Source organism: Sphaeramia orbicularis, chromosome 12 (genome assembly GCF_902148855.1).
Source record: "Sphaeramia orbicularis chromosome 12, fSphaOr1.1, whole genome shotgun sequence".
Lineage (NCBI taxonomy): Eukaryota > Metazoa > Chordata > Actinopteri > Kurtiformes > Apogonidae > Sphaeramia > Sphaeramia orbicularis.
The window spans coordinates 17,819,569-17,891,657 of record NC_043968.1 but is presented as its reverse complement, the minus strand read 5'-3'; the positions used below and the strand labels follow the sequence as shown (position 1 = coordinate 17,891,657).

The window sequence follows — 72,089 nt, the reverse complement described above, 5'->3', positions numbered from 1 at the left end:
ATGGGCTGTTGAGTTGAAAAAGGCACCGGGCCTTTGTGTTGCATATGACACACATTTTAGGACATGAAATACTGAAAAATGCTTTTTTCTGTGCATGGGTTGCACATTTTTATGTAAGAATGGCTTTAGGTCTACAGTAATAACAGCACAATGTTCAAAAATAATCACTAACTTCCATTTGTTGCTTATATTTTCTGACAAAGCCACTGGTGAGAGGCTCCAGAATCACATATGGCTCAGGGGGCCGTGGGTTTCAGACCCCTGCACTAGGCACTTAACTGTAGGAGAACTCATACAGAACACATCTGCACATTCAAACTGAATAAAATTATTTCCTGAAGTAGAATTTTTTAAGGATGACTCATCAAGCAAACTCTGTCTTATCCCAAGATAGTGAAAAATAATTTGAACAGATCTGAGACTTGAACTCACAGCTTAATTTGTGGCAAATTAAATGAAGTATTTCATGGACAGATGGCTGTGTGATTAATTTGGGAATAAACGAGCTAAAAGGGAAGAAGGATTTAAGGGTTTTCATGCTTTAAACGAAGAACTGGTCAGATTATGTAACATAAATCTGTTTCCCAAAGGCAAATTCATGAACCAAGACCTAAATTTTAAGTTGAGGAAAGACTGTCCAACAATAATGCGTTATTATCCCTGTTTAACCTAACTGGCACATGTTCTACACGGACGCAGAGCAGGCAATCATTTATTCAGAGGTTGCTTTTTGTGAGTTGATGAATGTAGAGTAAGTCTAATAGTGACTCATTCTGGATTTGATGTTTCACTATGATCAGTAGTTATGCAGTAAGTCAGTCTCAGCCTTTGAAACTCAAACATGTAGTTGAAAATCAGATTCATGAGAACAGTGAGAGCTAGAAAAACAGTTAATTTGCGGGTCATAAAACCAAAACAATGACCCAAGATTGAGATCAGAGGAGAAGTGCTAAAACTGTTTCTAGAACTAGATGAGATTCACTGCTGATTCATCACGGTGACCAATTCCACATTAGATGTAAACAAAACTCTTGAAATATTTAGCAGAGCATCTTTTAGATTAGTTTAAAGTTACAGAGAGAGAGAAACCAAAAAAAACAAAAGCTGTAAGTCCATTACTGAGTACTGACTACTATTTTCTCGGTTCATGTGCCTGTTTTTCAGCTCTTCTCTCAAGTATGCCATCGCTTTTAATAAATCTGCCATATTGTTATGAAACACTCGCTCAAATATGACAGAGGTGATATAGACCAGAGCTTGTTCAACGTCTTACTAGGGTGGTGTTTGCTGAAATAAACAAAGTAGGCTACACTTCATGAGAATGAAACTAGGACGTACGTATAGTAAATCTCTAAGCCTATTACTGCTGGACCAGGAGAGTCAATAAAGCACAGAAAGAAAAATAACACAGTGTGGGCTTGTAGTGTAGTCTGCAGTTCTGTGTTGTGAAGGTACAGTGTTGTCGTAAAACGTTTTGGTAAGAGACGACGGAAATTTCTCTGCGGCCTTGTATGGGTGCACCTGTCCACAAAACTGTTAAACTGTTTTGTTGTGTTAACGTGAGTCACTTTTAAAGCAACACTGGGTCGATATTGTCTGTTTAATGCTTTTCTTATCTCTCAGTGATGTTAGAAACTCATCCTGTCAGAATAATTTCCTTTTTCTTAGATTGATTTGACATCAGACTCAGAAGTCACAGCACATGCAGACTATGATTTAGTGATTTCTGTAGCCTCGATTTATTACCCCATCCCTCGAAGGGGAGGCAAAGAGTATTGTTTTTGGTTCGATTTGTTGGTTTCTAACACTCTAGCAGCAATACTACTGGTTGGATTCATACCAAATTGGGTTTATAGATTGCCAATGATCCAGAATAGATGTGGTTACATTTTGGGAAAAGTAAATCAAAGTTCAAATTGTTTATGAATTTTTTAACCTTTTTTTCCCCCATTTACTTTAAATGAGCAAATTTTCAAATGCCTATAAAAACGTCAATTTTGTATCAATTTACTTCAAACTTGGCACATATATAGAGGCAATGGATATGCTAACATCACCACACATATAGACATGATGACATCAGCTGGATCGATGCCAAAATAAACTACAATATGTGCGAGGGGCGGGGTTTGTTGTGCCTGGCACCACTTGTTCAGGATGGTTTCATAAGTTCCGGGAAAAAAAAGAGATCTTTTTTGTGTGGGTCAGACCCAAATTTCAGCATAATAAGGATACACAACACAGAGAGAAAAAGAAAAAAAGAAAAAAAAAAGTCATTAACTCTTTATCGGGCAACTGACTATTTTTGGTAATTTCGGCATACATTGCAAGACAGTGACAGCAACAGTTACAGTGAGGACAGTGAGTCAACAATCACAGGTCCAGTGTAGTCTCCAGGGTCTGTAAGGTCCACCTCTGTATGAACAGTGAGTGTACCTGCTTGTTAGGTACCATGAAGTAATGGTACTAATGTAAGGAATGATGTTCAAAGGGATAATGTGGATGTGGACAGATGTCTGGATCAGCACTTAAATCGATGTAACTTTCTAAAAATGTTCTAATGTTCTAAAGCACATGTTCCTTTCACCTTACATGTGTTATTCTTGTATTTTTTTATATACAGGGTGGGGAAGCAAAATTTACAATGAACATTTAGTTGTTTTTTCTCAGCAGCACTACGTCAATTGTTTTGAAACCAAACATATATTGATGTCATAATCATACCTAACACTATTATCCATACCTTTTCAGAAACTTTTGCCCATATGAGTAATCAGGAAAGCAAACGTCAAAGAGTGTGCGATTTGCTGAATGCACTCGTCACACCAAAGGAGATTTCAAAAATAGTTGGAGTGTCCATAAAGACTGTTTATAATATAAAGAAGAGAATGACTATGAGCAAAACTATTACGAGAAAGTCTGGAAGATACTATTAAAGAAGAATGGGAGAAGTTGTCACCTGAATATTTGAGGAACACTTGCGCAAGTTTCAGGAAGCGTGTGAAGGCAGTTATTGAGAAAGAAGGAGGACACATAGAATAAAAACATTTTCTATTATGTCAATTTTCTTGTGGCAAATAAATTCTCATGACTTTCAATAAACTAATTGGTCATACACTGTCTTTCAATCCCTGCCTCAAAATATTGTAAATTTTGCTTCCCCACCCTGTATATCAGGGTTCTAACTAGGATTTTTTCACAGTGTAGGGGCACCACATATGCGGTGCGCACATGTGTGAGTTTTGTAGGGGGTCCAGGAGCGTAAGGCAAGTGATGTTGCCGGGCGGGCGTCAGACAATACCAAGGCACACAAAGGGGTGTTGATTATATTGTTCTCATTTCCTGTCTGCAGAGCTTTGTGCCAAGACAAAGGAATATATTTTTTCAAATTTAAATCTCATTACACTGGACGATCACACACACACAAAAACACTGCTACACTGGTTGAAAGACAACGTCGCGGGTCAAATCTCAGCATCGGGGCCCCCCAGGGACAGCATCAGGGGCCCCGACGTTCAATGACGCTAGCGAGAACCCTGTATATATACTACATGGATTTTTGGGGGGATTTTTTTTTTTTTTTTTTGCCACTTACGGGCAAGTAGCCAAATATGATAACTTCACTGACCTTTATTTTCTACATGACAATTTTTTTATTTTTTTTTTATTTCACAAAAGTAATACATTCTTGTTATGTCCTCCAATAACACACTGAGGTTGAAAATTTGAATTTCAGAGTATTTCTATGAGTGCCTTATAAATGGTTAAACCAAAAAAATGTCTATAAAAAAACAAAACGTGCATAATAAAACCAGTAGAAATTGCTGCACTGAAACCTCAAAAAGTAACACTGTTGAAGCCATGTGAGTGTGTTCTTTATAAATCCACTCAAAACACTACAAACTACTGTATGTGCAGACCGTTTTATCAGGCTGTTTTTTGTTGCGTCACTTGTCATTTGTTTGATATTCCTGTTGCAGCGTATTAATCGTGCTGCCACTATGTCATATACAGCAGTTACACGCACGCACACACACACCTATTGTATATGCACTCACTAATACACACCAACAGACACACACAGGCAAGACAGACGACAAGTTGACAAGTAGCACTAAGTCACTCAGCAGGATGTTTCCACTGACAGCCTGTTATCACGAGTGTCACTGCTGACGTATGTATTTGTCGCTGGCTTGAACACAAATGTACAGACTCACACACACACACACACACACACACACACACACACAGAAATTATTGAAAAAAAATGTGTGAGCAGGAGCAACAATACTGTTCTCTCACACACCAAACACACACTGTGGACAAAAAAAGATGGGAACACAACGTGCATGTCCTGTCCTGCTTCTAGCTCTATTATTTACACACACACACACACACACACACACACACACACACACACACACACACACACACACACACACACACACACACTTCCACTGTCTTAATACTCCCAGCCTCTATTTCAGCCCAGGTCAAAGGGAGTACATTCCTGCAGAACAACAGACACACAAAGACACACAGACAAGAACCTAAAGACTGGAGGCTATACAAGAGGAAATTGTGTGTCTGAATGATCCTTGACATAGTAGATACTAAGACATCACTGTATCACTGTTTCCGTCCAAATCACATCCATATGGTAAAGACAACCTGATCTGATTGTTTTACATTCATTGATACTGAAAACCTTGAGGTCATTTTCTCGACTGATTGCACAATTTTCCTCTCAAATGGTCAGTTCTTCCTTTCCTATTTGTAAATGTAAGAGAGAAAAACACCCCCAGAGCCAGAAACAACATATTCTCTATCTTGTTTTGTCTACAAACCAAAATATATTAAGAGTTGTTATAAAGGAAGGAAACAAATCTCTGATCTGGAGAAGCTGTGACCAAAAACTTCAGTTCATGTGCAAATATTAACCCTAGAAGACCTAAACAGTTGATAGTTGATAGATGAATCAGTAATATTATCAATAAATGTAAAATAATTCAGGCAAAATGCAGTTTCTCAGCTTTTCCTGGTCATCAGATGTGATCAGTTTGAACATTCAGAGGCTCTGTAGTGAACATGAAAACACCATGATCTTCTGCAACATTGATTCACAAAAAACAGCACAAAGTTTGATAAATATCAGTGGTTGTAGATATTGTTTTAATGTTCAGTTAATGATATATTCTGGTGGAAAAGTCACTTTTTCTTCTGTTTTTGTGGAGAAAAATTGTTTTGGAAGTCGCCACAAAAATAGTTCTAGGTCTTAAAACTTTAAAGCTATTAAAGATTTAGTCATTTCACCTAAAACTGACTTTTTATATTAATGTACCATCTATATTTACTGACTTTTCCATGCACTCTGCATTTTATTAATTCAATATGAATAACTTTCCTGCTGCATTTTATAAATAAGTGAACAATGGCAAATAGGCTCCATAGTGAACATGGAAACACCTTCATCTTATGCAAAATTGATTCACAAATAAAACCCACGCATGTTTTTATGTTCAGTTAATGATATATTTTGCTGAAAAAGTCACTTTTTCTTCAGTTTTCTCTGCTTTGATATAATAACCTTTGAGTTCCTTCTGAGCTTTGATGAATACAGGGTGGGGAAGCAAAATTTACAATATTTTGAGGCAGGGATTGAAAGACAGTGTATGACCAATTAGTTTATTGAAAGTCATGAGAATTTATTTGCCACAAGAAAACTGACATAATAGAAAATGTTTTTATTCTATGTGTCCTCCTCCTTTCTCAATAACTGCCTTCACACGCTTCCTGAAACTTGTGCAAGTGTTCCTCAAATATTGGGGTGACAACTTCTCCCATTCTTCTTTAATAGTATCTTCCAGACTTTCTCGTAATAGTTTTGCTCATAGTCATTCTCTTCTTTACATTATAAACAGTCTTTATGGACACTCCAACTATTTTTGAAATCTCCTTTGGTGTGACGAGTGCATTCAGCAAATCGCACACTCTTTGACGTTTGCTTTCCTGATTACTCATATGGGCAAAAGTTTCTGAAAAGGTATGGATAATAGTGTTAGGTATGATTATGACATCAATATATGTTTGGTTTCAAAACAATTGACGTAGTGCTGCTGAGAAAAAACAACTAAATGTTCATTGTAAATTTTGCTTCCCCACCCTGTATATACATGATCAGTAAGTTAAATACAGTAAAATAGCTGATTTTCACTTACAAATGCCAAATGCAGAGGATATTATTATAATAAATGGTAATAAATCACTTAGGGAAAGATTAAATGTAGAAAAATTCATTTGGAAGTCACCACAAAAATAGTTCTCGGTCTTTAAAGGTTAAAGCTATTAAAGACTGTCACTTTATACTGATTTTCTTATTAATGTGACAGACTCTTACATTTTTTGTGCCTTTTTACTGAACTGTGAGCATTCATGGAGTCTGAAGAAGTTTCCTGCTGTAGGTTTATCTGTGCCTGATGCTTCCTGGATGAAAGCTCTGATATTTTCCTGCTTCCATTTCTCCGTGCCTCCACCAGGTGACATCCTTCGACATAAGTGAAGGTTTAGTGGTGTTATTAGGAGAGATAACGGTGTACCGTGGAGTGGAAAAGTTACACCATAGCGTGGCTGTGACCTCCATGAGGCGTTCAGGAGCCTGTCAGAAATCAGCCAGATCTGTGATGACTTAGTCATAGTTTCCAAATAAATGCCGTGGGCAGCCTGTTCGTCTCCAGGCTGTCACAGTGTTGGTTGGAATAACTCATGCCAAAAGGTTTTCTTTTTGTTTTTTTCAGCCTCCGGAACTTTGCGCTGCGCATGAATTGCGTCTTTTTGTCGAGCGCTTATAATAAAACCTCCGTTTCCATCCGCCTTACCTTTTCTTTCCTCGGTCTTTGCTTTTCCATCTCTGCTAAATCCGGCGACAGCAGCTCCAAACTTTCATCCTACACCGACAGTGGGGCAGGACAGGAAAACCCACAGCCACCATCCAAAACAATAACCCCCAGTGAACAACCCGCAGTCTGTGGAGTCCACTCACAGATCCTCTGCCACTGCGGAGCTTTGTGCGCTATGTGTCTGTGCTCCAAAGTTCCTCTGGTGCAAAGTTAATCCACAGTATGTGCGCCATGTTCCCACAGCCGATCTTCTCCCCATAGCGGAATTTTTGTCCGGTGAGAGGCGGGGATCCGGTCGGCTCCATGGCTGCAGCCTTCAGCAAGGTTTCAATTACTTTTCATGACATCAGAGAGGAGTTGAGTTACCTGACAGATATATTCATTACAGCAGGCCTCCACACTGTGATGGCATGTGCTGAAGAAATCTACTCTATGATCCTACTTTATCAAGGACTGGACCAAAACATTCAAACAAACAACAACAAATGACATGAGAGACGTTTTGCACATGTAGGTAAAATAACCAGTTTTAAGGATCCTGTAGCCCAGAGAGCAAATATTTTGGCAGTATTATGGCACATATTTGGCATTTTTGGCTTTCTTTTGGCATTATGAAAACCTTTAGGCTTAACTGTGGTATGATTAAGGTTATCCATAATATATATGGAGGCACCAGCAGTATATGGCTGAGTTATGGCATATGTGTGGTTAACCAAAAGACTGGGCAAAGAGCAGGATCAAGTATAGGGATGGTATGGCATGTGTATGACAAGCCAGAAGATTGACTAAAGAGCGGCAACATCTTATTCCATACATGGTTGTGTTTTGGCATATTTCTGTAAAGCCAAAACACTGTGCAAAGAGTGGGAATTTCTACCCTGAAGAAAACCCCACTTCATTTTAAAAACATGATCAACACAAATTTTGGGTGAATTTTGTCCTCCTTCTGGCCTCTCTTTGGGTCCGTTTTGGCTACTTTTTGGCTGGATTATGGGGATTTGGGGCTTTTCTGGGACAATTATGGCCCATATTTTGGAAGTCCACAATTAGTTTTAGGTGAATTTTGGCGTCCTTCTGGTTTGATTTTGGCTTGCCTATTTTGAGCCCATACATCCACCCAGAACTTTGCCAAAATGGCATGCCAGTTTTGGGCCAGATTTAAGCCATAATGATTTTGCTATCTGGGAGGGGAGGACAATTCAAGGATAAAACATGGAAACAAATGATCATTTCAGTGTTGAGCTTATATTAGAACTTCCATTTTCCACACCAAAATGGTCCCATTCCACACTGACAACTATTTAACCCACTGCCACAGCCTGTGTCAGTGGGTATATTTATGGGTACAGTTAGTTACTTATCCCTTTTACACCCAGCTGCTGCAGTTTTGTCTGTGTTGCCATGGTAATGCACAACGCTTGTAGCAATAAACACATGCTATACATCTACATACCCAGAAGAATGTCACCTAAAAGCTCAACAAAACCAGTTTTCAGACAACAGAACACCATCCAAACTAACACTTAAATGAGGAAATATGTCATATTTAAAATATAATACTTTATATCCTATAAAGACCCAAACAGCCACCAGTGACACAAACCATCTGCAGATATAAACTGTTTAATACGTGTTGATCCACTAATCCCTTCAATACATGTAAATAATTGGTATAAAATACAGTTTCTCATCTTTTCATGGTCATCAGAAATGACCCATTTGGACGTTCAGAGGCTCCATAGTTACCGTGGAAACACTGCCATCTTCTATAATATTGATTCACCAGTAAAGCTCATGGAGCTGGATCAATGACAACAGATGGAGACGTTTGTTTTTACTTTGTTAGCAGTAATGTCTTTTTCTTCATTTTTCTCTACTTTGATATAATTAACTTTGAATTTACTCTGAGTTTTCATGAACATCGACATGATCTGTGAATTAAATATAGGAAAATACATGATTTACACCAAAAAATGCAAAATACAGAGGATAATATACATATATATATATATATATATATATATATATATATATATATATATATATATATATATATATATATATATATATATATATATATATAGTTTTTTTAAATGGTGATAAATCATTTAAGAAAAGGTAGAAATAGAGGAAAAAATCATTTGGGAACTGCCACAAAAGTAGCACTGGGTCTTTATGGGATATTATTAATTTTACACAAGGCATAATTATTTACAACCATCTATAGCTTATTTGCAGTGACTTTTATGTTTGTTTGTTTTGTGTGTGTGTGTGTGTGTGTGCGCGCACGCGCGTGTGTGTGTGTTTGTGTGAGTTTCAGTTTCTAATTTCATGAGAATTGAAATTTCATAGTGTGTGGTACATGCAGTAACAATAAAGGTATTCTGATTCTGAAATGTCAAAAACAAGCTAAGAGTCTGAGACCAGCATATGCCATGAATAACTTCATAAAACAACACACCAATGCGACAAACTTTGCACCGCGAAGCTAACACACTAGGTCACTTTATTTTCCCTGAAGGGAAATTTGGTCTCTGTTTTCGACCCATCCTTATACACAAAGCACCAAGCACAAAGCATCAGCACATAAGGAGCAGTGAGCTGCCATTGAAGACACTTTAGGACCAACTCCAGGTCTTCATCAGTGCCTTAATCAACCCTGACAGGAGAATTAACATATGTATACATGTTTTTGATGGCGGGGGAAACTGGAGGACCTGGATTAAACCCACACTGTGTAACCAAACTTTGCCTGATGGTACAGTTTGTTTAGTACGTCCAGAAATTGCAGATAAAATCATATGGCATTGTAGTTTCTCAGGCAAAATGTGATATCAATAAAAAAAAATTTAAAAAAAAAGTATTCCAACCATTGCCTCGCATATAATAGAGCATTCTCTTGGCTTTAATAATTTAACAGAACCCCTAAATACACAGAACAAATACACCACATATTTGACAATAACTTACAAACTCTGATATTCTTCAAAAACTTTGGTATGGTGGCATTTGTAAAAGTTATTAGAGAGTTGTGTGTCAAAAAGTAAGTCTTACAGGTGCTTAAACAAAACATACCCAGTCTCCCCAACTATTAAAGCATACATTAAATCAGTCATATTTTCCCTCTTACACCATAAAACAACTACTTCACCAACATCTTCATATTATCTACAGTTTGTACAGATATTTACAAGAATTTGTGTCATTTAACATTGTTCATTTGTAGTCACTGCACCTACCACATGAAGTAACTCTATGTTCAGCTCACATAATATTTACATATTTCTATGATAGTGTACAAGAGGAGATGGCAGTGATGCACAAGAAGTCTGGAAAACTACACTATATGAGCTCTCTTTGTGTCTGCGGGAACATTAGAAGCACAAGTAATGACATTAACAATGGATCTGTCCTATGAGATGCATTCAGTAAACGTCATTGATTATCCAGCCTGTTCCTGCTGTTAGATCTATATGTGTCTGTGGTGAAAAATCTATTTTAGTACAGGAAGCAATTTATTAACTCTTTTAAAAAGAACAGAAGTACTTAAATTACTTACATGTTGAGCTATGGTTTCACCACATCCCATGATGTAGACAGTATAAATAAAACAATATCTACAGAGGCCCAAAATGTTCATTATTAAACAGGTACAGGGCATAAAATATTGTTTTTTTGTTTTTTATCTTTTTAAGTAGTGTGTTCTTGGTCCTTTTCATTTCATCCTAACACAAACTTCAGTGTGTGATATTTAGTGATATCTGTGGGTGAAGCTGATCACACCTCTCTGCCTTCTCCTTAACCTGAACTACAACACATCATTTGTTAGATCCAGTGTTTGTTTTGTCCATTCTGTATCACTTTTCTTGAACATAGTACTTTATGCCAATGAACCCTCTGGATGAACTGGATCCACTGGGTGCCAAATGGTACAGAATGCAGAAAGGAAAAGAGAAGTTCAGTCTGAGGTACAGTAACACGGCAGAAAGCTATCCTGTTACTTTTGTAAATGTAAATGGTTCATTCTAAGGCACAGGTGTCAAACATATGGCCCATGGGCCAAAAGTGGCCCACCAAAGGGTCTAATCCAGCCCATGGGAAGAATTTGTAAAATGTGAAAATTTCACTCACGATATTATCAGTCATTTTAGTTCAGGAGCCAAATTCAGCCCAGTTCAGTCTCAAATGGGTCAAATCAGTAAAATACTATCATTATATCCTATAAGTAATGACACACTTTTCCTTTTTGTTTTAGTATTAACAAAAAAAAAATTAGAGGAGACCTCGGGGAGACCTCAGGGAAGACCCAGGACACGCTGGAGAGACTATGTCTCTCGGCTGGCCTGGGAACGCCTCGGGGTCCCCCCAGAAGAGCTGGAGGAAGTGTCTGGGGAGAGGGAAGTCTGGGCATCCCTGATTTGACTGTTGCCCCCGCGACCCGGCCCTAGATAAAGCGGAGGATAATGAATGAATGAATGAAAATTAAATTACATGAAAATGTTTACATTTACAAATTATCCTTTCACAATAAAATGTGAATAACCTGAACAAATATGAGCAACCTGAAATGTCCTAAGAGAAGTAAGAGTGTTTTTTTTTTATAATATTATGACTGTTACCAAACATTCTGTGTATTTGTAGATCCATTGTGATCTGTAATGAACATGTGCAAATGAGAAGCTGAGGCATCATATTGTTAAAATTGCACTTGTTCATGTTATTCCCATTTAAAAAAAAAAGAAAAAAAAGATAGTTTGTAGATGTAAACGTTTTCTTGATGTAAGTTTAGTTTTTTCACTCTAAAACATAGTGAAAAGTTGACTTTGTTATATAAATATTACTATGTTATTATTTTACTGGTCTGGCCCACTTTATATCATACTGTGCTAAATGTGGCCCCTGAACAAAAATGAGTTTGGCACCCCTGTTCTAAGGTGACAAAAACATAATAATTCATAGTTTGAGGTGATTATACAAAATGAAAAGCTAGAGCCTTTTCAGCAGAACATTTTCAATAAAAACTGCAGAATTAAAACAAAAATGACCTGCTCTGAGCTCTAAGGGGATGTATTTCTTAGCGTCTTTTTCATTTATTTAATATTAAACACTTTGGGTCTCTTTAATCTTCACCCTCAGACCAGTGCCTTCTTTCATACAGCTGGCTGTTGTGTGTCTTTTAGATGTTTCCTCTTGTTTAGTTTGGGTAGGACCATCCTGCGACACAGTTTGTGTAGTCTGACAGCTCCGTCTTTCCTTTTTGCCCTTGTAAGGTTCGGCCTCCTGACCTTCAGTCTGACTGCCTGTAGATGGTGCTGCTCCTCCACGTCTGCATCGCCCCTTTGCTCCACCTGAGGAAGCTCTGCTCTCACCAAAACTGCTGTACAGCTGTTGAACCAAGCAGACAGAGGGATCATTTGATGTTTGAATAAAGGTCAGCCTGCGTGCTAATGTCAGTGTTTTAACAGTCTACTGACGTTCTGCCCGATGTGCAATCCTGCGGCAGGAAGCAGGACAGAGACACGTGTTCTAACAAAACAGCCTGCACTTCGGTCAGTTGTGCCTGTTTAGCCAAAGTCTGGAATAATCTGGAAGGACAAAAAAAAAAAAAAAAAAACCATCAGCGACAACAAAAGCAAAAGAAAACACACAGACATGGTGATCAAACAAACAGCAAAAAGAAGAAAACCAAACAGAGTGAACGCACAGATAATAGTGTTATGATAAGTCCAGGGATGTATAAAAGAAGAATTTCTGTGCAAACTCAGAGAATCGCTACACCTTATGTAACAGTGTGTATGTGTACGCTGCTTGTGGCCTAGTTTACTGTTATGAAACATCACACCACGTCTCCCCCCTGGTTACCTACACAGAAATAAAGGTGAGTGTACTGTTATTCCAATATCTGTGTATACTCTGCAAATATCCCTGTAAATGTTTAGTCTGGGGTTAACTCAATATGTGTAATGTAGCCATGATCTGACACATTACAGTGTCACAAAACCTCAGATAAAACCCTGGTGAAACCCAGTTGTTTTAGTTAATTCAACTGTCTGTTTTAGAAAAAAAGTTTATAGCTGAAATCTGAAATCTATCAAATGACTGTTAATTTACCTGCTGGTGCAGTTGCAGTGGTACATGGTCCGGGGCTCAGGATTGCAGAGGCCGTATCTCTTCTGCAGGGGAAGGATTTTGCTCCTGCATTCATCTAGATCCTTGTACACATCACATGACTTCTCCTCTGTGCAGGGGAAACAGAAGAGGATATATTCAATGCCAGAACTACAGGAAGGAAATGGGATATTCATTGACTATCAGTGATATCCTGAGTCTAATTATGACCTTTGGGAGGTAATGTGTTGTCCAGATCATCAGGTGTGTTTATTTTTGTGGTGGTGCTGACATGGGTGTGGGGTGTGATGGAGGCAGGGGGTGCACCCGTCATAAGTGTGGGGACAGTAGAGGCTGCAGCGGCATTGGAGAACAGGAGGGGGTGGATTGTGTCAAAGTCTTGAGCTGGTGAGGAGGTGTTGGCGTTGATGACGGCAGCCTCTGTTGGACTGACCGACTCATAGAGGATGGGAGGATGTACCTCAGCGTACAGAGCCATTTTGGTCTCTTTACACCTGTTGGGTTAAACAGAGGAATTCACCAACATAAATTAAATTGATAACAACAGCAATTAAAACTCAAAAAACACCAGGTGCACTACTACCACCACTAATATATGCAGACTGAAATGTCAAAAAAAAAAAAAAGAGAGAGAGCAGTGAGAAAAGAAAAAAGTCTCTTTTTTTTTTTTTACATCAAAATGTAGTTTTTACTACACTAAATGACCCACCTCAACAACTTATGTACAGACTAGAGTCTTAAGTCATCCTTACCTTTTGTTATTAGCACCATCTTCTGGTCTGAATTTACACTTGTCTCGTGCTAAATATTATGAATGAATACATCCAGACTGTGAGGCCCTGAAGTCATTGGAGGTTACATTTTATATTCAGTATTGTTTGTCACAAGCTCACAATAGTTTTGAAAGATGATTATGCTCCTCTTTTAACCCTTTCATGCACAGAGGTCACTACAGTGGACAGCTATTCTACAGCTGTTCTCTTGTATATTCACGGGTTTTATTGTTTTAGTTCCATATCAGCCAACAGAGTGGACACTTATGCATTATCCCATACAGTGCATTTCATACCATTACTGTAACTATGCTGTTCTTGATACGTTCAGTGTCAAAGATAACACTTTATTTGGAGCTCCATAGAAAGAGATATCACTCAGACAAAAGACTGAGACGGTCTGAATCCAAAAATACACATCACAATGTAGTCTTCTGTCTCCCATGAGAAAATTATGATGTGTAGAAAGTGTTTTGGCTAGTGTCAGTAACTTAGAGATAAGACCCCTGTGAGAAATCTTCTTTATACTACTCAGGTGTTGGCCTGGCCTTCTACTCTGGACACAACACAGAAGGAGTCACACTATCTGAAATAAAGTTAGAAACCTATATGATATATGACATACATGAATATATATGGATATAAGTCATTTTGCCATCACAACCTGATCTGCAGTGACATGTTTTAGTGTAAATCAACAAACAAAACAGGGTTTTGTTTTTTTTTGCAAATTATCTCCATGAAATGAATAATAATTAGTATTAGAGTATGTTAAAATGTGGGAAAACATCTGATTAGCAGCATTAAAAATGTTTTTATTGCATACTTTTCCATATCACTTTCTGATATTAGGTTTTAAATACATGTTTCTTCGCTTGAAAAATTAAATGCATGGGGTCCGGCTGAGTGGACAGTTTTGTAACTCCTGTAAAAAAAAAAACAACCTAAATCACATGGTTTTTTTTTTATGCCTAAAGAGCAATAAAAACACACAAATATTGTGACCAAGGTTCTCATAATTGCATGAAAGGGTTAAATTTATTTTATTGTGCACAAGCTAATTATCTCTGACAGCTTTGAGCACAAGATTCTAAAAAAAAAAAAAAAAAAAACACTTTTGGAACTATAGGGCCTTTGTAGAGACAAAAAAATTTTGTTGATTTATTTTATTTTATTATTTTATTTTACTTTATCTATTTTTACTTGGGGACAGGTATGTAGCATTGATTATTGCCACAGACCAAAGTATTTACAGCTAAGGCTAATGTGCAATGGCAGTCCCTATCTGGACTTTTTGTACATAAGACGCAGAAACTGTCCAAAATACATACACACAGTAGTGAACAATATAACCTAAATTACAATAAAATACAATAGAACAAGAAAGATTGAGTCATAACAACATGACTGATCCCTTTATAAAAACTGTTAAAATGATGTTAATATAATGATAGATGACATTAATATAATGATAGCAAAGATGAGAAGAAATCATTTTACCTTTTCTATACAAGTACATGTTATTATCACTGTGAGGATACAAGTATGGTGTTATTAGCATTTACCAAAACTACTACTGAGTCTAAAAGCAGCATGAACTGGTAGTGTGACTAAAAAACTTTTTTTAATCTAAAGAAAAATGCTGCCAGTCAAGTCTGGGGATTAGCAAAAGTTACAGCTGTTTTATAAACACTTGTTGCTGCCAAATCTTTCTAAATGCAGTGAGCTCTAAATCCTAAATCCGAAAGAAATTAAGATTCACTGTGGGGTAAAAGCACAGACTGTACTCAGAAAAAAAAGCTGAGAATAGATGTCTCAAAATCTGATGTAGAAGATAAATGTGTATTTTGGTGACACCAACTTAAAGCAGGGTTATTTACAATATTTTCATTTGTGTTCAACTTCTAAACATTCAAAGATGAAGTTAAAATACTGACTTACATTCCAAACCAGTTCCTCTGTGTGCACTGGAGTTTGTGGGAGAACTCAAAGCAGTGCATCTTCAGCAGGTTGAAGAAGGTGTATCCAACTACATCAGAAATGCTGTCGTTTGCTTCTGTTAAACAACTGCGGAACCTACAAATATTTAATATTTCAGAAAACATATCAGAGAAAGCACATATACAATGATAATGTTATGATATTTATTATTTATTGTGAGTATAAATTAAGTCATAAATCCTTACTTGTTGTCACAGTCACAGTGAGACATGGTGAAGATGTTGGTGTTAAAGACGCCGAACTGTGAGTGAAACGACAGGATGGTGTATTTGCACTGGTCGTGTTCCCGGCAGCACCTGTCTGTGTCTTCAAAAACTCCTGTGAAAGAGCAAACAGTGTAAAGGTGACTGACAGAAGAGTTTAACACAACCAGAACAGGCATGAAAAGCAGGGTTTTTTCATTCTACATAATTTCATTCCAGTTGCGGACAGTGATAACTTATGATTTAGTGTCAGAATTTTAACCGAACAATAACACATTAACTCCGAATATCTTAAGTGGACACTAGACTCAATGTTTGAAGTCAGAACTAATTTACTTCTTCTGATTATACTGCATATTGTCTATTGTAAATCAGAAAAATTAACATGAAACTTAATTCATCTGAGCATAATTCACCTCAGCTGCCTCTATTCACTGTTGATAATCGCCTAAACTGTCTGTTACTGGTTTCTTAATGGAGGCTTTTTTAAATTTGTGATTTATTGGTGATTATTACACCCATTAGAGAGAACAGGTCTGATGTGCATCCACTTTTCACACTTGATATCTTTCTGTATAACTCATAAAGACCCAAACATCCACTGGTGACCAAACGTATCTACTGATGTAAATGTTTAATACCTGTTGATACACTAATCCTATCAATCCATGTAAATAATTGGTTTAAAATAGAGTTTGTCATCTTTTCATGGTCATCAGATTTAAACCACTTGGATGTTCAGAGGCTCCGTTTTGAACGTGGAAACACCGTCATCTTCTACAACATTGATTCATCAGTAAAACCCATGGAGTTAGATCAATGACAGTGGATGGAGACACTTGTTTTATGTTCAGTTAATTATGTATTTTACTGAAAAAGTCACGTTTTCTTCATTTTTTTCTGTTTTTGACATAATAACCCTCAACTTTAATCTGAGCTTTTATGAGCGTCTACATCAGTGGTTCCCAACCTTTTTTGGTTCTTGACCCCATTTTAACATCACAAATTTCTGGCAACCCAAAACATTCAAAACAGAGACTTTTTTTTTTTTGCTAAAATTAATTTGTTTTTGATCATGTAATAGTTTGCTATACTATGTTGCAAATAAACATTAATTCTAGATGACATTTGGTCTACAGGGTGTCCCATAAGTCTCCATACATAGGAAAAATAAACATTTCTTGACATAAACCATTTTTATTTATATAATATGCTCTATATGACTGCCATTTGGTCGGGAACACATTTCAGTGCGTGTCCTCCACTGCTGAAGAACTATAAAGAAGAAATATAAAGAAATACATGTTAGAACCATGGAATGTATTATGTCTCCTATGTATGGAGACTTATGGGACACCCTGTATATAATGTATATTATTATGGACGGAGGCAGAAAAGCCAGGTGTAGATTACTGCACAAATTGAGAATTTTATTTTCCTTGGTCAGGATATGTACAGTCAGTCCAACTTGGATTTACAAGGCTGACAATTAATACTGAACACTTAAGGAATTTTGAATCAATAAATACATACTTGACCACAATGAACATTTGAAATGTAAACAGTACCACAGTGCTTCAGTTTCAGCTTCAGAGTTTGTCATGTCTTTTATGTATTGTGATTGTCTCTGTCAACTCAACATATATTTTATTAGTACGTTTTTTTCTATCATTATTATTATTATTATTATTATTATTATTATTATTATTATTATTATTATTATTATTATTACAGGGTGGGGAAGCAAAATTTACAATATTTTGAGGCAGGGATTGAAAGACAGTGTATGACCAATTAGTTTATTGAAAGTCATGAGAATTTATTTACCACAAGAAATTTACATAATAGAAAATGTTTTTATTCTATGTGTCCTCCTTCTTTCTCAATAACTGCCTTCACACGCTTCCTGAAACTTGTGCAAGTGTTCCTCAAATATTGGGGTGACAACTTCTCCCATTCTTCTTTAATAGTATCTTCCAGACTTTCTCGTAATAGTTTTGCTCATAGTCATTCTCTTCTTTCCATTATAAACAGTCTTCATGGACACTCCAACTATTTTTGAAATCTCCTTTGGTGTGAAGAGTGCATTCAGCAAATCAAACACTCTTTGACGTTTGCTTTCCTGATTACTCATATGGGCAAAAAATTTCTGAAAAAGTATGGATAATAGTGTTAGGTATGATTATGACATCAATATATGTTTGGTTTCAAAACAATTGACATAGTGCCTGCTGAGAAAAAACAACTAAATGTTCATTGTAAATTTTGCTTCCCCACCCTGTATTTATCAATTACTAGAAATTTCAGGCGACCCCATTTGAATTCCAGGCGACCCCACATGGTGTCCCGACCCCAAGGTTAAAAAACACTGGTCTACATGATCAGGAAATTAAATATAGGAAAATTAATGATTTTCACTTTAAAATGCAAAATATAGAGGATAATATTATAATAATAACTGGTGATAAATCACTTGAGAAAGGTTAAATATAGAGGACACAAAAGTAGCACTGGGTCTTTATGAGATAAAGCCATGGGAGTCCTCAGGTGTGGAATCAATCCTACCTAAATCTGTGTATGATGGTGCCTTGTTGCCAGAGCCGCACCACAGTGTTCCAGGGACAATAAAACCGCGCTTAACACGACGGTGCGTCTTGACCTCTGACCTTCCATCTTCGGGACCAGCACTTCTCACGGTGCGCGTCTTGACGGTGCGCTCTGTCCGCGCAGCCGTCACTGCAGACTCCACAGACACGCACAGCTCATCCCAGTCAAACATGGAGTCAAAAGTCAAACTATTATCGAGACGATCCGAAAACTCGTGTGGACGTTCCCTGCACAGAGACACATAATTGTGGACGAGCGCGTCGTGGTCGCTCCAGGAGCAGCCGAGCAGTGCGCGCCCCGGGGACCAGACAGTGTGGTACAGGCGCAGGGATGGAGAGGCCTGCCGGGGGTCGCTGCGGAGGAAACTGTAGTGCACTTCTTCACCAGACGAAACTTTAGTCCAAATACAGGAGATCGACGCTTCTGTGGAGGTCCATGTGAGGAGTGATGATGTTAAAATGAGCCAAAGAAGAGAAGCGGTGTGCGTCATGATGGCGTAAACAAGGTGCACGAGCATGCGTTAGGAAAGGATGGATGAAAGAGTCTGACACGCTTTTGCACCTTATATCTAAACCAAATCACTCCCTGTCTCTCTGAAGGCTTAGTGACAGATGGACAGACCCCTGGTCGGTTTTAAATGAGAATGGGAGGAACTAGAGGGCGGACCAAAAATAAACGCAACATTTGCACCATATGAGTTGACAGTGAAGTGTTACACAAACATAAGCCGCTCCCTCTCAAAATCCCCCACAGTGACAGTGACCATGACATATTGATCAACACGCACACACGCACGCACACACGCGCGCGCACACACACATACACACGCACACAACTGGTTGATCAATCTGCAAATGTGACTGATATTGATGACTCTTCCAACAGTGGGAGTGTACACAGACTCAACAGGTTAAATATACACATCAATAAAATGTGACAGACTGATCAATGCTGACAGGTAAATAGGACATATCTACTTTGGCTCCTACTATCTTTTATTTACTTTCTTGGATATTTAGTTTAGAGACATGACACCAAAAAAAGTTAATAAACCAATAAGTCTACTGTTATTATTATTATTATTATTATTATTATTATTATTATTATTATTATTATTATTGTTGTTGTTGTTGTTATTAGCATTAGTATTATCATATAAGTCTGTTTGTGTTTTGTTTGACCGCGTCCCATTTGTACTTTTGAATGAAGGAGAAACTTTGAAAAAGGTGACATTTTATCAGTAGAAGACTAGGATTTTGTTGAATTAATGGCAATGGGTCGGAGAAATGTGACGCCCCCAAAGGACAATAATGTCAGTTATCATTAAAGCTTTAATGATTTGCTTCCACCCTTGATAGGGGAGGATGACTGGACAAAACTAAGGTCAATTAAATATGGAGTTAGACGAATTTTTGCCCTTTGTCCTCTGGTTTCCTAGTTTCTTAGACTTTAGATACTGATTTGTCTCTTTAAAAAAAAAAAAAAAAAAAAAAAAATCAGTTTTCCACTTGAGATTTAAAAATACTGTGAACGACCATTTTTCAGCTTCATCCATACACATTAAATAATTCTACAAGTTTGTGAGTAAGGTTTTTGCCCTCAGAGCAGATCAATTAGATCAAGTATTTCTGCTAAATGTAAATGTTAGTAAATTTATCCTACTATGAGATTAGAACTGATAATGAAACACAGTTGAAATCAAAGACACAAAGTGTAGCGGGTCCATAAACTTTTACCTACTTGGAGAGAAGACAAGTTTTATCAAGCAAAGCCAAAGTTCACAAAATTTTTCGCCGCGTGTCCTTCTGAGCTGATTGGTTCAAACCTCACCTGATTCAGACAAAGTTTTCTGCCAACACATCAAGCAAGGAAGAGCGAAGGGAGTAGCATGGTGTGTTTATTGGTTTATTTATTTACCAAGTGTACAACATGAGTCTGAAAGAAGACATGCATTGATTTGTTTACAGAGAGAGGAATGCTGAGTATGTAGTGAAATCACTGGTGCACACTGAATAACCGCCTGCTGATCAAACAGATTATATAGATTTTCTATAACAATGGATGTTGAATTTGTTTTAATTAAATATCATGCAGAAGCATTTTGGGCACTTCTCCAGCAGAGAGTCCTAGAGCTCACACATGCACAGGAGAAGGTAGTGATGATAATGATGATGATAATGATAATGATGAATATGTACGTTTCATGATCTCAAAAGCAATGCATTGCACATTAACAACAAAAGAATGCTATTATTCACATTATTCTGGTAACAAAACAGCATTAATTGTCCCATTAAATATTTAACATATTCAGGATGCACAATAAATGCACAATAATAACACAAGTGAAATTAATGTCTCGGTGATGCAAGCACTAGAACAATGTCGTCACGTAGATCAGCTGACATAATCTCGTATGACAGGAGCACAGATCAACATGAGAAAAGAGGTCAGAGACAGAATTCCCTCTGTTGGGTCTGAGCTTGGAGGCACACTTCATTACAACATACCATCTTACAATGATAACAAGAGTTTTATCTGCTTCATGTAGTATGATAACAGCTCCATTCAGTCATCGCTGCATGAAAAGTACGCTTGGTTAACTATATGATGCGATTTCTGATATTTTATAACAGCTTTTTAGTTCTGATTTGTGACATGAAGAAGACCTCCACGTGGGCCAAAACTTCACTGAACTTAACAACTACATACATTAACATAAAGGGAAATATCCTTAAACCCCTTTCCACAGGAGGACAATACTCTGCACAGGGAGACTGAGGAAGAAAAAAACACATACATGTAATTGAGGGAAACTTTTCAATCATCAAACTGAACACTGTTGTCATTCAGCAGAACATGCCAGCGCTCAATCTTCTTGTCTTTGTTCTTCAGGCATTCGTACCACTGCTTCAAACATTCACCTTTAGCCTGGATACCTAACTGGCATCCCCCTGAAAGAAGATGGAAAAGTAAACCATTAGAATAAAAATAAATGGTTAAAAAAAAAAAAGACAAATTTTACTACTAACTGGTACGTACCAATAAAGTCATTAGATTTGCCCATGTCATAGTCCCACACTGAGATGTCCAGAGTTTTCTTGGCTAGTTCTGCATGCTTTATTTCATAACTGAACTCCTGAGGCACAGAAAATGACAGAAGTTGTTCCAAAATGAGGGAAATGTGTGCAATTCAGTGAAGAAGACAAGCATGTGTGAATAAAGCAGCGGTTTGGAAAGAACTGACCTCGTTAAACTCTGGATTAAGAGTCTTCTTTTTTATCTGAGTCTTGTTTTTAGCTTTCTTTCCCATATCTGGCTTCAGACATCTATAACACAAAAGAACACATAAGGCATGTACTGTTTTGAAAAAAGTATTGGAAATTAGTCACAATCCAAAAACAAAATAAAAATAAGTTTTTGTCAACTTTACAATGGATGTGAAGACTATGAAGCACATTTATTACACAATTAACTCTGTGAAGTATTCACAAAAAAAACCCCAAACAGATAATTGTGCCACCTACAGTATATTAACTCATAAAGGCCCAGAGCACTGTTTCAGACTTGTGCCTCTCCTGTATTCATTCTGCTTTTCTGTAATTTTCTATCTGTCTGCAACCTTGAACCCAGAATAAAAAAACTGGGATAGTGTGGAAAATATACATGAAAAACAAAGTAGTCATATTAGATGCACCTTGTTTTTAATTTTACTTCATATATATGTTTTATATGTTGTATATATTTCTTCTATCTGCAGCTGGCCTTTGTATATTTTAGGATTTGTTTGTATTTTTGTATATTGTCCATATTTTTCAGTATATATTTTCAGTCTAATTTATGTGTGATAGTTTTATATACAGTTTTTCTTTTTGCACTGTTTTTCTCCATTCTATTCTATTCTATTCTATTCTATTCTATTCTATTCTATTCTATTCTATTCTATTCTATTCTAGATTTTACTAATTGTATTGTAGGCGGTATGAACACATTTTGTCTGGTCCACTTTACTTCCTTTTGACATTCAGGCCTTTTAACACATTCAAGAAAATGTTCCAAAAAAGTTGGAACAGTAAAGCATTACCTCTTGTAATGAAATTTTTCTGCAAACAAGTTTCAGTGTATGAAAAAGATGGGGGTCTCTGGTGCAGTTTGTGTTACAAAGCGTTTGAGACACATTCCATTCCAGAAGCCTGTGAGCCCAGAGAGGTCGACAACACTTATGGACAGAGTTAAAACGCAAGGGTTCCTGAAGTGGCTGTAACTCCATATTGTAGGTCTTAAAGGTACAGTAATCCTCAGCCTCTTATCTGAATTCTCAACAGCTTCCTCTGGGATTAATAAAGTATTCTGAATCTGATTCTGAATGTGGGCTCAGAGGTCACAGTATTCAGCTTTGACTAGAACCCTTGTCCTTTACACTGACCTTCATTCATTTAATTTTTATTACCCCTCGGCCAACTTCTGGCCAAAGGGGTATTGTAATGGTTTTGTCATCTGTCTGTCTGTCCATTCAACAACATAATCACATTTTCTGAAGAATGATTTGACATATCTGCACCAAATTTATACTGTTGATGCATCTTGGCATGGAGCAGAAGCCTGTTGAAAATAGATGACCTTGACCTACTTTTTCAAGGTCCAATGGCCTTGTGTCTTGTGCAGTTACAATATCTGAGTACTTTTAAATATAAATATGTATGTAATAAATTTTACACAAAGACAATCTAATCTAAATTATAGGGCAGTAACTTTCAACAGAATCTTACACTACATTTGGCCGAGGGGGATTAAAAGTGCGCAGTACGTTATGTTACAATTTTGTTCTGCATTGTAAAGGGTGACATCCAAACCCCTTCTTATATTTCTTAAATAATTTTCTCATGCATTTGTTGATTTTTTGGGGAAAAAAAAATTTCTTCATGCATTTGTTGATAAACTGCCGATCCTTGGCCCAGCTTTGCTCAAGGTTAAGGCCCCTCCTGGATGCTGCTTTTGTACCAGATCTTTGTCAAATCATATCAGTCACATACACTGTTGCCCATAAAGTTGGATTAAAATATTTTTTATGTCTTCTCGTGAAATAACTGTGACAATGTGATTTATTCTTGATAAAGTGTAACTGGGGCTCAGTGTGTGATCATTGTATCTGGTCAAAGGTAATGACTGATGTGTCGAAATAGGAATAAAAAGAGGAATATGTTTGAAAACAAAAGGATTCCAACTTTATGGGCAATTTCATTATTACCTTGCCCCTCAAAGGGAAGGCAAGGAGTGTTGTTTTTGGTTCAGTTTGTTTCTTTGTTTCTTTGTTTGACTGTTAACACTCTAGCAGCAAAACTATTGGTTGAATTCATACCAAATCGGGTTCATAGATTGTCAGTTACCCAGAATAGATCTCATTACGTTTGGGAAAAATAGGTCAAAGTTAAATTTTTTTATGACTTTTTAACCCCACCCCCCACCCCTTTACTTAGACAGGATGACATCAGCTGGATCAATGCCAAAATAAGCTGTAATACATGCGAAGGGAGGGGTTTGTTGTGCCTGGCACCACTTGTTTCATTATTAATCTAAAATTCTTCAACTTGTCTTTGAGTGTGTTGCAGCATAAGTGGGATATGAACATTTCCACCAGATAAAACATGATGTTCATAATGTCAACAATGAAATAAACGTCAAAGTAAATTCTATTATTACTGCTTTCCTCTCCATTTAACTCTTCCACATCATCCTAACTTTCTCTTTTTGTTTCTTATTTGTCGCTGCACTATGTGAAGCCATATTTCCTGATGTTTTAAACAGTAAAATATTACATCTGATGAATATTGCGTACACTTTGACGAATGGGTCAGAGTAGCCATTGGAGTCCATGGCGGCCAGATGAGCACAGCGGACCACGCCCACGATCAGACGACTCTGCTGACTGTTGTACATCAGCGATACCAGGATACGCCCTCTCTCCTCCGTATCTTCACTTTCATTCAACTACACATACACAAACCTATTATTAATGCACATACAGACACACCCATGAATACAAAGTAACCATATTTAATTTCACTGATCCTAAAGCCCCTCTGCTCTGTGCGTATCCGGACGGATTAGACGGAGATTATCATAATATCTTGTAATGGTGGTTAATGCACACACCATTAAATTCAGATCTCCATATCTTCAAAATTACACTAGCTGACATCTTTGAATTACCATTTGCAGCTTAAAACTAAAAAATACATAGAACAGTAGCACATGATCACTGGTAAGTGTCTTACGTCATCCTCGTAGAGCGCCATGCCGCGAGCTGAACCTCCGACAGCCTTCTTCACCTTTAAGAGAAAAGCGATTGCATTAACAGAACCATAACAATTTACTACAGAAACATGAAAAAATGCAGGTGAAAGTGGAGAACACACAACTAATGACAAAAATGCGACACAAAGTGCACCTTTGCAACTCAAAGTAACATGTTTTAGCATTAAAAGATCGTGCTGTGATTAAAAGTCAGAACAGATATAGACTTTTCAACTTAAGCCTGTCTGTACCACTCAGCCCTCATTTACACTGAACAGGGCACAAATATACGTGTTACTTAAAGAACTATAATCTCTTAAAACAGCTGGGCTTTGCAGTACACAGGAAGCATTAATTCAACACTATGTTTATTAGAGACTATTTTCATCTGTAGATTACTGTGTGTTTTGCGTGCAGCATCAGTGCAGTGTTGGTTTATGTTTTTCAGAGGGTATTTCCTGCTTCTAAACAAAAAAAAAACCCTTAGCCTTATCAATATAGACAAACAAACAGAGTAAAATATTAACCTTACCGGGATCACTCGCTCTAAACAAACACTGAAGTTCTTCTTCTGGTCAAATTTTAGTTTCTTCAGTGGAACCCGTGTTTCTCCTATGAATTCATTGTGTCCAAACTTGTCCTCATCACTCACTGAAAGCCTGAAGTCAGACAGTAGAGGTATTGAAACTTATTTTTCGATTATTGATAAGAAATGGACGGGATGTTCTGTTATAGCTATGTCTTACCGCAGAGTTTTGCGTGACATTTCCTCATCAGTGATGCCGTGGTAGACCAATGTCTCGTTCCACACAGGATTCAAGGTGTTTTTCAGTGTCTTGGTGCGAAGCTTGTTAGACTAAGGAAGACAAACAGAAGACATCAATAAGAAAAGTGCAATAAAATAAAAACACTGGCTTCTACAGTTACCTCAAATATCTTTCAAAGACTAAATTAGTGGCGGAATTTAAGATGGTTACCATTGCAACAAAGTTTCCATTTCTTTTTATACTTCTTAAAAGATGCTTAAAGACTGAAGACACCAAGTAGTGAAGTGTTTCAGGTGTAACTTTTCCACTAGTTTCAGAACTAAGGTTGTGGTTTTGTCATATTTTTGGTTTTCACATTCTATCCCAGATTCCAACAAGCCAAGAAAAAAATTTAACACAAGGCTTCCTTTTGGTTCAGTAAATTTTGAACTGGCATTTGTGGATATAACTTTGTGTTGTAGAGCCTGACAAAGGTTCTACACAGTAATCCTGGTTCATTCTATCACTTATAGATGAACGATGGTTCTTGATGTGGTGTCGCCTGAGGAATCACAGATCATGAGACTTGAACCTTTACTCTTTACACACTTAAATATACTCAGGTTACCTGAATATTAAATTGTGCTCTGATTTTAAGAGGGTAATATATCCATATTATATCTTGTAATATCAGATTTATACAGATTTCCTCTTCTTATTTGTCAGACAGATGGAAAAAGAGTTAATTCTTTTACCTTTTAGCCGATACATGTCAAGGTAAAAGAATTAACTCTTTTCCATTTGTCTGGCAAATAAGAAGAGGAAATCTGTATACATTCTAGTAGACAGTATGAATCTAACTGGACTAATGTCAGATTTGTTTTTTAGACCATGTGGACCCCTCTTGCCTTTTTGTCGTAGCCTTCACATAAAATAAAAATACTTTTTGCAGGCACAGTTCAGGTTTACAGGATGGTAGAAACTGCACTGATAAGGCTAGACTGAAGTTTTCCAATTATTTCCAGTGTAAAGTTTGGAAACAAGCAGATAGTTATCACGGGCAACCATCACCAAAAGTGAGCAGACACAAAGTCCAGAAAGACCAGAGGCAGGGTCACATTAGGTCAGGCCGAAACAGAAGAGAAAAGGCTGGAATGTTACAGCTGAGACGGCACAACACACAGTTAGACAGGAAACAATATCTAAAGGGCTGGTTAATATAGATGAGGACTGAGGCCATGGACAGAGGAATGAGGAAGACAATGGGACAAACACTGCAACATGTGTTAGTGTTGCCGGAACAGATGGAAAGGATTGTGGGAACTACTCTGAATCCTAATTGTTTTTTGTCATTTAAGTTTTTATTGGTTTTATCATATATTTAGTCGCTTACAAAAAGGAAAAAACAAAGTGAAAAAAAAAGACAAAAAACAAAACAACCAACAACTTATAAAGGCAGCCGCAAACCCCCCCAGCACCCCCACAATTCTTATACACATGTATACATACATGTACAGCATGTACATAAACACAAACATATACACACACTGTCCACCAGCCCCCGTCCTCTGACTCCTAATTGAACCTGAAGGACTACCACTTATCAAATCAGCACAAAACTGTTAAAGAAACAGTTGTGTTCTTGGTCGAATAAATATGCACACTCAGATCCAATGTCATGACCTTCAGTTAGTGGTTTATTACACCTGCCAAGGACGTAATTTTTTATTTCCATTTGGTTGTCAGCAGTATTTCAAGGTAATTTTTAGGAAGCTAGGTGTAAAGGTACAGTAGGTCATGAACTAATGAAACCTGGGCAGATCCAGACAGAGGCATTTTTTTGTTTTGTTTTGTTTTTTCAGTGTTTGTAATACACACTGCAAGGACAAAAAAAGTCACACATAATATTTCATCGGACCACCTTTAGCTTTGATTACAGGACACATTCACCGTGGCATCGTCTATGTCAGTGCTTATTGCAATGCCACAACATTTATTTGTGTCCACAGCTGCATATAGTTTTGTCCAAAATCTTGTATTGATGATGGGAATGTCTGCTGTGTAAAATCCTCTCCATCACATTGAAAAATATTCTCACTGGGGTTCAGATCTGGACTCTGTGGAGGCTAATCCAAGTGTGAAAATGATGTCTCATGCTCCCTGAAGCACTTCTTCAACAGCCCAATGAGCCTGGTGAATCCTGGCATTGTCCGATTTTTATGCTCTACAGCAGACTGGTTATTTAATAAATGAGAAGCGACTCGCTGCATCAGTTAGGGTTAAAGAACTTGTTTCCAGTTGAATTAATCACTGCGTTAAGTGTTTGATGGATGCAGGGACCTGAGCTTTTCTTTGTTAATTGCAGGTGGAGAGGTGTTTTTTTGTTGGGCCAGGATGTTTACAGGCTGTGACAACATTTTCAGAAGCTATGTTGCATTTTAAGATCACTGGACAAGACTGTTTCTCAGTTTATCAGGCTCTGTGCAACTCCGACAGTGCAGTGCAAATCAGAATGTGCAGGTTTTAGTTAAATTAATGTGATTTTACCTTACTGGCTCCAGGTAACAGGTGCAGCTTAACATACGGGTCAGCAAGTCCATTTGAGTCCATCGGTTTCAAACCCTAGAGGAAAGCATGATGAGATTATGAACATGATGAGATCAAGTGTTTGTCTAAACCCTGCTTTAGCCCACATTTCACATATAGTTTATGACCCTGGAGTTGTAAATTTGTCAAGTTGTTACCTTAGCTTTGACGATACAACAGTGCAGAGTGTGGTTCTCCTGTTCATAAAGGAGACTGAACTCCAGAGATCCCAGAGTGGCTGCCAGAATAAAAGGACATGAACACATATGACATCTGAGAAAGAAATGAAACTTTTAGATGACCCCTCATTAGAGAATCCAATTACCCTCTAAGACAGATTAATATGATTGGTTTTTCTTGATTGCTCCAGAGTGGGATTTTTTGCAGTGTTTCTACACAAGAAATAATTCACATCATGAACTGTGATGAAAAAAAAAACACAATGAAAAATTAACCACTTGGGAGGCTTCATTTTCCATAAATCAGGGGAGTCATCAGTCTTACTGGCGTCATCAGAGTCGTAGTCCTCGTCCTCCACCTCTGTTCGATCTGGCGGGGGTCGTTGGGGTGGAGGGTTGTTGACGGGTGGATTAACAGGTGGATTAATTCTTGTTACAGGGGTATATGATGAAATGGAGCTGGCCACCAACGGTTGCCGTTTTTCCTCCACAGCTGGAGGAGACACCGTGTCTTCCTTCTTTGACAATTTGCTTTCCACGTCCACAACAGGAGCTAGAAATGTTACAGAACATATTTAACAATGAGTCATGTGTGCAACATCTTTTTATATATTAATGTTGATGTTCAGTTTCTGAAAAGCAGCCCCTTAGTGATGGATTTATTCTTAGAAGGTGCAGCTACCTGAGCTGGCGGCAGGCTGCTGTACATTTGCCCTGGGCGGTTTGGAGGCTAACACATGTCTCTCCGTCTTCATTACAGTCGCTGGATGGGCCTGACCCTCATTACTGCTGTCAGCTGTTGTTCTTGCTGTCTGCTCCCATTGTTCTGATCCACAGGACTGTTGTGGCTGTGGCTCAGCACCGAGCTCTGAGGAGACAAATAGGAAGAACGCTGCCACAATGGTACCGCTGCTACAGACACGGCTCATACTTCTACTTCTTTCAGTACTACACTCCTGTCATTTGCATTTTAAATTCTGTGGTCGTGCAAAGTGTTACGATAAGGAGAATTTAAGACCCATCTTAAATGAAACCAATAAAAGAAAAGCAATATTGGGTGATGCCACTGTGAAAAAGCTTTTTCTTTGTGTGAAGTTGAGTTTTACATTATGTGCAAATGTGAAGCAAGCAACTGGAATGACACAGTAATAGACATGTATGCCTTCATAACAGTTATGACAGCAGGAAGAGACAAAAGCACAGATGGTTTTCTCCATATCACTGAGTGACAAGATGGATTTGGGGAATATTTTATTCAGAAATAACAGTCTGAGTCAGTGACTGTGCACAGTATTCACATTTTTAAAATATGGGTCAGGTTTATTGTAATCACCTTGGCATTTGGATCAAATCAACACTACACATTCACGTCCTGTGTCAGTTGTGTGTCCATGATTGTGTGTAAAGAAACATGAACACTATAGCTTTGGAAGTGTAGTCACTATCCTAACAATCTATGGTTAAATACACTAATTATTGTAATCATAATGATAAACCACTTAAATTTTAGATGAGGCAAAATTAAATTGGCACAATTATCATTATAGGCAATATAAGAGATATTTACATGCACATACTGTTTAATTTAATGTATAATTTAGTGTCTATGACTAGAGACATGTGGCTTATGGCTGTAAAGACATGTTACTGGATTTTTATGTGAGTGATCAGTGTTCAACCCACAAGAGTAACATTGTATTTTGCTTTTTGTTTTAACCCCAGTTTCCAGTTTAAGTCACTGTTTTGTGATGGAGGGCATCACAAAGCAATTGTATGAAGGGCACCCAAAGAGCCAGCAGTTATTTAAAACAACCAACTGATGTATGTAATGAAAACATTATAGAAATTTTTGAGAACACAGGAGTGACTTCAACCCACAATGGTACATTATCCCAAGTTTTGCTTCATAGTTACCAGAGTCCTGATGTTGTGTAGTGGGTTCTCGTGGTCTAACGTGGTCTGAAGGAGCAGATCTGCCCTCAGTGCTGGACTGTTGAGGTCTGGTCAGTGGGAGGGGTGCGGGCAGGACCTGCTGCTCTCTTCCCTTGAAGAACCAAGCTCCTGAGCGTTTCTGTACCTGTAATGTCCAGTCAAAAAGAGTAATCTAATGAAATGAAGACTGCTTTATCATCACCCTCTGTCAAATATTTAAGAGCATGTTGCATAGCCCACTATTAGCCTTACCTATGAACTGAAATGGAACATACACACGGTAATGTCATGCCAAGATGTTATAGGTTTGATTGCGAAAAAAGTTTCTACTGTGCATCATTAATCTGGAAGTCACATTAACTTATTTTGTCATTATGCTTAACAGACAGCTGACAATGTACACAAAAAGAATAACACTGATATTTACTTACAGAACATACACTTACTGTACATGCATATCTTACATGCCTCTTTTTGCTCTGTTTCGCTCTAAACCAACCAACAGCAATATATCTGTCTCCTCAATCCATCATGTAAACATGCATTTGGTTGTTTACATATCAAATTCACTGACATATTGATAGACACAGTTGATCAGTTATTGTTTTCTTGCCTATTCTTTCATTTGATGGTATAGACACAAGCCTACTTCATATTTACATCATTGCACAGTAGTCACTCTGCGTGTGACTGACAGGAAAGTGCATTTATTTAAAGAGTCAGAGTTCCCTGAGGCAGAGACCTGAACCAACACAGAGACATCATCATAACACAAAAGGCTGTATAATGACATCATTTGCAGAAAAACACAACACAGACTTTTTTCTTCATGATTCATAATGTTCAAAATACACTCTGTGTTTTCTTAACTTAAATCAGGTTTTGAAATAAATCAGAACTCTTTACCTATTACTCACTTTGGGTATTGAGGAGGTATCAATAGAAGATAATTTTCCAGGTCAGTGGACAGTGAAATGCAATGCTGCAATAAAAGGCAAGGCTAAAAGCTAGAAAACGGTTCATATCATGAGAAAAGCTGCTAATCTGGTAGCAGAAATGTGTTATAATGGCGTAATTTGGGCCTGTGATTTCATTAAACCCACCCACCGTTCTTCATCTTCCCTCTCCCTCACCTCTTGGTGTTCATTGCAGATCCTGCACAGCCACACAGGACATGCCCTGCTGTTGCTCCAAATCCCACATTTGCTACACATACGCTGCAGAGAAAGAAACCCCATCAGACATGCATGCACAAACTGAGGCACAATCTTACACAGAGTTGGCCCTTGGATGGCAGGTGCACACAGCATATACATTTTTACAGTTCATATGGCATTAACCTTCACTTGTTTTGTGAGCAAAAGGAAAGGGAATGCGATTCATAAGAACGGGAAATACACAGTGCATGTCAGAATAAGTTAACATATGGCTCAGTGGATGCTTTTCGCCATAGGAGACCTCTTAGGGTTTACACAACACTATGGAAAATATAGTCAACAGAAGTCTTCCCTGTGCTGAGTGTGTTTATATCCCCCAGGAACATACTGTGTCCACTTACTTTGTTGCACTGCACACAGAGGACGGCCGTGACCCCCTGTGGTCCAAAGGATGCCCCGCACAACAGACAGTGTGACTGCCCGTCACCACACGCTGTCTTCTTGATATTATCCAGGCGAGTGGAAAGACGCCTGAGAACACATGCAAATCAGCATAAGCACTGACTCAGATTTGGCACTGGGTTAACACCCCAGACATTCGACTCACTGAGCAACATTTATTTGGATGACATGATTTGGTGCAACAGAAACAATAGTTTTCTATCTCACTCAATCCTCTGTTGTTCCATGGACTCCATCATGGCAGCACGAGCCAGTACACTGTTGATGATCTCCTTTTCCTCATCGGTGAGCTCCTCCCCTGGGGGGCCCCTAGACATGTTCATCGTCCACCCAATTCTAAACCCAAAACACAAATGTACACCCACACACAGCATAAGAGACACACAAAAAACAGGAAAAAGCTGCTCACACAAAAGGCTGGAATCTCCAAAAAAAGTGCATAAGTAATGAGAGTTAGACACTAAAACCTAAAGACAAGGGCACAGCTGGAAAGATTTTGGACTCAACAACACAGAGCAACAGCAGAGGTTATTCTAACATGAATACCTTAACTGAACAAATCATCAAATGCAAGCAGAAGACATGGACTTAGGGTTAGGGATAACTTTGAGACTAATGCCAAACTATTACTGCCAGAGGCATAGACACAAGTGTTGCTGGTTCAGTGGAAAGTTTCTACCAAAAGAGCCTTAAAGCTTTAAAAATCACTTGTGGAGGCGAGAGTAAAACCCACATTTCTTGCCAGTTCAAAACAAATTAAGGGAGGCTTTAACTTGAAGGAAAACATGTTTTATCTGAGAAGAGTGTGGCTGATAATTTGTGGCTCCCAATAGTGTTGCTTGTAAAATGTACAGCTACAAAAAAAAAAATATTTACCTTCACAAAGCAATTTAATGTCCAGCTTTTATTGTCCTCTTTGGTTCATGTGTGGTGCAACAGATCACATTCATCAGTGATATCAGTATATGACCGCACCCTGAAGTACACTTCTGCTTCAGAATATTGACTAACTAAACCACTGAAAATAGAATTTTCAGCTGCAAAACAACTAAAAAGGCATCAGAGTGGGGGTGGAAAGTCAGTGTGGATTGTAAAACCACATGAATAAATAGAAAAAACTCTTTTGGTCACCAACTACATGTCTAATTAAGAATTTTGCTAAAAGTGAGTCCATTGGTCCAATGATCCATTCCACATATATGTGATAATCATCCAAGGATCAAAAATAAATGTAAAAGATTATGGGCCACATCACAACAGCATTAGCTACCTACAGCCATCCATTTCATCAAAACCACTGTAAAGGTGCCTGTGTGTGTCTTACAGGAGATGATTATGCAAGATTTGATCAAGGTATCTATATTTGTCGCATGCATAATTGCTTTGCATATTCACACCACAGCCCTTAAGGCTACATATGGAACCTGGAGCAGCTGTGTTAGGATTGTTATAAGGATATGAGTATCTAGACTCCTACACAGTGGAAAAACTAGTGCATGTTAGCTACAGATTAAAATATATGATGTATTTTGTGTGTTGTTTAATAAAATTATGTAAGTGGTTATATGTACTATCTCAGGGGTCACCAACCCTGGTCCTCGAAATCTACTATCCTGTATGTTTTACTTGTATCCCTCTTCCAACACACGTGATTCAAATGATAAGTCTATCATCAAGCTCTGCAGAAACCTGATAATGACTGTCCAGGTGTGCTGGAAGAGGGAAACATCTAAAACATGCAGGACAGTAGATTTTGAGGACCAGGGTTGGGGACCCCTGTACTAACTGCTGTCAGTTTATGTGATCAAATTCAGTCACGGACTGAATAATACTTCATACAAGCACTTTCAGTTCAAGCAGTTTCATGCATCATCCTGCTGTAAAACATGGCTACAGGGAATCCAATGTCCCTCCAACTGTCACTGCTCTGTGTCTGGATAGGTAGTACTTTGGAAAAGGTCTGAAAAGCGTTACTTTGATTGTCCCTGATTCTACCACACCTACTGCTGTGTCATTGCCTCTGGTCATTAAATTCCCAAACATCTGCTGGTCATGACAGAGTGAACAAGCACCACGTAGTTGTGCAGCTGCTCGTGAAAATAGGGCGATAATTGAGGCTGACTATGAACTATGGAAAGTAAAGTGCTAGCAGTAATATGGTGCTGAACTCAGGTCTGCAATGTATACGCCCGAAGACATTTTAATAGTGAAGAGCACTCATTATCTTTTGACAAGAACATTGTTAAGAGGAAAGAATGACCCCAACTCCTGGCCTCTAGTCCAACTGGGCGGCTGAGCGCTGTCTTCCCTGATTGACTGATCCTGCAAACTGAAAACTGACAATTAGGAGTAAGCACATTTTATTCATCATGTAAAAGACTTCAAATATATATACTTTTAGAGGGATTTAAAGGTGGAAAACCCCAAATTAATAAGTGGGTTCTGCCTACTTGCTCTGTTAATGTCATCATTTCACGTCTGTATAATCTATAATGCAGTTAGTGGGTGTTATATGACTGTGCCCAAGCATTAAACATCACATGTGACATCAGGCAGTGGTTGCTGAGTAAGAATATTTTAATGCCTCACTTACTTAACGGCTCAGCGCCCTTCATCTTTCTCATCCCTCTCACCTCCTTTTCCTTCCTGTCCTGTTCTGAAAAATGTCCTGTCCACACTGCATGTAAATGTCAGGGATGGCTGCCACTGTCAACAATGTGGAAACCTGACAAACCGATGAGTGCATGTGTGCGTGCATCATTCGTGCCTCGAAGTTAGAGTGAGAGGTGGGGGTCAGAAAGAAAATAAATGCTGTGAAACAGCAGACACTTTGAGCCTGTGAATCACAGCAGAATACACACAAATACATTAGATCGTCATGCTTTAAAGGAATTTTACATTAACCTCCATTCACAATGTCCCTGACCCTAAAACAAGACAAACATTAATTCTCAACTTTAATGATTTAGTCATCATCGGAGGCAGTTTCAATGTGTGTGGTGTCAGTACTTACATCCCCATAGCCCTCAGTTTGTGTTGCAGTCTGTGTTGTACTGTGAGCCACCATCCAATCGTTAAAAACTAGCATGCTGGTAATTAGAAAATATGTGTTTGAAGACCCCAGGACTTTAATAAATGTGAAGGTGCAGAAATCATGCTGAAAACCCATTTTGTTGAACTGTATAAGGCTGTTCTGGGAAATCTTGTGTGCAGTGTGTGATGTGTTTCTGCGCTCACAAACTGAACACAACTATGTGCACATCATTTCACACAGGCCAATGAGTGTGATAGACGGATCTACAAACAAAATGGACTGTTTTAGTGTAGAGCATGACGCAGGGATATTGGACAAATCAGGGCTTTTAGCTGCATTACCTTGTTTGCAATTTAGGTTTTTGCACAGCCATGTTCAGGCACTGAAAGAAAGTTTCATGGTTGTTACACCGATAGAAAAATACTGAGTGTACTGAATGTTTCACAAATGTACCATAATGACGTATATTTCTGTTTCACAGAAGTATGAAGGCCAGTGGGAATATAACAAAGAACTTTTAACTTATCAGTATCGCACACACCCATTTGCACCCAGTAGAAGTTAGTTTTTGACCAAGGTCACTCCAGTCTTAGGCAATAACTTGTCTGTCACTGGGCACATCATGATGTGTTTTGGGTGTAACATGTATTGTGCTTAAATACTGAGGTTTTTCTGTGTTTGGAGGGTTCGACTAACAGAATCTTTGAGTTGTGTGAGATTCTATGAAGTTTGAATAAAGAGATATCTTCACACCACGTACACATGTATGCCATACTGGTGTTAAAGAGTAAAATAAATCTGCTATCCTAATATGAGGTCATATAATAATAATAATAATAATAATAATAATAATAATAATAATAATAATAATAATAATAATAATAATAATAAAACCCCATCACATTAAAGACAATACTTATTTTTTGTACTTGTCATGTCCTACTAACACCAAATGCATAGAAAATAAATGCTCAGGTCTTAAGAGGGTGAGGTGTATTATCCTTACATCCACACAGTGTAAGCTATGTAAACAATTTTACATCCCCATAACATGAGGCTAACATGGGTACACACACTGAGATCAATTACATATCACTCATAGAATTTATAAGCCATAAATGCATCTTTTCCATCAAACCGACAGCTAGAGGTCAACCCATTAACTCACTATAATTTATATATAATATATGACAGCAGCTATGAATTGGAGTCAGGGTCAGCTTTTCTCTCCCTATCAGTCACGTGCACTCACATGCTCATGCACATGGACACATGCAGTATGAATGGGCTATTGACCTGAGCAGTCGCTGCCTTACAATAGATCAATGTGTACTGGAGCTCTGCAGCAGGACATGACACTCCTATCTGATTCTCAATGTCACCCACAGAAGAGGACAGAAACTGCTTACAAATGGCATGATGTCGATATTAACCCCATTTTTACCTCATGACCCTTTCATCATCACTGCTCCTCTCACAGTCTCACAGGTGTCACATGTGTTATATGTCAAACCCACAGAATGTCCTCTCACTATGTTGTACCCTGAGGTGGTGACATTATTTTATCACCCACACAGACGCTCTTCTCTGTCACACATGCATGGCCCCCTTTTTTTTTTATAGGTGTCAATAAACAGGATCATGTGATTAAATGATGATTAGAGCCATCAGCCTCAGTAATACAGGACGTTGTTACATCGATCCATTGTGGTAACGAGAAAGCTGAGCTCAGCGATATGAAACTGAGTAATTACTGAAAGATTGAGATTGAAGACACATGACTTTTCACTTATAGGGGGCTGGCCACAGTCCACATCACAGTGTGAGTAGTTCAGAAAGTTTGAAGGACCTATGAACGATTGCTCATGTGTACTTAAATGGTGCAGATGAAGTGTGTTGAGCAGCCACTAATGATGCCTCTTGGGTATGAGGGCATGACCACCTTAGAGAAGAACAAAGGGCAGGCTGAACACACAATGGAGGGATTTTATATACCCAAGGAGAATACTGTTTTAGCTGATGCAAAGCGTATAGAATTAAAAGCACAGTATGCCATTTATACCACTAGGGGTCAAAATGATAACACAAGATGTGGAAATTTAGGAGATGCTTTCACCCGTCTTGCTGATGAAAATCAATCTGAAATACAGTTTCACAGGCAAAAATTATGTTCAGATGAGGGCAATTTATTATTTTTTTTCTCCTTACCCAATTTCACTCTAAAATACACAAGAATATGTGACTCCTTTGACTGGCAAAACATTTAAACAGGTTATTAATGTTGATTAATGTTGAATATTGTTAGAACTTCAAAAGTAGTTGCTTTTAGACATACTGTTGGCCACAAAGTTGGAATAAAATATCTTTACCTCTTCTTATGAAATGATTATGACAATGTGATTTATTCTTGATAAAAGTGTACCTGGTATGGAGTCATTGCACCTGGTCAAAGGTGATAACTGATGTATATAAATAGGAATAAAAAGAGGAATATGTCTGAAAACAGAATTCTTCCAATTATACGGGCATCAATGTATTTGTGTTCTGGTTATGTTCCAAATCTCTAGACAAAGTAAAGATCTTCTGTCTGTATCAGAGTAGTTTCACACATTATTATACAATTAACAGGTATGTAATAAAAGACAATATCAATTTTCTGTTGCATTCTCTTTAGTCGCCCCTATTGATTACAGGTTTGTGTCTGAAGTATGGGTCAAACAGATTAGAACAGTCACCAGTGAACTTCCACCAGTATCATCAGCCCACTGGCTGCCACGTCTCCACAGTGATTACAGTGATTCACATAGAGTTAGATTGAACCTGCAGCATTGTGTCAATACAAAAAGTGTTTGGATCAGCCACTTCAAGTCCAGCATTCATATTTTGGATATATGAAGCATGTTTCCCCCAGAATAAGATATTAAGTATGATGAAAATCAAGGTGGTGTTGAACTGTGGTCCACGCTTTAATTGATAATCTGACACAGGTTGTCCTACCAAAGACTGGAACTGGGTCTTTGTCTCTCTCACCTCCACTAGCACCTTAACGTAGAACAAAGATGATGTTACAGTCAGTGTGAGTGGACTATAATACAATAAAAGAATAACATGACTATATGTTGGTACACTTTGCTATAGACTGGATTTATGTGTGACATGAATGAGCAGATGTTTTTTTTCTCTTTTTCTGCCTTTAGGTTAACATGTTTTTGGAAGATTCCTAAATGAAAACAGTTGCATGCAGCAGTGTTGTCATGACAGGCTCTATTCCCTGACTGCAGACACAGTCCTGGCTAATTAACAATTGATTAATGCATTAAGATCTGCAGACTGTGGCACTATGGTGTTGTTAAACATTTGACTGCAGAGGATGCAGAGGTGTTTATTTACCCTGAGCTCACCTTGGGGACACCTATGTTACTGTCTGGCAGGTAACCCCTAACCAGCGCCGTGAAAGGTCACTGCAGTCACAGTTATGGAACACATGTCACCACTGTTAATATTTGATGATTTTTTTGTAATTATTATTATTTTGTCACCCAGATAATAAAACTGTAAATCCAATGACTTTCATAAAATAGTTATTATACTTCCAGTGGATCATGGGTACCATTGTGTTAAGTCATTTGACAATAGATAATGATTTAACAGTCATATATTTACATTAAAATCTCAAAGATTGTTACTTAAAATAGGCTGAAACGTTTTTGTCCTTAGCTTGAGGTTAATGCTGTTGTAATGCTAATCTAGAGACAGATAGCTACACAATCTCCATGCAACATACATTTCTGATTCATTTGTTGACTAATTATTGCTCTTTGTTGGGGCATTTAAAAAGATCTACCAACTGGAACTCAGAGAAGATTTGTTTTTTACAGTTTAACAACATAAATTGAATTCCCAATCCATACCTCCAGATGAAAGTCTGCAAACTAACACAGATTACATGAATTGCTCTGCATCTTGAATACACATAAATCACATATATACAGGCATGTTTTTTTTGTTTCTAATCTTTTTTTATTGTATCCATTGTATGTGCTCAACACATACATTTCTTCTCCACGTGGTGAGGGAACAAAGTTAGCAACCACCTAGTGGATATGTTGGGGCTTTTGGTGACTATAACCCAAAGATTTACCTCTGGATTTGTTGAAGATCCTTTTGTACTGACCACACACATGCTGCAAAATGATAATTTCCTGCATAAATTTTACTCAACTGCTCTATCAAACATTACACCATACAACATGACAACCTTAGACACACACAGCCTGACTATCAGAAACACTAGCATTACAGGGTGCGGAATATGAAAAAATGGGCAGTTTTTCCTGTCCTGATCAAATCGTGACTGCCTGACGTCTTCCTCCATGACCTACACCAAGGACACATGTCGCTGCATGACGCCGTGTTTGATTTAGGCTTGTTTTATAGTGTGAGATGACAGAGGGGCGGAACGACCTCCAGGGAGCAGGTGCACTCGCATTTACATATGTGTGCATGCATCTGCGTGCATGTGTGTGTATGTGCATGAGTGTGAGTCCATTTCCGATTATAGGTCATAACTTGTGAAGTGAGGCATTACACTCCTAGACAGATATAGACATTTGTGCCTCTGTTTATTCATCTTCTGTCTGTCTGTCTGTCTGTCTGTCTGTCTGTCTGTCTGCCTGTCTGCCTGTCTGTCTGAGCTCACTCCCAGAAGCTACTTAGTGAAAGTAAAGCAGTCCTTCTATAGTCATCCAACATATAATTACAACTAATATAAATTCAAACTGACATGCAAAACCTGTGCATATATACACACACTCTCTCCCCTGACTGTATGTGGAGAGAGGGGACCTGTCACACATGGTCAGCGGCCTGAAGAAAAGCATTGCAAATTGACGTGAAGTAAAAGGACACCAAGGCATTTTAGCTCCATGAGACTATGTGGGCTGACTAAGAGCTGCAGGGTCACACACACTTACACACACACAAACACAAGTAATTCATTTCAGTGCACAAACAAATGCACATTGTGAGAGAAAGTGTGTAAGTGCCGAAGGGAGGAAAAAGTGTGACGCATTACGTCATTCTCCTGTGTTTCCTGTGATGCTGAAAAGCCTCCCACTGGTTTTACTGTTGTTAATATTTTATATTCATGATACATGTAGAGGAGAGCAAACAAAAATGTGCTTACACTTAATAAATTTGCATGTACATTCTGTAAGTTCTACTGAATAATTAACAAAAGAAAGCCTTTTCCGCAGGTCATAGTCATGTAAAATTAAGCATATGTGATTCAGTACTTTTCCAGATCTCTGTACCAAGGTATGTCTGTCTGTCCTCATTAAGCTTAAAACATGGTATCTCAGGGTCAGTCTGACACAAAATCTTAAATTTTGGTACCAATATTCACTTGCATGGACTTTAGAAATTTTGGTAGCCAAAGATTAAGGCCGCTGTGGCCTCATGTCTGTGCATTCTCATTAATGCATAATTACCAGTAACTAACACATTTAATATACCTGGATCTCTGGGTTCCACTTAACCAGCCACATAATTCCAGTACTTGTAATCGCTTCAGGCCAAAGAATACAGTCAACTATAGCCATGTTATTCACTTATTTTGGTCTATGTCAGCAACAAAAAAGGTAAAGGAGTTCAAACTGCATATTTCAATCTATATCCTTAATTACAAAGGTAAGCACCAGAAGCGTAAGTGAAAACACTTGTGTAGCTACTAGCCAACACTAGCGTAATGATCCCACTCATGTTATGTGACACAGTTCATTTTCCTCATTTTGTTTAAGTCACTGTCTATCTCAGTTTCACACAAGTCAAGATCAGGAGAGTTTACTATGAGGGCTCAGTGCTACTGATCCACTGAGAAAAACGTCTTCTTTGAAGGGACAGATACACACTTGTATTTGAGGAGTCAAAGTAAACCTCTCCCTTTTATAGGCATGGTGCTTTTTCTGGTTTGTGCATTGGTCAGAAAAGTATGATTACTGACTTGCAAACCAGACACAAAGGCACACAGCAATGTTTGGAGTAAACGTAATAGTTCATTGAAAGCTAAAGCATTTTCTGAGACACTGCCCAGGGAAAACTCAAACCAAACAGGTAAAGCTCTGCTGCTTTTTGATAACAGACGGTAGTCCAACATTAAAGAAGTCAGCTTGAGTAACTCACTTAAAATTCTTGTCAGAAAATTGCTTACTTCAAACAGTTAAGTGAGACCAGGGCAGTGGAAGTAGTTGAGCCGGCTGTCGGTTGTACTGCAGACATGTTAGTATCAGCCAATGCATAAAGTGTATCAAAATACAGTGAAACCTAGCCACATTGGTTATTGTTAGTATTAATTCATAGGTGATCTACGTCATGCAAAAGTAACATTACAATTATTTAACACATACATATATGTTAACCTGCATTAACTGGCTGAAATTTCTAGGTGGTGCTTAATATGACAGTGTTAGTTTATGTTAACCTGGTTCCTCTAATGTCCACTTCAGGCTCACGCCAAAAACAAGTAAATCACCAGAGATCTACATGTTAAAATGTAAAAAAAACTGTTTTAGTTTCCACAGCTTAGCCATTTCACTCTTCACGATAACTGGACTGGGGGATTTTTTTTAGTCTGACATGAACGTAACAATGAAGTTCCAGCACAGATTAAAACAGTAGTACAGATGGATATAGTCAGCCTTTTAAAACAATATAAATAACACATAAACATTCTTTCTATTGGGAAATTTTCAGGATTCTTGGGGGCTGTCTGGTGGCCATGAGACAGACTCAGTTCACTTGTCCCTCAGGCCTTGAGTAAAACATGGCAGTGGCTTTTCTTACTCTCTGACAAAATGTTATTTTATTTATTATATTCATGACAAAATACCTGGAAAACATATTCAGTTACTAGCATGCTCTGACACTAGATAATAGATATAATTAATACATAATAAACAATGTACCTCCATTGTTACATTACAAAGCTAAACAACAAAATTGGTAGGAAAAGTGGCGATATTACTAATATAAATGATCGCCAGGCGGGAAAAAATGCAGCACATCATAGGTGAGACAGCAAAATACTTGGCTACAGTTACAAGTTTGAAAATAATGGATCAGTCACTGGACATAAAATGAGGCTAGTCATCCCAGGGAGCCTACTTCAGGAAACTACATACACCTCAACAGCAAAATCCCAGTTATTTACGGTACACAGACCATTCCCTGAGGAGTCCCAAAACTCCCATCTGAATTAGACTGGAACATTTCAGCTCTCCCACATATACACACTCATGTATTCAGCACTCACTATGCAGTTTCCCCCCTTTTATCACCTTCTACTTTCCTTACAGTGTCCCCACAGCTGTTACTTCTCAACCCACCAGAGAGCTCCTCACTACATTCTTTCTTACTTTCCTACGTAAGCTTCATCTTTTCATCCACTCACCCATTCATCACTCATCTACCCATTCATTCACTCTGCTAGCTCCCCTCCTATACGTCCCTCCACCCCTCCACTAAGGCTTGTCAGACTAGGGAGGAAGCAGCTTACGGGGCTTAGTTGTGCAAAGACGCATCACCACCTACTTTATCCTCTGTCTGATGACGCTCTAGTGATCATTAACCCGTACATTCTCACATGCAAGCCCTTTACTGATGATTGCTTTGGTAAAGCTCAACATAGATGTAAGAGTAATCTGGCTTTCAATCCTAACATGGGTGGCTGAAAGCTTTTTCGTCACAGTTTTCTAGAGAATGCTTCACCTACTGTGTATTAGCAGAGACGGCTGAGCAACAAAACACATTAGGAACAAATGGGGGAGGCTTTCAGAAAGTGTTACGATACATGAGTGTCTGTTTCTACATGCATGACTGTACTTGTTATTATCATTATTTGATCATGAAACCGAAAGGACATATTTGGCACATACAGACAGATTGTAATGAGCATCTTGTCATGTGTTTGTTTACCCTGGCTGCTCGCTGTGCCTGGTTAGTTCAGTAACACATCATACGTCCTCGTGGTAAGTGGTGAGTGGAAATCCCAGACTCTTTATCTGTATACATGTCTATAAACCAGGGCTAGTATTGAAGCCACTAAACAAACCTCAGGCTAATTGACTCTATTCCTTTCTCTCTTTCCATCTTTCTAATGGTACCACATTTCTCAGTCTGGGTGAGACAGAGCACTGAGGGAGGGTCTGAATGGAACATTGTGTGTAGAGAGACATAGAAATGAGTAATAATGAGAAATAGGGAGTGGTGTAGGGTGACATGTCCTCCTGTGTTGTTCATTGTTACAGATTGTGCCCTAGTGAGGTATGGGCCACCACTAGCCTCATCATTCATCATTGTCGAGGTCTGATCTACCAATGGATTATTACATTATTTACTAGAGATGGCCATTTCGGGGTGGGGGGGTTTGTTCTGTTCATTTGTTTTTTGACAGTTAACGTATTGCTCCAAAGAATGCACATGTGTACAGTTAGTTTTAAATCTGGTGACTGTGAAAGCCAAAATATCATTCATTATTTTTATTTAACCCATAACAACCCAGTTCTACTTTTGTGTCAGTTCCCAAATGATTTTTTCTCTATATTCAACCTTTCGTAAGTGTTTTTTCACCACTTATTGTTATATTATTCTTTTTATTTTGAGTTTTTTCAGTGTAAATCATGTATTTTCCTATATTTAGTTAACGCGTTGCTTCAAAGAATGCACATGTGTACAGTTAGTTTTAAATCTGGTGACTGTGAAAGCCAAAACATATAAAAAACATGAATTTACTACTCATCAAACCTACAAATGAGCCCTTATCTGCTGAACAAAAACATCTGCCTTCGTTATTTTTATTTAACCCATAACAACCCAGTTCTACTTTTGTGTCAGTTCCCAAATGATTTTTTTCTCTATATTTAACCTTTTGTAAGTGTTTTATCACCATTTATCGTAATATAATCCTTTTTATTTTGAGTTTTTTCAGTGTAAATCATGTGTTTTCCTGTATTCAGCTAACGTATTGCTTCAAAGAATGCACATATGTACAGTTAGTTTTAAATCTGGTGACTGTGAAAGCCAAAACATATTAAAAAAAAAAAGGAATTTACTACTCATCAAACCTACAAATGAGCCCTCATCTCCTCAACAAAAACATCTGCCTTCGTTATTTTTATTTAACCCATAACGACCCAGTTCTACTTTTGTGTCAGTTCCCAAATGATTGTTTCTCTATATTTAACCTTTCTTAAGTGTTTAATCACCATTTATTGTAATAGTGTCCTATTTATTTTGAGTTTTTTAAGTGTAAAATGTGTACTTTCCTATATTTAATTCACTGATCATGTGATCATGTAGATGTTCATAAAAGCTCAGCGTAAATTAAAAGGTTACATCAGAAACAGAGAAAATTGAAGAACAACTGACTTTTTCATTAAAATCTAGTTTCCATCCACTGTCATTGATCCAACTCCATGGGTTTTACTGGTGAATCAATGTTGTAGAAGATGACGATGTTTCCACATTCACTACGGAGCCTCTGAACGTCCAAATGGGTCATATCTGATGACCATGAAAAGATGACAAACTGCATTTTACACCAATTATTTACATGTATTAATAGGATTAGTGGATCAACGGGTATTAAACAGCTTAGATCAATAGATGGTCTTGGTCGCTAGTGGCTGCTTGGGTCTTTATGGGTTAAATGAAAAAAAAAAACTGTCCTGAAATGGAGAAGTTCAACAATAGACTGAAACAACTCTTAAATCAGCTTCACATAATGCTTCCATCTGTCTAGCATTCTTAGTGATAAAGATGAGGGATAAAGCCTTTTGTCACTGTAATTGCTCATACTTTCATAGAAGTATATGAAGTATGGTGAAGTAGATCTGAATGAATGTGTCAGATTTCATTTTACTGAGCTCTGAAACGGAAATTCAGATTCATCTCCTGCTATCTTGGAGAGCTAGCAGGACAGCCATTTTCCCAGTTGGCTATGTTTTATCAAGGACAAAGATAAAGCACCCCTGATGTGGAAGGTAATGTTATATAGCAGATTCATGGTACTTGTATAACTTTTAGAGGTGCCATTGTCATCAATACAAATGAACAACTGTTATAAAAGTATCTTTGACTAAAAAGTCACCGCTGTGTATAAAAAAACTTTAATGTATAAGTTTTCTACAGTTACGTGTCACCAAAGGGACCAGGGTCTAAATTTAGTCCTGCGATACTGATAATAGTAGCTCTTGTCCTGTATTGAAGATGACACACTAGAGGAGGGATGATTCCAGTCATCAGGTGAACACATGCTACAGCCCTGAGATCTTCAAAGGGAGACGAGAAACTGTTTCTATTCGTTTCTCTGCTGCTTGTAAGTCTTTCTAAGTTGTTTGTGTACAGATGCTGACGCCTATGACAGGACTATTGTACTAATGGAGTGTGTACACTATATTGAATGAACCATATGAGTCATTATGGTTCAGCTAAGTCCATCCTCAGTGTTTATGTGGCTTAAATGGTTGCTTTCTGTTTGCTCATAACTTTCTACTTTCTAATTTAGTATTACTTCTATTTCTTATATGTACTTCTAATATCAGTATCTCTGTACTAATGTAGCTACTGTGAAAGTTACACCTTGTTTCCTGTTCTGGGATAATTATATAGTAAATACTTTTGCCAGAATAGACACTTACTTCTCCTTTTGGTGCTGTATAGTGTAACAGACTGGTAGCAACACAATGAAAACACTCTTGGCTAAAGCTGCTCACTCACCAGCTCTGTTCTTTTCATCACCTCATCCTCTTTATCACAGCTATTTCTCCTCATCCTCATGTGTTCCAGGTCCCTTTGATGCAGTAGGATTAAAATAATATGTCTGTGAGCTGTCATAACGGTATTATGTTTTCAACCTCACTTTTGTTTGCATGGCTATTAATATACGTCTTATTGTTAAACATGTGCTACCCTGAGTACCTTCTGCTACGTCATGCATCTTCCTGTTTCAAAGTGACAGAAATGCCAAAGTTTTTTGGCACGTCTTACACATTAATGTTCTATGGTTATTAAAGTGAGTTTATGCAATGTTTTTACTATATAAGAAAAATGACATTAAATGAGCTTTACTGAATTGAGAATACAGAGCTATGGAGTTATACCAAAGATCCCACTGTGTAGGATTATGGAGATAAGCAGTGTATGTTTTCACACCAACAGTTCAGTGGATTTTTATGACCACTAGAGGGAGTGGTGAGTCACTCTGCCGGTCTGAGGAAAACTAACACCATGGGGCCTTTGAATAAAGTAACAGAAAGTGACAAGATGGGATGAGAGCCACTAAGAAACAAGTTTTAGAGTCAAAGAAATGACAAAATGATACAAGCTAGTAGCACTGTTGTTTTCGCCACTGGACACAGATATAAATGAAAAGAATGGAGTTTAATGCTGAAATCACAGCATTTCTCCCACATCGTAGAGTTTGATTATGAAGCTTTTGAAACTATAAAGTTAATATCTTTGACTTTAGGTTTGCCAGTTCAGACTAAACTGTGATCATACCCAACTTCATTTCTGTTGTGAGTTTGCAAAATTAATTCTTAATATAACCGCCTCAACCTTAACCCTTTCATGCATAGGTCACTCTAGTGGACAGTTCTTCTCCAGCTGTTCTTTTGTATATTAATAGGTTTTGATGTTTTAGTTCCATATCAGCCAACACAGTGGACACTTACGCACCATCCCATACACTGACATTCATACCATTACTGTAACTTTGCTGTTCTTGATAAACCTGATCTGCAGTAACATGTTTAAGTGTAAATCATTTTTTATTTGTTAGACAAAAGGTTTTTTTTTTGCATATTATCTCCATGAAGTGAGTAATTACTAGCATTAGAATATGTTAAAATGTGAGAAGACATCAGATTAGCAGCATTAAAAATGTTTTTATTTCATTGTTTTCACATCACTTTCTGATAATGGGTTTTAAACACATGTTTCTTTACTTCAAAAATTAAATGCATGGATATTTTTGTAACTCCATAGAAAAAAAAAACAAAACTCGATTTCATTGTTTTTTTCGTGCCTAAGGAGGAATAAAAACACTGAAGAAAAAAATCTTGACTAGGGTTCTCACAATTCACGCATGAAAGGGTTAAAGCACCAACTGGAAAAGGTAGGCAGTTACTGACAGCATCACTAGCATTGAGGTAATTCTAATAGTATAATCTCATTGGTGTCACTCTTGTTTTGCACCATAGACCATTGATGCCCCCAAAGGGTCCAGTGTTTGCAAACTGAAATATTTCCATAGAGATAGTATGTAGTCCAGGTACTTTTTTTTTATGCTACGCCTCAGAGTTACTAAAACATGTCACATTTTAGAATACTAAAGAGCATGCTAGAATGTAATTTGCACTCCAGGCCTCATTGAACATTTATGCTGAAGGTGTTGCGTAGTTATAACTTGTGCACAGAAATGTCATTTATTTTGTCAGTGGACTAATTTGCCTACTCTTTATGTGTCTTTAGAACATGATTGAAACAACCAAGACCAACAACATCCTGAAGAACTGTTTAGTTTCTGGTACCTGAGTTTGGAAATAAAAGTTGCAGTTTATGACTCCCAAGTTTGTCTTTAAATGCCAGACATGCAGAAAATACTTCATGTTACACAAACCTTGTGGGAAAAAAACAAATAAATAAATAAAAATATCTAGTTTTACTGTCTAACAAAATTGTACTATGGGTCACACAAAGCTACTGTCTGACAGAAATGGACATTTCAGTCCTGAGGCTAGTAACAGGTTATTTGGGTCACACATGAGAGAAATCCACAGAGAGTGGCACGTATACACATCCACACACACAGAAACAAACACACAAACACAATGCCTTCAACCCTTCCTGACTGAACAATTCAAGTGTGCCTGTGATATACTGCTAATCAAACACTTCTGGCCACAGTGGATTTGTACAACACATCTGCTGCTCCCGCTGAGCTCAGAGAATTCCCGAGCGCTGAAAACGATAAAGCCTCAGCTGGAGGAAAGAGGAGGAGTGAAGACAATCACTGTATATTTCAACCATCCAAATTGTTAAAAGCTGCAATGAATGAGTTCATGTGGAACAGTTCTCACAGGAAGTAACAGGAAATGGGAAATTCATGAATTTTAATTGATTCCTTAAATGGAAATGGTTAGAATGGGCTTGACCCCAGCTCAGCCACTGTTTTATGATAAAAGAGGCAATTTCAGTCATTTAAGCAGGATCGGAGCTCGTATAAAATCTATACATTTGCCATTTCATGATGATAGTGGAGAATGTTACACTTAAATGTCATTCAGTGTGTGTGTGTGTGTGTGTGTGTGTGTGTGCGTGTGTGTGTGTGTGTGTGTGTGTGTGTGTAATGTTTTGCATGTTAGTTATTCTGTAGTTAATGGCCTTATTTGGGGCATGAAGATCATTTAAAAAATATATATTCAGCACAAGTGTAGCATGACCACTTGTCCTATGGACTACTTTACTCATGATAAATAGCTTTTGCTTTTGGTATACTTGCTCCATACATTAGTAATATTAATCAATCATCCTGTCAGGTGTCAAGATGCACATCATGGCTGATGATGGCTGGCTCACTGTATCAGCATTAAAGGGTTACATCACTCAGACAGAAACAATTGTACCACTATTTTTTTGTATTTGCACAGTTTTAACAGTGCCATTATTCTAACCTCAAACCTGAGCAAATAAGACAAAAAAGTAAGTAAGAAAATAAAGGCTTCAGGTCAAATTATCCTTCATCAAACTACAAACTCATTTCTGCACCAGATTGAAGACTAAGATGTTTTACGTCTGAAGACAGCACTAAAGACAATTAAGACTTGACCAGCGTCATCTCAAAAAGCACAGACGCAAGAAAAAAATAGAACGACAGTAAGAAGTATTTCCCCTGAGTTCAGCAGCTAGGGGGTGTTGAGTTGGCGTGAACCGTTTCTGCTCAAGCACATTAGCCACATCAGTCAGCACCTGAGCGCTCAGCGGCCCGTATAATCCACCACCACCCACCTCACACACTACAGTCGATACGGCTGATTAGGGGTCAAGGGATGTATTTAGCAGGCCTTACAGGGAGCATGGGAAAGAGAAACAGGCTCAATAAGCCAGACTATGGCAGAGGATGATAGACCAGAATAAAAAAAGAAATGTTTTAATGCTGCAAATCAATTTCACAGACACAGTAAATAAGTCTGTGCCTCTTTTCTTCCTCCTCTTCTCCTCATCCCATCCTCCTCTGCTTCGACTTCATTGCTGCCACTACATGTTAGTTGGAGAGCATGGTTCTTCACTCTGTACAGTGACTGTGGACTGTGGAACTGACCAGTGACTAAAACAACCTGCTCCATCCGTGGGCTCCTCCACACACATTTTTCACTTTATACATACTCTTTCTTTTATGTGAGATTTAAAAGGGAAAAAAACAAACACTTAACAAGATACTAGTTCTGCCTCAGGATTAGCCAATGTAAATAGGTCTCTGCTGCATGGGTTTGTCATTCATTTGCATACATTACAGTTATCAGGTCCAAGGATAATGCGGAGAATAATGACTTACACTTGGAGCTTTTTATACTTGATAAAAGTCAAACTGATACATCTGCACACGTATATTGGTGTGTCAGCATATCAGAGTACAATAAGAAATTGGGATACAGGAATCTCAGTGTCAGTTACATAGTTTGTCCCCAAGACAGCACGGACAGCTGTACTTCTCAAATAAAGAACTCAATACGAGTCTCGAAAATCTAATCTTTCAGTGCCAGTTTTTCAATAATTAATTCCATACATTTACCAAAATAATCAAACACCGGTCAATAGTTTCTATCTCAGTATTGGTCTTAATAATAATAATAATAATAATAATAATAATAATAATAATAATAATAATAATAATAATAATAATAATAATATATACTTAACTGCATGGATAGAAATTTTTTTGAGGTATATTAAAGAACAAGTGCCAGTTTGTAGCCAATAACAATTACCTGTTACAAAGCTAAAACATTAAAAAAAAAAAAAAAAAAATCTTTCATTGTCATGTACTGGTAAATGATTGCTGATTGCAAACATTTTTATTGAAACTTAAATTCAGTTTTCTGCTTTGGTCTGAAATAACAAAAAACTGATCAAATTCATTATCCGAAAAACCAATGATTTCTGCTCTTACCTGAGGTTCTCAAACAGATGTGGTGTTGTTCTTTTTTTCTGTCAGGATGCTTCAGTGTGTCACAAAGTGTTACGACAGCAGCCCTGTGTCAGCATCCAGCATCCTCTCTTGTACTCTCCTCCTCTCTGCCAGCCTCTTCAACATACACAGTAGTAAAGCCTCGCTCCACCCCCCATGCTCTCTCACTCTCCCTTTTCTCTCTCTCTGTTTAACTAAATCCGTCCACTCTCGTCTCGTCAACACAAGACAAAATGGTGATGCAACTACAACTGAAACTGTACTATAAAACCATTTCACAGCTTAACCATCATTTACTGTGTGGAGCATAACTAGTGATAATCACAGATCAATTACTTGTCCTTTTCAGATGTTGCATGACAACTGAAATCCACTTCAGTCCATTTAACCCTCCCTTTGTGGCTGTATATTTGTACTACAAAAGCCTTGTATTCAAACACCATATGGGAATACTTTCTAATAGATCTATTTTTGGTTCTTTATTTACCCTAAAGCAAAACAGCTGCACTTATTATGTGCAATACAATACAAATCCAATATGCCGGCTGCACTGTGCAATTAGAGACCATAATGATTATGTAATTCTATTATTCACAAAATGTAGCTAAGAGTTAACCTTAAGCCATTTTCAAGAAGCATACAGTCACTGGAGCAATAAAGACAGTTTCTGTTACTGTCACACACATGTGACATGTGACATGTGAAATTGTATCTCTGCAGGATGCCATGATATTGAAGTGAGCATCGGTGTCTGTGGAACCACTTTGATTTATTGAATCATTGTTAGTGTGTCCCTAAGGAGTACTTTGTGACCTCTAAAGGTTTGGCTAAAATTAAACAACTGCCAGTCATCTAAAAATGGGTTCCACTGAGTGGTCTGCTGTTGCCCCCTTGTGGCTCCTTCACTATATTATCTAATAATTTGTCAGTGGCCTCGTCCTCTGTGTCGTGTAATTATGGTACATTGCACACTTAATTGGCCAAACATTTCACTGGCTATGAGATTTGCATGAAAACGAATGACAACTCAACCTTGAAAAACTGCCAAAACAGGCTGTTGGTGTGTGTCAAGACGTGAGGAGCATGTTCTGCAACTGCTCAGGGACTTGAGTTTGGTTTTCTTAATTAAAGAATGAAAATACCAATTAGGCTCCAGTGTGACCTTTTCAGTGTGGTGAGACATTGTGCATTTAAAGCTGTGGGGAGGGTCTGCTCCACAGCTTCACTCTGGATAGAAAACAACTTGCATGGAAAGCAGTTGCTGGCAGGCAGATAATATTAGAAATAGGCTAAGGGTAATTTTAAAAAAATCCTGTTACTTCAAGCTTTAGACATAAATAGGTTATTGAACATGCTGTAGCCTATATAGTGTTAGATTCTCTATGTTATTGACCCAGATTTTAAGACAATAGCCTACAGGATGAAGATATCACCCTATCATTATTTGCCTAAATTACTTTTCTAATCTGATTAACTACACTACATTTCTGACTTTTATTTGTGTAAATGAAGTAATAGATAGAATGTGGGCTGCAATTGCCTAACTGTATATTAAGAGACAGGAAATAATACCTTGTTTAGGCTGTTTAGCTTTTGTCTAGGTGTGGGTAAATCTTGTTTTACCTTGAGTTTTGGTGAGTTTTATTTAGGTGTTAAATTGAGCTTGTCATCATCAACAAACAACATTAATCAATGTAAGAAAACATATAGTTATAAAGGAATAAAAAGAAAAGTTGGACACCACTGTTATGTCTGTCAAGCATATGCTGCTGTTAGTATAGCACAAAGACAGGGAATGGGAGGAGCTCATAGCTATAGCTAGGTAACTAGCAAATCCAGCCAATAAACTGCTCGTAAATACACTATATCACGTTTATTTATGCTGGACAAAAATGTACAGCGCATTTGTCATTTAACACTGGGTCTTTGTTAAGTTCTCACCTAAGACGCTGCTGGGTAGCCTTTTCCTCCTGTTTCTGGTGTTTTTTGACTGATGGTCTTAACCACTGTAATTTACCAAAACCATCTTTTTTTCAATATGGTTTCAAACTAAAAAGGGAGATATTATGGATTACTCTGTCTTTTCATGGTTCTACGTTATTCTATTAAGTGTTTATGTTCCTCTGGAGATTCATTTTATTTACTTTAAGGCATACTGAATTAGCAATTGCTAGTTACATAAATAAACTTACCTTGATCTTATGTAAATCATGAATGTAATGCAGGACAATTGCAGCTCACTTATCAGATGCTCATAACATGTATTTTCCCCAAAGCTATGATAAATTTACCAGCATATTCATGTTTTACCATACCCCCTGCACTAGAAAAAATACAGTGTAAGCCCATTTTTCCAGTGCAGTGTAGGGATCCAGTCGATTCTCATAGATGTTTTGTCCACAGATGCACTAGTTTGCTAATTAAACTTCAACCACAGAGGTGTTTGTCTGATTCTTTCCTCACATATTTACATAATTACCCTGATTATGCAAACACATCATCACTTACATAAGCCATGGAGTAGACCTGCATATCAACTGGGGGCCCTCTGTTAGTATTAATGTAATGAAATGGGTACTGACCTAATGCACAGCAGAAAAAGGCACCATGGTGATGGATGGATGATATGATCTGCACTTGACACTGAAATGCTTTAAGGTTCAGGGTTTGACTTTCTTTAGCTGTTATGATAGTTGGCCACAGGTCTTCCCATCAGCAGGTCAGCTGAAATACAGCAAAATGCACAACAATAACAAGATATGAGTGTGATTAACCCTTTCATGCATGAATTATGAGAACCTTAGTCAATTTTTTTTTTTCTGTAGTGTTTTTATACCTCCTTAGGCATAAAAAAAAATTGCGATCAAGTTTTTTTTTCATGGAGTTACAAAAATGTCCATGCATTTAATTTTTTAAGTAAAGAAATATGTATTTAAAACCCAACATCAGAAAGTAAAATGAAAACAATGAAATAAAAACATTTTTAAGGCTGCAAATTTGATGTTTTCTCACATTTTACCATACTCTAATGCTAGTTATTACCTCATATAATATGCAAAAAACAACTCTTTTTGTCTAACGAATAACAACTGATTTACACTTAAACATGTTACTGCAGATCAGGTTTATGAAGAACAGCAAAGTTACAGTAATGGTATGAATTGCAGTGTATTATGGGATGTTGCATAAGTGTCCACTTTGTTGGCTCATATGGAACTAAAACAACAAAACCTATGAATATACAAGAGAACAGCTGGAGAAGAACTGTCCACTGGAGTGACCACAATGCATGAAAGGGTTAAAGAAAGGAATAGACCATGAGAGTAAATGTGAGCCTCATGCCTTATAAAACCTCCCCATTTGAGAAGTCGTCAACAAGTTATTAGCTTCATGGAATCACAAGAAAGGGGAAAAAAATTTAAATTGATTGAAAGCAGTGATGGAGAAAGACAAGGAAGCTCAGTTAATGACAAATGACGGATAAATGCCAAATTCATGACCAGGCATGCTGGGAGCTTAAGGTCAGTGATGTGTGTGTATGTGTGGGCATGTGCCTGCCTGCCCTGCACACACACACACACACACACACACACACACACGTCTGTTCTGTAATGTCATTAATAACCCTGGGTATGAAGTCCTCCAGAGAAACTGTCCAGATGCTGCTCCTACGCTTTACATCCATGCATGCCTCAAAGCGAGTGTGTGTTTTTATGTGTGCTCCTACATCTACTGCTGAGATGTCATAACCCATCAAGTTTTAGTGTCCCTGGTGGTGGCATGAGACACCCCTGGTGGGGCAGTATAGGCTAAGCACTGAGTCTCACGAATGGAAGATCTAAAACCAGACGCTGAAGCCTCCCCTGAGGAGCTTGTCTGTCTCTGTCTGATGTTAGACTGGAGAGACTAAAAAGAGACTCAAGGAAAAAGACTAAAAAAGGAGGCAGACATGATGAAAAACATAGTAGAAGGTTTTCATACAGAAAAGACACATGGATTAAAGCAACACAAATAACAAATAGAGTTAACAACTAGTTTCACTATAATAAGATTAGAAGGTTAAGTGGTGTATGTATTAACCTTTTCAGCATTTCAAAATGAGAGACACATTTAACACATTTTGCACCAAAGGCTTTAAATTCACATATTTTCAGGAAAAGTATCAAATGCAGAGTTTTGTATTGGTTGGATATAGCACTGGGCCCACAAGCTTCTGTATTCAGTAAATGTACATAACATTTCTGTTTACTTACGAGGTTTTAAGTTAATTACAGCCATACTTATTTGAACCTTTCCTGAATCAAACTGATGCAATGTAGATTTATTGTGGAGCACAAGAAAGACTTTAGGATTGCAATTTTTTTTTTTTTTTTTTTTTTACGTTTCCTGTGGATTACAAGTCACTTATTTTCAACCCTACTTTTCAGAATCTATAGCCAAAACCAAAGTACTTTTTTCATGACCTCAGCCACTTTTTTAGTCATTACTTTTTACTTTTTTTAGTCTTTTTATTCATGCCACATTTTTTAGCATGATTTAACAGATTTCCCAGCATCCGCGTGATGTCTCTGAAAATGTGTAAGAATTTAGTGAGATTTTTGAATGAATTTGAGCATTTCATGTTGATTACTGTACATTTCATGCTGAACCATTGTTAACAGCTTAGCATCTTTAAATCATAGTTATTATCAGAGTAATGTTTTTGCGTGGCCATCAACAGACTGGGGAGATCTGGCTCCGCAGCTGCTAACTGTTACACATTAATACAGTTATCATAGATTTGGATTGTATTGATTATACAGAGGGTGGGATTAGTGTATGAATACAGTAATTATTGTACATTTGGCTATGCTGGTCCTTTTTGAGGGAGAAGTGAAGTGACAGAGGAATGCTGTTAAAGTGTTCCCACAGAGCTGGAAGCCCTTGTCATTGTGTTTTCCACAACCCTGATGAAGGTATTGGTGGTACTATGTAAATCTTCAGGTACATAATCTAAATACTTTAAGAGCTGGATGGACCAAAGACCCAAACAGATAAATTCATGTTATAAAATGATTCCAAATGTTGAACATGGCTCAGACACTGCTTGACCGTTAAAAAAGTAAGTCTAACCAGTGCTCTAATGTTAGTATTTGATGTATGATGATGTGATATGTTTGGAAAAAGGAAATAAAAAGCGCAAAGTCATTTAAAAAAAAAAAAAAAAAGTAATCTATTAAACAGGATGTTTTCTGGTGAAGTTGATTATGAGATTAAAAAAAAAAAAGTCACCCTATTTTCCCTTAGTCTTTATTATCCAAATTAAGCCCACCCTGATAAACTTTACAGTCCTGTCCAAATATGTTTTCCTGTATATGCCACTCTGTAGACCAAAACAGACGTAAAACAAAGAATAAATATTTACCTGCCATGTAGACAGAAAATTAACAGTGATCTGTGTGTTGTAAAAGTTGCGAGAATGTACTGATAACTTTCGGGAGATTCAAAATATTTTCCCGGAAATAATCTATGTAATTTCCCTGAAGCTGCAGAGAATAAACTCAGCAGACACACACACACACACACACACACATATACATACATATACATATATATATATATACATATATACATATATATACATATATATATATATATATATACATATATACATATATATACATATATATATATATATATATATACATATATATATATATATATATATATACATACATATATATATATATATATACATACATATATATATATATATATATATATATACATATATATATATATATATACATATATATATATATATATACACATATATATACATATATATACATATATATATATACATATACATATATATATATATATATATATATATACATATATATACATATATACATATATATACATATATATACATATATACATATATATATATATATATATATACACATATATATACATATATACATATATACATATATATATACATATACATATATACATATATACACATATATATATACATATATATATATATATATACATATATACATATATATATATATATACATATACATATACATATACATATATATATATATATATATATATATATATATATATATATATATATATATATATATATATATATATATATAAAGTCATAAAGCACATGACGCTGACTCCAACTGTGATTCAGCGATTTGCCAGACAAAAAAAAAAAAAAGAAAAAGAAATTGAAATGAAAGTTAGATGAAAACTATAAAACGATCTTCTTGTCTACAGATTGTGTCAGGTTTACATGACTTTACTGTTACAATTTAAAGAGCAAATTTAATGCGGGATTAGCTAATGCAGTTATTATTCATGGGGAAAACAGTATTTACATGACTAAATGTAATGGGGATGCTTTATTTTTAAAAGGTTGCAGGGGTGATAATATTTTTGCCATGGTCTGTGCATGAAGTGAAGGAAACCACAGTGTGAGTATGTCTTCTCTAGCCAAGCCGGGTGCTCTGAAACAGTGTCCCTCAGGGCAGTCAGGTGACTGGTCAGTGTCTGGGTGCTGGGTGAGCCATGAGAGCCAGGAGCAAGGAGAGCAGGAGACCTTTTAATAGAAGGGCCACTGAATGACGGAGGGAAACATTTACAGTGTGTATGGGAAGAACTGCTATTTTCTAATGTAATGAATTAATTGACACTTGGAGCTTGTGTTGTTATGCATCACTGGGAAGTGACACAATACATGCAGTTATGTGTTTAGAATACAGCTCAATTTAGTAAAAAACACGAGTCAGAATACTTAAGGGGGTTACTTATTGCTCTTTTAAATGCCTATTTCAGGGTATTTTACCTTTATGTGATATACTTAAGTCATGGAAGGGGCAGAATATGGGAATGTCCTAAGGCATCGCAATTAAAGGGAATATTTTGAAAATTAACATTATTTGCTATGAAATTTAGAAGATGTCGCTAATTTCCCATAATCCCCTAATTTAAAAACATAGTTTATCTGCACTATTGAAGCATATACCCGCAGTACAGCCTACCAGTCCACACACAACACAGAGAATGCAGTTGTAATGAGTAATCACATTACATATCACACATCTGCACAGTAAATGTACATGACTGTGGTTTACAATCCTGTGCAAAAGTCTCAGGCCATATCCAAATACTGTTGTGTCTCTGTTTTAATATGCATATGTTTTCATTTATCTGTGTCTTTAAAATACAGCAACAAAAGGCTTGAACTATGTGAACAGCATTAAAAGCACCAAAGTCAGAATTACATGATTTGATAAAAAAAAAATAGCTCAGACAAGAAACATTTACCATGTGTTGAATAAAATCTAGTACGATTAAAACAACAGGAGATTAGTGCAGTATAGGTCATAAAACCTGCACAAGAGTTCAAGACATGTTCACTACAAAGGGAAGTCACACTTGTGTGTAGAGAGTAAAAAAAAACAACAAAAAACAAAACATGTTTCCTGTATATTCAAGTTGTATCTTGATATAAAGACTGAGCAATGCAAGTGCGGTCAGAATAATCTGTCTTGAGAAACAAACATAATGATGGTCAAAGATTTTCACACAGTGGGAAAAACAGAGAATGTGAGAATGGAAAATGATTGTTATTTTTATGTGCAGTGGATTACTTACAAGGCAACAAAAAGCTTCAGAAAGTAAACAAAATCATTGTAATTTGACACAGTGGAAGGTAAGGAAAAATGTGACCTTAAGACAAAAAAAAGGGTTGTCTGCATTTGAGCTCTGAGATGTCTACAGTAAGTGTTAATACATTTAAAGTGACTCCTGGGTTCAGTTCACTTAAACGTAGCAGTGTTACAAGAAGGGTACTTTGATTCACACTATTACTTGCAATAACACGGAACTGAAGTAATCCAAAATTATAGGAGTACATTACACACCTTGAGTAATCTCACAGACCGTGTTAGAAATCATAAATTCTAGGTGGGTATTCTGCAGTGTTTACAATACATTGTAAATAATACTACAGTTAAATAGGAAAGACAGCAGTGAATTTTAGTTTGAAATTAATTCATAGCTTATGAAAGACACATCAATGACCTTTGACCTTTTATCAAGTCTGCTGTCTGCTTCTGTTGGTCCTGCTCCTCTGTTAAAAGATATCCTTGTCTACAGAGGGAATTCACAGAGTACAGTTACGGTTAAAAATGAAATATTAGGTTGTTCAAATCCATCAGATTTCATGTGTGCACAGAACATCTTAAGAGCAAGGTCATGCAGACACGATACTACAAACTGCACCAGCCTCTGTTCTGGGTCGCATGGCAATAACTGCTGAGTAACCTCCCTGACTGCCTGCAGACCCCAGCACTAAAACTGTTCTGTGTTGTTGATGTGTTGGTCCTCCTTTTCAGTGACCCGTTTTTTTTTTCTCCTAGCAAAATGTTGTTATTCTCATTAAACAGAGGTTCACGTCTGTTTCATTGTACCTTTTACCATTAGGCAATGGTGCAACAAAAAGTAGAAACAGGATTAAGATAAACTAATGTTGATCTTTTGAGTGCTTTAGGGTTTCCAGTTGAGTTTAATGTAATCATACCTACATAATCGAATTACAAAACAAAAAGGATCTTAAATATAAGAAACATGTTAAATAAGTTCTTATGATATCCTCTTAAAGGGACAGTTCACCTACAGTTGGAAACAAAGATTCTAATTTTGCTACTTCAGCGCAAAGGTTTCAGTTTCAATGAGACAACACTGAATAATTTAGTCCATATGATTTACATACACTTCGTATCAATACGCAGAACAAAAGTACTTCTAAGTTTGAGTGACATTTCCCAGCACAGAAAAGCCCAAACATGTCTTTTTCATAGATTTCATTCAGCATTTATTGAAAAATTAAAGTTAATTGTATCAGTCACCTGCTTTTAAAGATTACTTCCTGAACCAGTTGTATACAGTACAGTTACTGACGGTCAAAGCCAAGGAGCAAAATAAAAATAATAATAATAAAACTCAAATACTGCAATGTTTAAGTCTGCCATGTAATAGACTAAGACAATGGACACCACTTTAGTGAGGCATGAGCTAGCCATTTATTGTTACTGAGGAAGTTAACATGGTTAACTGCATTGAAAGTCATACAATAAACCTCTTAAGCTTTGTGAGAGGCCCCTCTGTGTCACAGAGAGAAAGCTGTAGAATATACATACAGTATATCTTATTGGCAAGTAGATATGTTTTAGTAAGTACATTCTCCTCTACCAGGTACTCATGTACAATATACATGTTAAAAAATATAGTTTGTTTGCATTGCGATCACCATTTTTCCTTTTTTGTTCAGGATGTTCAGATGAAGAATTCACATTTAAGTGTTACAGGTTCTTGAATGGCGGTGGAACTAAAGAGCACTGTTTTTTTTAATAGCTATCACATACACATAGGCATATGCATAGAAGGCACGTCTATGCATCTAAATTGCTTACATGATAAATGGAAAGAAGTTTAATCATCTGGGAAGAAAACAAAAAGTATTGAAAAACATGTGGCTGATAGCAGCCCCGCTCTCACAGCACATACACACATCTCCACACACGCCACAGGACATGAAACACCACTAGCAAGCACTCCACTAAATTAAACAAGTACAAACTCATCCGTTCGACAGCAAAACTGCATACAGTACACCACACTACAGAGGATAACTCATGAGTCGGTCAGCGCATGGTGTTCAGGGAAAGAAATGGTTTCAAAGAACACTTGCTGTGATGCAGCAGCTGTGTATTAGAGTCCTCCGGTGGGAGGAAGCAGCCCCCGAAAAAACAAACAAACAAAAAACACTGATTTCATGATTTCTTGTGACAGAGAGAGGCTGTTCAAGCCTGCACCAGTGGTTGTTGAGAACTGTCCCTCAAGGCAGAGAGAAGAGCCGCTTCTTCCTTTTTTTCTCAGCTCAGAGTCTGAGTCAGCACTGTTACAGCAAGTTCAATCGCAACACTGCAGTTTCTCAAGGCGTAGTGATGGTAAGCAAATGTGCAGAAGTTGTGAAGGCTTAATGAAGGAAAATACTTAGGCCACATGTTCTGAGTGAATTTTCAAATAAAGTATCTGACTTCCCTAAATACTGCAGCTAGTGGTGAAGCGTTCACTTCAGTGTGAGAATGACGTTAAAAGTTTAGTGTGATTAAAGTAAACAAATAAAATACTTCTAGTCACTGGGGTTACTAGTAAACCACCCTCTATAGAAACCTGTGTGTGAGTGTGCATAAACTACTGAATCCTGGCAAATATCACAGGGCCAACAACCTGTTAATATTGATGCTGCCAAAGCTGAGAGATGTGGGATTGCTTCTTCAAACAGTGACTCTTAAAATTAAGTACATGTGGTGCTTGAAACAGGCAACGGTACACAAAAGGCATTTGTTAAAAAAAAAAAAAAAAAAAAAAAACATGAAAGAAAAAAACAAACACGTAATATGCACTTAAAAAAACAACTTAAAAACAAAGTTTTTTTGGCAGCCGTACATCTGCGGTGATGCCTGCAATTCAACTGAGTTACACAAATGACTCCCCTGAAGTCTTAACATGTCGTCATCATACTGGTTGTGACAGAGTGCAGGCATGAAGGGGAGGTTAAACCTAACATGTGCTGCTCCCCCTCTGGAACCTCCTCTTTAAACCCCAGATTAGATTATTAATAAATCCACCAGGTGAATCAAGGCTTGACTGTAACTGTTATGCCATTGAAGAATATACAGCATTAAGGACATTCGGCTTGAGCTCAGGAATGGTTAAACGAACACATACCGTGTATCCCAATGAAAGCCACACATATTAATCCCATATGAACTCAAAAAGTTAATTCACACTGCGAACAACCTGAATAAAAGTGTCTCTTTGAGGCCGTTCTTGCGCAAAAAAAGGGGGGAATTCGTCTTTAGAGGTGGATTACGAATCACAGTAAATATGGTAATACATACTACAATGCCAATACTTCTTCATTTAGAAACTTTACGCAACATGACACAGTGAAACTAGACAATAGTCACAGGAAATTTTGTCCACAAATAAGGTCTCGTCTCGCACTGCTTTAAAGGCTTAACAACCCAAACAGAGACTTTTAAATGGCTAAGAATGTGGATTACATTATTTCTGGTTTTGGCACAGGCCTTTTTCCCAACTCCTCACTTCAATCTACAAACAATCTACATAGTTATCCTTTGGTTAATTAAAAAAAATGCATATAAAAAGAAAAAAAAATGAGCAAAGGTTAGCTAGATTTTTCCCTCTGAATAAGAGTGCTCGCTGTTTGCAGCCCTTGTTGGGATGAGTTTTACGAAGCTAAACCCAGACTGTGGTTTAGTAGGGGACTTAGCGTGTTAGGCTTCTCAAAGGCTCTTCTGATGATCACAGTGGTTTAGAATTCAACTAGCGGGCAAATGTTCACGTAGAATGAGCAACAAGAGGAGGACCCTGGTGTCTGGTCTCGTATTGTTTTTATCCATTGTTCCATGTCTTTATGGTCAAGTCTCAGGCGTCAAGGTGTGGCTGGCAAAAAAACTGTCAGGTATCAAGATCCTGAAGGAGACAGAAAGAAAACCATTGCAGTAAATAGTTAATTCTCCTCACATGCAGTATGTTACAGAAAAGCCCTAACCTCATTATGTCACACATTCCTTAAACCAAATAGAAGCAGGTGGTCACGGCAAAGTACGTCAATCATGTCAAAAATTTTCTGTCTTTCTGTATTGAACAAAAAAGTGGCATTAAAACTTTCCGCATCAAACTTAGGGTCTCCTTTGCATACATGTTGCTGTGTTGGCCAGCATTGCATAATACTGCAACTGCTGCTTCGGTCAAGGAGAAATAGAATGGAGATATTTTGCTTAGGTCAGTATATCTGTTAACTACCAATTAGAGCTGGGTGATAATGATCAGAAAACTAAACACTGATTTCTTTTCTTTTTTTAAATGTTATGCATGATTTACCATTTTAAAATGAACTGTTTTCTTGCTTCATGCACTGAAAGCAAGCATTATTCAATAACAGTCTGTCTTTACTAAAATGATATGCCATATATGACTGGAAAAACACAATCACATTTAATATTATAAGAAGCAAAAACAGGTTGCATGTTTTATTTTTGTTGAGCAAGAAATGGTCTCCAGAGGAGTAATCTCAATTTTGCTATTTTTCAAATTTTCCGAAAGCAAAATTTAGATTGAATCAATTAATTCAACGTATTACCCAGACATACCATCAATCAAATTGTATCAGAATCAGAAAACGAATGAGATCACCAATGTTTTAGTCAAATTATCACTGTCTTGCCTTCCTTGTCTGCTATGCAAAAACTACCATTTTTAGCTCTTCTTAGCAAAAATTACAGACTTTATTTCTAAACTAACAACCTTTATGTAAACACTAACAATACATTTGCTAAAGAACTTTTGTTTTTCAAACTAAGGATGCGTCTAAAAACTAGAGATTATGCTGTAATCAATTCACCTCTATGGATGAAGCTGATCTGTGCCTGTATGTACCTGTAAAATCTTGCTAGTTATATTGCATACATTTAAATTATATGTAAACGTATGTAATGTACTGTATGTACATAGTTACTTTTTTCCCCACAATTAGATTTTACTGACGTCTTAAGTTAAACTCAATTTGGCATTTATATAGATAACCATGAAAGAGATCGAAAGGACAAGTTTTACAGTTTGGTTCAATCATAATACAAGCAAGGAAAAAAAACTACCAAATAATTTAATAATTACTGGTATTTTTCCAATAATTATTCAATCAAACATAAATGTACCTTAGTACAACAACATCGTTTACAAATCCCCCTGCTGATTAAAAAAAAAAAAGACACTGAACCTGCAGTTATAATGATGAGGTGTTGTTTACCTGGAATTGATAGAGCACTGGAGTTAAAGGTGAATCTCATCTGTAGCTCTTTTGCTGCTGCATCAGACCGACGTTCTCATACACTCTGGAGCTGTCCTCCCTCATCCTGCACATTAGCACATTCATACTTTGATGAGACACTACAGACAATACTCAACAAGAACACAGCAACTGGTTTAATGCAAGTTAAACACCTGAACCATGAGTGTCCTGTTATTAAGAGTATTACTTACTCTGTGCAAGTGGGAGTGGGAATAGGAGTGCAAGGGGGAAGTGGGCTCTGCTCTCCTCCCGTCAGGTCAGACAAAGAGTACTTAATGTTGGTGTACTCACGCCCTTTAATCTTACTTTTCTGCAGAGTAAGACATAGGGGGAAAGTCAGGGACAACCCTGGAAAGCTGAAACATGTAAAGGTGTGTCGCCGGGTGCTCACCTGTTCTTCCTCTATGCGTCTCTGCAATGTTTCGATGTAGTGCTGTACGGCCATATAGATGAACCTGTACTGAGCCTCAGTCTGCACCATCCCAGAGCGCAGAGATCGAACCATCTGGATGGTCTTTGGAACGTCAATGTCACAATCTACCCCTGTAGCACAGAAAGATAATTTCAACATTTTTACTTCAGTTAAACCACATATACAGTAAATATTATTCAGGTGTGTGTATGTGTATATATATATATATATATATATATATATATATATATATATATATATATATATATATATATATATAAATATGCAGACTTACCTTTTTCTCTGATCACATCTATGAGAATGTCGATCACTATGAACGTTCCTGTCCTCCCAATCCCTGCACTGAGCACCACAAAATATTCTCGGTTATTGAGGAAAATTTCCTCCATGCATAATGATGATAGACAGGTAGTCTCAGGCCTGTGTATTTACCTGCAGTGTACCGCTATAGGTCCAGCGTCCAGAATGCTCTCCTGTTTCAGGTTGACCTCTTCTAAAAAGTCCAGCACACCACCTGGGTCAGTGGGGACTCCATGGTCCGGCCATGCCCTGAAGTGGTACTGCCAAACTGTACGTTCTGTGTTACCCTGAAAACATGTCAAACAAGAACAACTTCATCACCTATAGTTTTAATACAAAATCTGTGACAATCACCCTACGACATGATTGATAGGTCACAATTTTAGATTAATGGAAATGTTTGCATTATACTTCAACTGAAAATACACAAACGTTTAGTAATTTTTGCTGTAGTAAACAAGCTTGTTTCCCTATATCTACAAAACCACAATGATTCATTCATAATGGTATGTTGAACCACAGTTCTGTGATTGAGAGTCCACTTTGACATAATGTGATTTTAATAACATTTTTAGTTTCTGATCAACCCTATTTCTTCAGTCTGTGCACACAAAGGATCTTACCTGTCCGACTTTAGACAGTTTGAGTTCTCTTAAGATGTAGTCATGTGCTGCCGTCTCTCTAACATTGCGAACACGCATGGCTCCATACTCCTTCAGAGCCGACATGTCTGGCCAATACTTAACACACTTACTCTGTTGGGACAAAAATGAGACTGGATGTAATTCTGATTCATGAATTGCATCTAGACATTCATTTTACTTTATTTAACACATTTATAAGTAAGAAAATTACAGACCAGCACTTCATTTCACTGACCTTTCCTCTTTCCACCTCTTTCGTAGTCATAACAATAACACGAGAGTTTTCCTGAAACACCATCCTCCAGAAGTCACTGATGGTGTTCTGCAGACAGCCCTGAGTGGCAATGTAGGACTTCTTCACCTTAGTACTGTTACACTTTGAGTCCAGCTCCGGCTGCAACCGCACACAAACAGTTACACCAACATGTAACTAACAGAAAAACAAAGCATGAAATCAAAGCCAAAGCACAAACTGACTGAGAGGACAAGCTGCCCAAACAGACACTTGTAAACCATCTTCATTTTATCATAATGAGTGATAATGAATGATAACAGTGTGTAAATGTGTATTTTTCCTAAGGATGAAGTGAGTTTACCATGGCAGCAGACATTACCATGATGATATTGGCGTTGATATAGTCAGAGCCAGGCTCATTTGGGTCCCCATCATTCAGCACTACACGTGTGTGGTCGACTAGAAACAGAAACAAAAACAGTACAGTTAGTGGTCTTTGAAAATCCCCTCTGGGGATCCCTGAACTGTTACACTGAAAGCTTGTTATGGTCAAAGTGCAGGCGGGTTTTTTTCCCCACTCACAAGGCAGAATGTTCTTGTATCTGTTCTTGTTTTTGTTCTCTGCTCTCTGGCCTTCTTTGCGACTGTAGAGCAGCTTGCACTCTTGTTGCTGCAAGGTCTGGATGAAAAACAAAAAGGAATCTAAACATGCTACTTCTGACCAACAGCATTTTTATACCACTGCTTGTTGACACAAACAATTTTTTTTTGAAAAGACAATAAAGCTGACACTCCTCAAAGCAATGGTAGAGCCACTCACCTCAAATTCTTCCCAGAAGCCCTGTTTGACCTTGTCAGTGGCCTCTGCGAGTTTACTGAGCTCCCTAACACGACTTTCAATTTCTGCTGCGTTGATGCGAGTAGTGTTCAGGGGCTGCACAGGAGAGAAGCCAACATTAGTACAGAGTTTCTACACATTTCAACAAGCTAAATGCAAGATTTTTAAAGCAATTAAAAATGCAATTTAAGACCCATTTCACATCCAGATTGGGAAAAAAAAGTTACAACTTAGAACTTCCAGAAATATTTATCACAACACTACCTCACACTAGCTTGATGTACTACCATAAATCTGGACCAGGTGGTACAGTTTGCTTTACTGGCTAGTAATACCACATAGGTGTCTATTTGTGGTAAAGTAGAATCTGAAGTTGTTGCAACTTAATGTCAACCCTTTTTAAACTTACAAAAATCACATTTAGCCATTTTACATGCAAAATGTTGGTCATTTAATTTTAGATGTTTTAAAAAATACCCACAAAAACCCCTGTAGAGCTTCCTAATTCTTTTAAACAGCAAGTTGAAATCAAATGGTCTCCGTTTCATTTTCTGTTCAGCACACTTTTCATTAATTGATTAAATCCATCTCAAATTCCAAAACTAATCACTTCCCCAGTTAATCTATCAGTATTGAAGGAAAATAAACAATCAACACAAACATCCTAAATGATTTTAATTGGGAATGTCTGAACTCCAACAGACTCTCAGTCTCACATTTAAGTGCATATTTGTAAACTTGAGACGTGTGGTACCTGTTTGAGCTGCAGCACAGTGCCCAGAGTTTCTACCATGGGGTTCTTTTTGTAGTGCTCTACCAAGTCAGTGAGGGAGTCGAACTTCTCCCCTCCTCCCACGTCGTACTTCAGGTCATGCTAAATAAAAAAGGCACAGTCACATCAGCACCAATGACAGACATGACTCAGAAAACCACTCCAGAACATGTGAACTATAAATAGCAGGGACATATAAGACACCACAATAGTATTTTCAGTCTACTTTGAATATGCTGAAGTAGTGGACAGGATATAAGAAAACTAGAGGAGGCAGAGAGGTGGAATGACCTGGCAACGGATCATGACATGAGTGACTTTGGGTTTGCTGTCGCTGCTGTCCGTCTTGTCATCTCCAGTTCGGACTGACAGAACAAAATCCCCAGGATGGCTCTGGCTCTCTCTCACCAGGAAGCTGCCGTTCTTCCCCTTCTCTGTCAGCAGCTTTTCTGCCTCCCTGCCCGACAGATGTCCGTGGAACCACCTGACACAAGACGTTCAATGTGAAACGTGATTCTGCTGGATTTGGTTCTTCAGATCAAAAAATAACTAAATAGGTGAAAACTCTGATACAGCTGTGTTTGCGTTACAGTGCAGGTCTGGGCTCAGTCATTCTCTGAGAAACATCGGAGAATGTGTCTATTCATGTGTTATTCAATAAAAATACAATCCATTTCTTTTCGGTTACAAACATTTTTTTATGAAATTTAAGTTTTATGAAGAGGCGATGTTTTTTCTACAGCTAATACATAGATTGTAACAGTTACTAAATCTATTGTTTTTAACTGTCTGGGTAACAAGATGATCAGGATCATATTTTCTTGTGGGGGTGGCCACTGGAAACAACTTCATTTATTTTTAGTGCAACATAAAATGCAAACAAATTTCCTTAACTGCAACATATTTTTCCTCACAGACCCCCTTCATTAGATCACAAGACTGAAAGTACATATGTTTCATTTGTGAATGTGAATAAACCTAATGACTGCATTGCTTAGCCCAGGGTCTTAAACCACAACAGCTTCTCTTTTTTTAAGCACAGCGCAGCATATTTTCTTAAGTTAATTCTTTGAGGCGTATATGCGGTTATGTATTTAACTTTCTTCAGTGTAACTTTGTAAACTGTTAGATTTTGTCACCCACCACATACACAGAGGATTCTTTAAAAAGGCTTCTTTTTGCAGCGTATTTACATGACAGTAATGTATAGATTAAGGCTACAACTAACAATTATTTTAATTTTTCATTATATTTTTGATTAATCAGGTAGTCATTTGGACTAGAAAATGTCAGAGCATTTTTTAAAAAGTGTTTAATAAAGCCAAACAAGGTCTTGTTTGGTCACAGCCCAAAGCTATTAATTTTACTGCTGCAGAAGTTGAAAGGAACTGGAAAATATTTACAGTTGAGGCAAAGGAATCTGAGAATATTTACTATATTATTACTCTGCAAAAAATGATTCAAACCAATTATTGATCACCAATATAGTTGTTGATAAATTTAGACATCAAAAAGTAATCATTGTCTAGTATAAAGAAAGCCTTCATTTGTGAACCTATTCTTTAAAAAACCTGAATAGTCACAAAAGCTATTACATGCCTTTTTATTGAAATCATTCTTTACACAAATAGTAAAACCTAAAAACACTCAGTTAGCAGTTTATTATATTCACTAAAGTACAGTTTTGCTGTGTGATGCAACAGCTCTAGAGGAAAACCTATAAAAACACCAAACAAGAAATGGTAACTCGATGAAGAAATAAGTAACCCAAACAAGCTGGGACTGTATTAAAGTGAATAAACATGAAAATAAACTTCACTCACCTTTCTGAGGTGGGGTCTGCACAGTTGAGTGGATACTTGAGCTCAATAACATCTCCATTTTTCTCTTTCAGTTGCCCGTGATGCTCCATGTAATACTGCACCAGTTCAGCCAGAGTGGCAAACTTCTCCCCACCATAAAGGTCATAGTAGTCTCCTGTGTTTTGGATCTTAATATGGGTGACAGCTCCATTTCGTCTGAAGAAAAGTACAATTATTTAAAGACAGGTTAAACATTTAATATTATTCACAAAAAATATGAAACAACCATTTTATATGTTTCTAACTCAATAATGTAACAGATCTTACTTAACATTTATTAAGTTGAAAGTAAAACTGGCATAATATGTGTTTGACATAAAATGTTACATCTCTATTAAACACATTACATGAGGACAATACATTGAAAATACAGAAAAACAGCAGACAAGAATCTGCAAAGAAAACACCACATGTTCATGCAAAACGCCTGCTGGTAAACCACCCAGACAACATACACTGTGTTGATTCACTCTGAGTGACCAATATTTCAAAAATTGGAAAAAGAGAACTTGTGGTACATATCAGTATGAAGCGACCTTGAAGAACTGACTTTATTGCTAGACTTGCTCACGTCTGGCAGAATGTGCACAAAAACAGATACAAATCTATTTGTTTGAACTAGAAAGAACCAGTTTCCCTGTGGAAAAGTCTCAGTTTCCAACAAGAGGAGCATGACTTGTTTTGTTCCATAGGAAGTAAATATGGTGTGTGATGAGAGACTGTACGGTTAAAATATGAGACTGTTATAAAAATAACATTGGCCTCATCAGCTAGACTGAGTTAATGATACTTCATGTTAAAAATTTATGACTTAAGAGGCCCCGAGATAAAAACCACAAACTGTTTTTGTTAGATCTTCCTAGTTTGGATAATGCATGCTTCCCACTATCACTGAACATAGTTGGCCTTGGAAAACTTACTGTGTGTATGTATACACATATATATGCATACTATCTACATTCTCAATCTCAACCCTTAACAGGTTTGCTGACCATGGAGTCAAACGGTTCCACAGTGGTGAATAATTCTTTGTGTGGATCTTTTTTCCAGTAGCAAATGTACACTGAGCAAAAATATGAACACACCATGTGACGCTTTAAATTCTAATAGCATTAGGTGTTGCACAATAAATTAAATCGCACACAATTTATTTTGTTGATCGGTGAGGTACAGATTACTGTATAAACACGATAGTGGCGTCTGGTATTCAGGGACATTCATGTGGACATGATGGGGGCCGGTTGAAAGAAATCGCATCACAATATCTTGTGTGTCCACCATTGGCTTCCCATAGAACGACACGTCGTCTTCTCATCGAGTTGACAATATTATCAATTGTGGCCCCTGGAATGTTATTCCACTTCTCTTTAAGGGCTACATGGAGCTATGGGATGTTATCCAGAACCGTTCCCACATGATTTACGACATCTGTGGCATGGTGACATCTGAGGAAATATGACATTTTGAGGTGTCCTTTTATTGTCCCCAGTATTTGAATACTGTCCCCAGTGATTGAATACTGTTAATGCTGTTTGAGCAGCATCTGGACATGCTACACCTGTGTTGTGGGTAGAATCACTGAATCACTGAGCAAGTGCTCACTCACAGAGATGTACACGAAGTTTGTTTACAAATCAAGAGAATTAACCATGTTTTACAATTATAAGACATCATGAGCTCATTTTGGGCAGCATGTCTCGTGTTACACAAATATTGTACATGGTGTGTTTATATTTTTGCTCAGTATACATTTTACTACATATATACAAGTGCATTGATAGATCATTTGGGACTATAATATTTAAAAACTGCATCACTTCATTAAAGATTAAATGACAAGAACACTAGCAGTTGGTTATTTTCACATCCAACAGACATAAGGCCACATCAACAATGATTTGGGGTCATGTGAAATCTGTATACTAATATGTGGCTCTTTAATAGGTAAATATTCAGTGATATTCTCAAGTAAAGCACCAACTTTATCAAGCTGTTTTCTGATAGTGTTCAGACAGTTTATCAGAATTGTTTTCCTGGTAGCTGCTACCAACAATGCTGTTATGAAACTGAAAAGATCCAGAGTCTGGTAATAATTCTGGGCTCACCACTAAGACTACACCTTTCACAATATCATTGGATTTGCAGGGAATGTACATATATTAATTTATGCAGCTTACTACACAGACAAATGAAGCATGCCAGCCTTAAAAACTCTGCTCTATCCTATTAAATGAAAAAATATCGGCTACTGTTCAGGTGAAGATACGCTTCTGCAATGTAGGCATGCGCTGACAACTCTAGTAATTAAAATGCAAACAATGAGCTTCATGAGACGTGTGTGATAGACAACTGAAACACAGAGCTAAGACACTTCTTTAAAGGTTTGACTTACCGAACTGAGAGCGTAAAGTCTCCTGGATTACTCTTACTTGGCCTGGCTAAAAAGCTCCCATCCACCCCTCGAGTCAGCAGGAGGTTTTCAGCCTCCACACCTGTGATGTTGGGGTGAAACCACCTGGCAGAGAAGAGGAACAATGATTTATCTAAGCATGTGTCAACAATCAGTCCCTATTTACATTATATACACAGCATGTAACCTAGACTTCCCTGTCTCAAAGCATATTGCTGTCTGTTTTAAAGAGGGATCCCTCCTCAGTTCCTACTGAGATTCTGAATATTTTTCCGTAGAGAGGTTTATTTTTAGATGTTCTTCTCAAACTGGAGAATTGAGGATGTTATATACACTCAGATGATCAACCCTTCAAAGACAAACAGGTGACTTGGGGCTAATTAAACTGAATCTGCTTGACTTGGGCGTATTAATAGTTTTAAATGAGGCTGAACAGCTCATCCCACAACAGACCTGTCCAGGATGATTTATTAAGCTAGGTGCCTGTGTATGGCTTTCAGTGGTAAAACTCTCCTAGCCGTTGTCTTTTGCCAACTTGCTTCTGTGAAATCAAACTAATTAGGTCAGTCGTAATGGTTTGTTAGCAGCTTTTACGGTGTTTACAACACATCTTCTAACTAAGCTCGAAGTTGCCGGTGAATGCTAAATGATGCGGCGGTCCTCGGCTAGCTATTTCACTTTTTACCAGCACCGCCGCGCCAACCGGGGCTTGTTTACCGACAAGCCCGAACCCAAACAGCTGAGTTAAGTTAGTTAGCTGGCCCAGCTACCATTATCAGCAGACATTGTTTTCCAGACAGCCCCCCCTTACCTCCGAGATGTCATTTTTTCGTTCCTCACTTCCTCGCTGGCAGTTAGCAGGAGCTTCAGCTAGCTGGCTAACGTTACCGACCGTCTGTGCGTTAATCACAGGATAAAGTGCTTCATCGGCTCACACCCGGTCAAACGGACACCGAAATGTAGGCATCGACTGCAAATTTTAATAACGTGCGCTACAAAAAGTCCCTAGGCCTCGGCCCCGGAGACTTCAGAACAAGTCGATTATTGGACGTCACCAAACATGCGACAAAATAGAGGGCGCTCAGATATTTACACCCTGGGCGGCCGGTTTTCACTGGGTCCTCGGCCCACCAGCATGAAACCTCGGTGCTCGGCCCGTTCGGCGGACGACGGGACATGAATTAAAGAGGCCTATCACTTTCACTCCGCGCATGCCCACTGAAGACTATATTATGATTACACGGTGCAACCTGAGCAGTCCAGTCCGCAGAGAAAATAATAGTGGCACTCACGAAAAACCCTAAAAATGAACCAAGAAAAAAGAATAAACTCTCTAGGATATTAAAGATATTAATGAGTGAATAGTATCTGTGATTGAAAATAAATAAAAGTCAAGT

At 37.6% G+C, this 72,089-nt stretch overlaps 4 protein-coding genes and 1 long non-coding RNA gene across 8 annotated transcripts in view; 1 reads left to right on the top strand and 4 right to left on the bottom strand.

Annotated features, from left to right (window-relative positions):
- The window catches only part of ttc28 (tetratricopeptide repeat domain 28), a 139,992-nt gene extending 132,724 nt beyond the window's left edge, over positions 1 to 7,268 (bottom strand). For both annotated transcript variants that reach the window (XM_030149640.1, XM_030149641.1), the window contains exon 1: positions 6,876 to 7,268. In XM_030149640.1, coding sequence (XP_030005500.1) covers positions 6,876 to 6,905 — 30 coding nt within the window. In that variant the 5' untranslated portion in view covers positions 6,906 to 7,268. The remainder of the gene's footprint in view (positions 1 to 6,875) is intronic.
- LOC115429859 (uncharacterized) overlaps positions 1 to 10,942 on the top strand; it is a 17,413-nt gene extending 6,471 nt beyond the window's left edge. The window contains exons 2-3 of the long non-coding RNA XR_003936836.1: positions 7,392 to 7,410; positions 10,275 to 10,942. This is a non-coding gene — a long non-coding RNA (uncharacterized LOC115429859). The remainder of the gene's footprint in view (positions 1 to 7,391; positions 7,411 to 10,274) is intronic.
- An 842-nt stretch (positions 10,943 to 11,784) lies between these two features.
- On the bottom strand, positions 11,785 to 19,241 carry pla2g3 (phospholipase A2 group III). Its single transcript, XM_030151053.1, has 7 exons — positions 18,568 to 19,241; positions 15,985 to 16,117; positions 15,740 to 15,874; positions 13,236 to 13,519; positions 13,008 to 13,134; positions 12,371 to 12,481; positions 11,785 to 12,281 (listed from the first exon to the last, which is right to left on the bottom strand). The coding sequence occupies exons 1-7, from the start codon at positions 19,124 to 19,126 to the stop codon at positions 12,047 to 12,049; spliced, it is 1,584 nt and encodes a 527-aa protein (XP_030006913.1). The 5' UTR covers positions 19,127 to 19,241; the 3' UTR covers positions 11,785 to 12,046.
- A 1,257-nt stretch (positions 19,242 to 20,498) lies between these two features.
- rph3aa (rabphilin 3A homolog (mouse), a) lies at positions 20,499 to 50,364 on the bottom strand. 2 transcript variants are annotated; one of them, XM_030150423.1, is made up of 16 exons: positions 50,226 to 50,364; positions 32,173 to 32,301; positions 31,905 to 32,034; positions 31,480 to 31,563; positions 30,329 to 30,491; positions 29,097 to 29,294; positions 28,740 to 28,967; positions 28,394 to 28,473; positions 28,197 to 28,271; positions 25,650 to 25,759; positions 25,436 to 25,562; positions 24,885 to 24,938; positions 24,446 to 24,597; positions 21,857 to 21,938; positions 21,652 to 21,748; positions 20,499 to 21,563 (listed from the first exon to the last, which is right to left on the bottom strand). In XM_030150423.1, the coding sequence occupies exons 2-16, from the start codon at positions 32,286 to 32,288 to the stop codon at positions 21,430 to 21,432; spliced, it is 1,830 nt and encodes a 609-aa protein (XP_030006283.1). In that variant the 5' UTR covers positions 32,289 to 32,301; positions 50,226 to 50,364; the 3' UTR covers positions 20,499 to 21,429. The 2 variants fall into 2 exon arrangements, with proteins under 2 accessions (XP_030006283.1, XP_030006284.1); XM_030150424.1 differs by having other exon boundaries at positions 29,097 to 29,282; positions 50,226 to 50,363.
- Positions 50,365 to 58,798: 8,434 nt separating this feature from the next.
- ptpn11a (protein tyrosine phosphatase non-receptor type 11a) lies at positions 58,799 to 71,871 on the bottom strand. 2 transcript variants are annotated; one of them, XM_030150425.1, is made up of 16 exons: positions 71,504 to 71,871; positions 70,675 to 70,797; positions 68,244 to 68,438; positions 66,712 to 66,904; positions 66,403 to 66,522; positions 65,631 to 65,744; positions 65,393 to 65,489; positions 65,172 to 65,269; positions 64,811 to 64,969; positions 64,555 to 64,686; positions 64,064 to 64,218; positions 63,906 to 63,973; positions 63,590 to 63,741; positions 63,390 to 63,508; positions 63,157 to 63,262; positions 58,799 to 61,820 (listed from the first exon to the last, which is right to left on the bottom strand). In XM_030150425.1, exons 1-15 carry the CDS (start codon positions 71,515 to 71,517, stop codon positions 63,193 to 63,195), a joined length of 1,809 nt encoding a protein of 602 aa, XP_030006285.1. In that variant the 5' UTR covers positions 71,518 to 71,871; the 3' UTR covers positions 58,799 to 61,820; positions 63,157 to 63,192. The 2 variants fall into 2 exon arrangements, with proteins under 2 accessions (XP_030006285.1, XP_030006286.1); XM_030150426.1 differs by having other exon boundaries at positions 65,190 to 65,269; positions 71,504 to 71,870.
- Between the last annotated feature and the right edge of the window lie 218 nt (positions 71,872 to 72,089).

What these genes read in the sequence shown, in the direction of transcription:
- pla2g3 (XM_030151053.1), bottom strand. Translation starts at nt 19,126, where the DNA reads ATGCTCGTGCACCTTGTTTACGCCATCATGACGCACACCGCTTCTCTT. An exon ending in CACTGTGACTGTGACAACAA is followed by an intron (nt 15,875 to 15,984) that starts GTAAGGATTTAT and finishes AAATATTTGTAG; the next exon opens with GTTCCGCAGTTGTTTAACAG. An exon ending in GATTGCACATCGGGCAGAAC is followed by an intron (nt 12,282 to 12,370) that starts GTCAGTAGACTG and finishes TTGGTTCAACAG; the next exon opens with CTGTACAGCAGTTTTGGTGA.
- rph3aa (XM_030150423.1), bottom strand. Translation starts at nt 32,288, where the DNA reads ATGAACATGTCTAGGGGCCCCCCAGGGGAGGAGCTCACCGATGAGGAA. An exon ending in TCTGCAATGAACACCAAGAG is followed by an intron (nt 30,492 to 31,479) that starts GTGAGGGAGAGG and finishes TGGACATTACAG; the next exon opens with GTACAGAAACGCTCAGGAGC. An exon ending in TGTTACCTGGAGCCAGTAAG is followed by an intron (nt 25,760 to 28,196) that starts GTAAAATCACAT and finishes TGTCTTCCTTAG; the next exon opens with TCTAACAAGCTTCGCACCAA.
- ptpn11a (XM_030150425.1), bottom strand. An exon ending in AACTGTCTAAAGTCGGACAG is followed by an intron (nt 64,219 to 64,554) that starts GTAAGATCCTTT and finishes ACATGTTTTCAG; the next exon opens with GGTAACACAGAACGTACAGT. An exon ending in GACGCATAGAGGAAGAACAG is followed by an intron (nt 63,509 to 63,589) that starts GTGAGCACCCGG and finishes CTTACTCTGCAG; the next exon opens with AAAAGTAAGATTAAAGGGCG.